The sequence below is a fragment of the Botryllus schlosseri genome, chromosome 4 (assembly GCF_051294905.1).
Source record: "Botryllus schlosseri isolate E-star chromosome 4, Bs_hap1, whole genome shotgun sequence".
Classification (NCBI taxonomy): domain Eukaryota; kingdom Metazoa; phylum Chordata; class Ascidiacea; order Stolidobranchia; family Styelidae; genus Botryllus; species Botryllus schlosseri.
Window position 1 is genome coordinate 5,761,871 of NC_137239.1, and position 72,089 is coordinate 5,833,959.

Genomic DNA, 72,089 nt, shown 5'->3' on the forward strand with positions numbered 1-72,089 from the left:
CCACCTAATGGCTGAAAGCTCTTTCTTGCACTAACACGCCGATCCAAGGGATCTCCATTCTTCTTTTATGCATTTTTTAAATCAAGATGCCGTTTCAACAGGCTGGTATTCATGGTCGCGTTAAATACGGTTTTCATAGAAACCACGAACACGTATTCCATTGCGATAAATCCATACTTCATGTAATCTGGATTATACTGTCGTTTCGACAGGGTTGAAATTTAGCGGCCTTGCTTTACTGATGCATTAGTATGCTATCCAGATAGCTGGAAAAATATATTCCTTGATACAATGATGCATTAGATTAGTATTTTAGCCCTAGTAGTATAGCTATCCGATATCACAGGATGCTCGGTTCTCTTAAATGTGAATCTGGTGTGGCTCCATGATATCGTCACGTAATTGCTTCACAACTGTAGTAAATGCGCATCGTGTGTATTTATAGTGGATTACTGCGAAGGACAGCAAATAGTAGACTGAATACAATTAAAAATCACATATCCGCTCGCGTACCACCTGAAAATATCTCACCTAGGCCTGCCACTTTAGTGGTACCCGGCACGCGTACGACGGTTTGAGAGCCAATGGACAAACAGAAATAGAAAACTATTACAATTCTGTAAACTGACGGCCGTACTGTTAAACGAATGTTAGTGTCATATAAAATATCATTCACTACCCTCATAGTAGACAGCCGTTTTTCTTGCTCTAGTAACTTTGATATTAGTTAACATATTAGTTATGTTTTTACTAGTTCTAGAAAATAAAGTATTTATTAACTAGTAATGAATTACCAACCTTTTTAGTGAATAACTAGTAACATTAGTACTGAATTCACAGCCTTGTCTGCTGTATATAAAAGCATTTCTTTAATTATATGCACCCTGACAATATGCACACCATGTAATTAATTGTATCAAATGTCGCAGCATCAAAACACTTTTTTATATGATTTGCTTCAGATAGTTACAGGACTAGATCAACAAGTTTCACGACTGCTGTATGAACAACAGTGTTTTGTAAGGAGCCGCGAGCTGTGATCTCTAAAATTTATGAAATATATCTTTTAAAATCTTCTAGCATACCAGTGACCAGGGCTTGTGATCAACAAGAGCGAATTGTGATCGCGCGGCAATATCAAACTTACACTTTGGTAAAACGACTAACGACCAGGGGATATATACGTCCTCCTTAAGGAAAATCTGTCCTGATTTTCGATGAAATCGGAAATGTCCTCCGAGGACGCCCATATGTACTGCTTTTTGACAATTCGTCCTCCTTTATCTGGATTTTGACGTCAGTGACGGCAAGGATGACTAACAAATAACCCTGGTGAGGGTCCGTCAATAGCATTTGCAGTCAAAATTTTCATCTAACTACTAATGAAACAATTTCTTTTACGGCTTCTTTTCTTGCAATTCTTCTGACAATTTCAACCCTTGAAGGGATGCAAATTATTCAAAAAAACTACTTTCTGCTTGGTAAAATTGAAAGTGTAAATTTTTCCCTCAAAATAGACGAGAATCAAACAACTTGAGTGTAGGACAAGTGAAGTAAAGTAAGGTTTACTATATTCTCAATCCATGCCTCACACAAAAATACATTTCTAATATTACTGCACTGCACCAGAGTTGGATCAATTGTAATTTGTAATTGGGCTGAATGTAAATAATTACATTTTTCAATGTAATTGTAATGTAATTGTAATTGAAGCATTTTCATTTTGTGTAATTGTAATTGTCATTTGACAAATATTTTGCTCAATTACAATTTCAATTACATTAAATTGCTATTGAGACCTGGCAAGCACAACATAAAATAATTGACTTATATTGCATTCTCTTTAAATGTCGACAAGGAATTTGGTGGATCCATTCGCGGAAGCCCTTGACTGCGCCCTTGCGGGCGAAGTTTTTTATTTTTACCTCGGCTGCCATTGTATACAATTATTAGATTACTAACCAACGGTTCCGCAGTAAAAGTATATTTCCAGGCAATGGTACCATCCCAAAATAGTCGTGAAAGTCTGGGAATCGGCATTGTTCTGAACAATCGCTGGGCGTAATTGCTCATCGTTGTGGTCATGCTGCTGCGGCGCTCTCACTTTTCAGAAGAGTCGGCCTTAAACGGCTATTTTGGAGCAGTTACATTGCCCTAACGAGATTTTAATTTGTATTTTCGGAATTAGTGCATCAATAGCTTACGATAAAGACCAGATGCATCAAATTTGGACGCTTGGATCGCCAGCTTTAGGACTACAAAGTTTGCTGCTTTTAACCGGCTCCGCAGTACGTTTGTCGGTGCATTCATCCGTGACTCACATCTCTGTTACTGCAAAATGATGAAAAAGTCCATAAAAGAGGACATTTAGGTGTCATCCAAGGACACTTTCACTTTGCCGAAAAAAAAGAGGAAAAATTCTCTTAAAAGTGGACGTATGGTAACCGTAGATCAGCTTCACTGTGTTTTGGCCCATTATTACAATACAGTACAACTGCCTGGACGCCAAATGCCCATTTTAAACTGTCCATGCAAATATTTTCGGGTGAACTCCAGACTAATTTATTCATTCATATCGGCTTACTAAACGCACCGAAATCGGAAGTGGTCATGCTATGAATAGTTCCTGGGATTAGTTATGGTCGCGCCAAATGATGATGCATCTTCGGTCGGTCAATTATTATTAGTCGAGTCATTAGTTGCATGCTGTTATTTCCTGACCTTCCAACAAGGCTATCGGTATTGCGAAAAGATATTACCAGGCCCGTAACTGCCGCACCCCAAACCCCCCAATTGGGGGGGGGGGACGAGCTCGAAGGGCAGCCAAAATTATTTCGTGAATTAGCATAAATTCTAGAGTATTTTTGAAAATTTATGCAACTTTTTCAAAACTTTCTCGCGTACCGCGCGATTTCAAGTTGCCAATTCTCTTGATTTTTGGGTACTCTTCACCCAAGAAAAAATACGCAAGACTTATAGAAAAGGGCATATCGGCGTTGGCCACTACCGCGCCACGACGCACCAAGACATATAAAGTAGGCCATGTAACATGCGACTCCAAGAAGTGTGCCAGAACGATCGGCAGCGATAAAACCTTGGCCGAAAAGGACTGCCCTAATGCCGACCGAAAACTACGTTATAAATACAAAATACTGTCTTGGCCACCTGAACCTCACGAGACAAATACCATCCCGCAGGGAAAAATTATATGTCAGTGAAGAAATACCATTTTGAAATGGTGTGTGTCTTTCAGTTTCCTAGCCGACGTTATGGCGATTCTATATTTTTATATAGCAGACAGGAGATCACGAAATAACGTCATGGTAAGGATTTATACCAACGGGCTTTACAGTTTCCAAGACACCTCACTCAGCTCTACCAGTGAATATGATTACCTGAGCAGAGAGGACAAAAAGTTGATAGCAATATATTTGCAATTCCCGATCTTATTCACCGATTTTATCGTGAATTTTCGAAAATTTTCGCGCTTGGCTTGGCGCTGGATCACTCGGCAGTACCACTCATTTCGTGGAAAAAGCGAACAAGGTGATGTTGAGTAGGTTTATCACCCTATGAGAGTCCAAGACCCAAGATTTTGTGCGGGGCTTGTCGAAGTACTGTTTCGTTCCTGCCAACGGGTTGACGCCCGGAGATGTTTAATTATAATATTGAGGAGTCCTACCTTTTCAAACACACCTCACTCAGCTCTACCTGTAAATCCGATTACGTGAGCAGAGAGAGGATAAAAATTGATAGCAACATACATGCAATTCCTGATTATATTGACCGATTGAATCATGAAGTATAAGAAAATTTTCGCGTTTCGCGCGTTTAGGCGACAAAAGCTGACCCATTAAACGGCCCTCAATGTAGATGATATGTAAGTAGCGGTAATTAGCAAGTGGCCTGAAAAGGGTCCGGGGGGCGAAGCCCCCCTGAAGTTAGGTTCATCAACATATGGGGCCCCAAGACCAACGTATTTATATTGGGGGGGGGGCTGGCAAAGTGCTGTTACGGCCCTGGATATTACAATCGCTACAACGTACCAGAGACAAGATTCGAGGGAGCACACGATTCCAAGTTAGTATTTCAATATGGAGAGCATCATTTTCCTATGTCAAAAGGCGCTACTGAAGTCGCGATGAAAATGTCAAGATTATTTAAATATCTCAATAACTCGGGAGTCAACTTCGTAAATTAAATCAGCGTGCCAACACATACTCATGATTTACATAACACATAATAATGGTTTACATGAACCATTTGTCCGATCGGAACCCTTTCAAAGAGATGTATATAGTTCGCAGCGCATCGGTACTGGATCAACGTTATGAGGTTTCCACATTTGAGGAGGTATAAAACAGCGCCGAATAAGTTGCAGGGCACAACGCATGAAGCAGTATAGGACATTCACATTATTAAATTAATGCCCAATAATTATATACGTGGTCCTGAGGAAGTTTGTCCATTTAACTTCAAGTACGAGTACAAAATACAGGTATGAAAGAATCTAGGTAAGTAGTATCAAAAGTTGATTCGATTGATGAGTCGAATACTATATTAGCAGTTACCTTCAAAATTGCAGATGTATATTTGCGACTGATGATAAATTACCAATGTCACTACGAAACACTTGCAACCTTGGAAATTATTCAGTTACGGTGGTTGCTATCTTGACCGTTTATTATGTCGATTTCAAACCACAAATGGCAGCTTATAATAAAACTACTTCCTTAATATTGATTACCGAAAGTGGAAAAAGTAAGTAGGAGAGATGTGGTACCGAAAATATTTGATAAATTCTCCACGATGATCCCACGATTTCACTCCGTGAGTTTTTTTACAATTGGAATCTGCTAAAATCGTTTCTCATATGCATATGAATTCGACCTATACGAGAGTTATGGGGTGTGCTACAGGTGTTTCCTGTTTTTGGGTGTATAAAATAAATCTCGCTCTACATATACATTTTTCTCTGTAACCTTCCACATGAACAAACCACCAATCATTTTAATATGAACTGTAAGGCTTGTATCAAGCTACATAACGGCACGTAGCTTTTTCATTAAATGTCATCATTGAGTTGACTTTCGACTTCAATTATAAACTTGATAGCGTGGGGGGTCGATGATAAATGGTCAAATCAAGCAAAATAGTCGGACTAACTAATCATTCAACAACATGAACGTGCCTACATACAAGGAGGCTGTATGTCGTAATTACCCGTGGTATTTTATCGCTGTAACGAGTTATTTAGAAGTCAAAATGTATATTTACGCGCAATATGTGTGTTCCCCGAAATGTGCAAATTTAAACACAAATCGGTTCGTCATTCTATGCCAACATTTGCGTTAATATTTATTCTATATTTCTAAGGTAGCGAACAAACCTTATTCTTTGGCTTCCTGTAACCATGCTGTATCTTATATTCTGGTACACAGCAGAGTTGGATCAATTACATTATTTCAGTTCAATTACAATTACAATTACTTTCATGAATGTTTCAATTACATTACAATTACAATTACTCCATGCTAAAAATATCAAATTACAATTACAATTACAATTACTCCTTGCATGCTTCAATTACATTACAATTACAATTACAATTGCTGCTGTTGAACATGTAATTTAATAATCATAAATTCAACCGTGCTCCTTGACAACCGTAGCGTCGTATTTAACAACAATTCAAGTCTAGTTCAGATTGTGTAGTAATAAATGCGTTTATGTGCGTACATAGTATGCTATGTGAGATGTCATTGTGGCGTAATATAAGCGTATTTTGAATGCTCGGTAATTATGGCTCACGTAATTGGAAATGTAAAATGTTATTTACCTAATTTCCTATGAGTTAGGATCAAGGATAGGGTGCAGTATGTCGTTGAAAAATTATTATAATATATGTACGTGTTGGATTTGCGTCTATAGTATATAATTAAAGAAGTCATATTATTTTTATCGAGGGACGTAGGAATTAGGATGAGGAGTGAAAACAAAACCGTGCTTTGTCAGATAAGACGTTATATAATATCCAGTGGTCTGGTTAGTTAGCCAGACGAAATAACGATGCAGCATCGTGATCTGAAATCGTATTGTAGATTGCCAACCTACGGATAGATGCGCAAGATGTGAGTCACGGATGAATGCACCGACAAACATACTGCAGAGCCGGCTAAGAGCAGCAAACTTTGTAGTCCTAGAGCTGGCGATCCATGCGTCCAAATTTGATGCATCTGGTCTTTATCGTAAGCTATTGATGTACTAATTCCGAAAATACAAAATAAAATCTCGTCAGGGCAATGTAACTGCCCCAAAATAGCCGTTTAAGGCCGACTGTTCTGAAAAGTAAGAGCGCTGCAGCAGCATGACCACAACAATTACCAATTACGCCCAGCGATTGTTCAGAACAATGCCGATTCCCAGACTTTCACGACTATTTTGGGATGGTACCATTCCCTGGAAATATACTTTTATTGCGGAATCAGTGCGACACTAGCTTTCGATTAGGACCATACATATCAAATTTCGACGCTTGGATCGCCAGCTATGGGAATATCAATTCTGCTGATTTTGGCCGGCTCAGCAGTTCGCTTCTCGGCGTATTCAATCGTGAGTCACGTGTTGCGAATCCATCCGTTGGTTAGTAATCTAAAAATTGTATACAATGGCAGCCGAGGCCAGCATAGCGGTAAAAATAAATAAAACTTCGCCCGCAAGGGCGCAGTCAAGGGGGTTCCGCGAATGGATCCACCAAATTCCTTGTCGACATTTAAAGAGAATGCATTATAAGTCAATTGTTTTATGTTGTGCTTGTCAGGTCTCAATAGCAATTTAATGTAATTGAAATTGTAATTGAGCAAAATTTTTGTCAAATTACAATTACAATTACACAAAATAAAAATGCTTCAATTACAATTACATTACAATTACATTGAAAAATGTAATTATTACATTCAATTACAATTACAAATTACAATTGATCCAACTCTGGTACACAGCAGGTAAAGTTGGAACATCTGAATTTTTGAGCGTATGTTCCAAATGTACCATGGTCACGTACCCTTGGACCCACCCGGCGGAGACCGATGATACGTTCGAGCAAGGAATTTAGAGCGTTCAAGAATATTTTGTTTAAAAGCCTGATATTCACGTATATAACCTAGGTAGGTAGAGCTTGTATCCGAGTATTGAGCCAGGATAAGATCTGCTGTTATCGACAGAACATTTGGGGGCTAGATATCATTTTGTAATTTTTGATCCATCGGTACCACATCCCCCATACTTTTAAAAAGCCAAAATCTGTGTAGCAGTCGTGAAAGTTCAACACATAATTGCATAATATGGTCCTATTGATATAAATCCGGATATTTTCGCCTGACACTCGACGCGGGTGTTTGTGTGCCTTGGGGTCGACTTTTATCAAAATACGAAAACCTAGTGTGCACCAACAGAAGCAGCGTGTGTACCATCTAAAATACACAATTGAATAGTATATTCATATTGAAATGAACCCAAATATTTTCGGCACACACTTGTCATTGGTAGTCGTCGGCAACTAGTAGAGCAGGGGTCACCAACTCAAAATTGGTCGCGGCCCCTTTCCCAATTTTGTAGATGCCGCGGGCCGCATGAGTTCAATATCGCGATAAAATAGGCCCCACAGTTTAACAATCACGTTTTAAAAACTTCACGTCAGTAGAACTATGAGCATGAGCTGCGCACCCGACATAACTTTTAAGCGACTAAAGAATCAATATCACTGTTCGCTATACATGGTATTTCCTGTAAAACTAATTTTATTTAGGGCTTGTTCTTTTGGGGAAACCTCAAGTGGTTTTCTAAGCACCTTGGCTTTGACAGTGTCTGGGCTATTGCACGTGAAGTAAATATGCTCATTCATATCAACAAATTCTTCCTCCATGAAATAATATTACCATCCCCGAAGCCGCAATAGCTAATGAGGAATATTGATATTGGGCACAGGAGAATAGCTTACTTTGAACAACAACAATATCTTCAAACTGAAATCAATTTCAACATTCCAAAATGTTTTACTATAAGCGTTCTTCCGAGATTTTAGGGTATATGTCGCGGGCCTCAAAATATGACCTCGTGTTGGTGACCCCTTCCGTAAAGCATTCTACAGCACGGATCACCAATTATTCTGGGGTGATTGTGTGGAGCCTTTAACACCAAAGCTGCTAAATAGGAAGATTTTATTTTACTTTCAAATGAAAATTTTGACATTTTCGATTTTAATTTCGACAAAATATTGCGCTCATGCATGTAACCTAGGTGTTTTAGCGCAGTGGTTCTCAAACTTTTTCACCTCGCGGACCAGCAAAATATCAAAAAATGTCTGGTGGCTCGGTAGAATTTCAAAAATTGAAATCAAGCCAAAATGTAAAGTATATGCAACCGTTTTTTGCAAGTATGTGGTGCTTGCGAGTGACATTTGAAGGGTTTTGTTTGTGAATAATGATGTTGTTGCATCCATGTGATTTTACGATAATGAGGCTGCTAAATCCCGGTAAAATTGCCTTGTGTAGATAAACGTGCTACTAAAGAGAGTCATTTACAGTCTTTCGCGCCGAAAACCGTGGGTTTAACCGACCACGCCATCTCGTATAACATTCTTATTGTTCACATTATCGAGAAAAGAAGCGTTTCGGAGTCGAACCAAGCACCTTGTCGTGCTACCTTGCTCATTGCCTACTACCACCGGACGTAGTCCACCCTGGCTGCTCGGAATACAATGCGCCGCACCAAAAACACCTGGCAACAGGTATACCGGCCGTGCACAAATTCCGTGGCGAAAAAACACTTCTTCAGCTCCCCAACCCCCAAAACAACTTTGGCGTCTTGGATCCCCACAGGGCAGTAGGCTAAACTTCGTGAATGGGAGTGGGCTTCGTCCCCCAAACCGCACAGTTAGGTGGATTTTTCATCAGTATTTGTGAGGACATTCATTCGACTCAGGCTATAGCCTAATCGAACCAATTGCGAAAATTTTCGATCATTCACGACTGAATGATAATATTGGTAATTACATATAAATTGCTATAATTTTTTTCATCCTCCGAGAATTGTCAGATTTTCAGGTAGAGCTGAGTGAGGTGTCGTTTTGGAAAATTTTCAGCAAGTCAAATTCATCATATTCGGGCGGGCATGTTGCAATAATTATTTCGTTGCATGTCATTATTTCGCTACCTACTGTTATATAGTGACGCGCTAATGGCTGAAGTCGAAATGCCTATTTCTCTAAATCATGTGTATTTCATGAAGAAGGAGCACCCGAAAAGCACGACATTGAGTAGGAATAATTCGCGCAAGGCGTGAAAATAAATGGGAAAATGTTGTAAAAAGAAGAAAGAAACAGTATGATTTATGACCGTTAGCGAAATAATTTTGAACCCCTTCAAGCTCGACCCCTCTCCAATTTGGGGTTTGGGGTGCCCCGGTTACGGTCCTGCACAAAATGAATTAATCGAAAACGAACAATCGCGCAAACTGTGTGTTTTAGCGAGTCGGCTCATATTTTTCGCGTGCAAGTCGTCAAATGACACGTCTTGAAGTTCAAGTCAAATCAAACATGTTTCCAGCCTAATGTTGCCTCACGAAGTTTTGAATCTGGAAAATTTGGTGTTCTATTTATTCTATCAATGGACAAGCCTTCAACATATTCCATCTAGAAATTATTGTATAAACTTGTAATATTCCTGGCGGACTGGCACCGATGGTTGAGAACCACTGTTTTAGCACATTATGTGACAATTGGACTTATACTTAGTATACTTATCTTCACTTCTGGTTTGAACTGTCTGTCCCTGCGAAGTAATTTGGCCGAGAAAAAAAACGTTTCGACTTTAAAACTGACAAATTTTTACACGTAACTGAAATCAATTTCAGCCTTTCAAAATGGTTTAGTACGCGTTCTTCCGATATCTCAAATAAGTTCGCGGGCCACAAATCACGTCTTCGCGGGGCTCGTGTTGATGAACCCTGAAGTCGAGAATCGTAAAGAACTTCGTATATCTACAATGACAACACAATATATGACGTTGCCGGCATGAGATGTCAACTATTCGCGGTGAAGAGCCAGCCCAAGCTTAATGGTGTCTCACAGTTTCATTGGTGTGCCTTGGAGTAATGCTTTTATCAAAATACACCAGCCAAGGCTGTGTCGACAAAATGAGTTCGTGTACCATCGGAAATAATACATCGAGCGGTGTCTTATTAGAAACTTCATGCTGGTGACGTCATATTTGGTGACACGACTATTTATATACAATGTTTTTTCGAATCCTCTAGAGCAGTGGTACCCAACGTTGGCGATTTGGCGGTCTAGGGGGGCGAAAATGGACAAAGGGGGCGAAAATAGCGAAGGGGCGATAGGGGGGCGATGGCGCGTTAAGACGGCTTAATTGGAGCCAATTCGGAGAAATGACCTTTTTTTTAGTCAATCCACGAAAATTTAGCTGCAAAAGTGTAAAAGTTCGACATATAGCCGAAAAGTTGACCTTTTTTTAACCATCTGGCCATTACAGTTTGTATGCTCGTTATCCGGTTCACAAAATTGGGGGGGGGGCGATGGCCGGTGTGGGGCTTGAAAAGGGGGCGATGAGACGAAAAAGGTTGGGAACCACTGCTCTAGAGTCTAGAATGGTTGCTGAAGATTACCCGTGACGAGTGTCAGCCGAAAACATTCGGGTTCAATTCAATAGGAATATACTATTCAATTGTACATCAACGTTCTGTACCTACATGAAGCTCTTGAGAAGTGGAAGTAGTTCTATAATAAAACACTTTAGTAATTGGAACAGGTATGGCAACTACCACTTGAATACTCCGGAAAATTAGATGTAGTCCATTTATTCCAAGTATACTAACCATCAATGTTGATATCTTCGATTCAAAATGTAACAAAATAATGCAACAAACTTATACAGGAAATCGCTATCGCAGAGTCTCGGCGCGGCGTTTGACATGTAATACTTTCCACTGACTCACAGGAACCGTCTCCGCAGAAAGGAACTGATGATAAATTTGCGATACGCGAAACCTGATGCAATTTTAAACTCGGCTATCGCGATGTCAGAGAAACGTGAGGCTCATCTGATCTGCTGTAAAATATATGACAAATCTGAAAATATGACCATAGAAGGCATATATCGTCTCAGTGGAACAAAAGCAGCGTATGTCCATTTTACACAGTTTGAGAAAACTAACTTCAACTAAAACTTTCATTTTCTTTCGGCCTGAACATGGCCATGCTTTCCTTCGAAACAATGTGACAACCATAAAGATGGCCATGACAGGGAGTTAAAATTATTAAAATTTTTACAAAACTAGATTTTCTATCAATTTCAAAAATGGATCTAAAAATTTAAAAAAAAATGGACATTAGGCATCTAATTTGACTAATTTACAGCGAAATGTCTGTAATTTAATTCCATTCTAATCTGTGAAATATGTCAATGCTCAAAATTTTAATTCCAATCTAATATATGGTTTTCCTGAAAATGCTACAAGAGAACCATATAGTGCAAAACAAGTAAACGTGCTGTTCAGACATTTTCCATTCTCATGCGTATGAGAAGAAGTGATGGTTTGATACGAACTTCATTCATAGTCCAAGATTTCGCGAATTCAGTAATTCTCAATCAAATTTATTCTAAAATAAACTGTGTAGCCATGACTCTAATTCTGATATGATTTGGAAAAGGTCCAAATTTTCCATGTACCACTGCAACCCGAACTAGAAATATCGATTTAAACTCGGTATACTCTGGATGCTGCTCTCGCTTATATCCCTGAAATATCAGCAGAATTCTAGATATGGTACCATAGGCCCAGTACCAAATAATGCTGTATGGTTTTCGGTAATCTCAGAGCAGCGAACCATAGTCCTGTCCATTGTGTAAAAACAATGTATTCATTTTGTATTGCGCCCTATTCCGGATCTCGGAGCATCCACCAATTCAAGTCATATGATGATATTGCGTTTCCGCTGCTTACCTTTTCACACTTGGTTGTGCGTCGAAATCTCTGTGGAATACTTCGCATGTGTATTTGTATGTATATAAGACCTGCTACATGCATGTATATTATAATTGAGGATTCTTACATTCGATTGTACCTTTGATAAGAAGTCTAAAACGATACAAGGTACAGCGGTATAGCCTGACACACGCGCGTCCTCGTCCTACTACCATAAGGTCGACACTAAAGATCATCGCTCTATCAAACATGACGAACCTGAATTGTGGAACAGTATCTCATCGGCTATCCGATAGTCGTAGAGAATTCCAGCGTCCACATTCCAGTTGAAATCCTAGAAATTTCTGCAGGGCATGGTATGGTATGGTATGATATGGAAGTATCGTATGGTATGGATCGATATTTTGGTATGGTATATGGAAGAATGCAAGTATGGTATCATGGAATGGAAGATTTTAATCTATGGTATGGAACGACATTTCCATACTTCTATACTTTGGTAATTTATACATTTTATCGTGATCGGTGCAAGCTTCATGAATCGTACGCTGATCGCTGCTCACTCAATACGATCGCTTTTGTTATGTGTGAACGTTAAGTATTGAACGATGTATAGGTACAAATACGCGCTTGTGCAACCATTTCTCGCCGATAATGATAATACAATGTGGATTTGAAAACAGCATTGTCATACAGGCGTAGCCATGTTTGCTTCTCTCTGATCAACTAACTCACGGCGCAATCCTTAATTAAGATTTCAAAGCGTTTCATAAGTCCTGTAGCCAAAATCCACCAATATATATCAATTCATTAGGGTTGAGTACATCATAAATGCCGATAATGCAAGTCTTCTCGCTTCGGCACCACACCACCGTGGACTAAACCTCACCAAAACAGACTCTGTAAAACTATTACCAGGAATTAGATTCGCATCATGGCTAGTTTAAGCAATATTGACATCCGAAATATCAATAATATTGGTGCTAGAAAAGGAAATATACTTACGATATTTTAGTATTCGAAAGTATGCAATATGTATCAAGTATGGTATGGAACAATGTTGGTATGGTATGGAAAATTGCAAGTATGGTATGGAACGAGTAAGGCAAGTAAGGAGTATGGAAAATTCTCGTTCCATACCATACCATACCATACCCTGCCTGCAGTCTATCGGACCACGACCTTAGACTACATATCAATCTCGCCTTCCATCACATGCCATCTTGTTTTGTCTTTTCATTCAGATTGCATGCCTCTTCTTTATATGACCTAGGCTCAGGCGAGTGTCTGATTTCAAAGACTACTTCAAGTCTTTTCGACACCTTCCTATGTTTTCACTGTATCGAAGTCTTGTGATGTTTGAAATAATGAAATTATTAATGAGACAGATAACGAACACGGCACCTCTAGCTGCGGCTGCTTTGTGACTGCTGGATTTGCGGTACAGTTGTTATCCGGAGCCCGGAGCTGTGCACTTCCGGCGGTGCTGGAGCTGGTGCCGGAGCCCTACACTAGTTCAAATAGATCCGGGTGAGAGCTGGAACTGTTGTTTGAAAGTAACCCCCACTCTGATGTACTTCTTAAGATGCTTTGCAAATACTGTTGGCTGAATTCACAAAATATTGCGGCAATCGTCCACAAGATTAGAAATTGTTGCCTCGTTGTGCCACCTTGTCTAACTAACCACGTTCATAGATAGGTGCAAGACATGGGTTTGCTTGCTGAAGTTTTGAATGCTGTAGGGATTGAGTTGACTAAATCAACCGGTTATGCTTGGCAGTTTTACTCAAAGCAAATTGAATTCACTTGAAGTCCTTAATGATGATGCAAAAAAGAGGTGTAAGGTAAGTACAGACTATGTTGGATGTGACATCCAAACTATGCTGGATACCATTTGGCATAGTCTGTGCTTCTCTTTACAACTCTTTTCTGCGGATCAATAAAGACTTTGACATATCATATATCCAGCATGACCAGTGCTTACATTTACACCTCTTTTTTGCTTTATCATTAAGGACTTGGACAACACTTGTAAGTGAATTCATTTTGCTGTAAGCATCTGATAAGTGCCAAGCATAACCGGCTGATTCCGTCGATCCCTAGAGCCCGACTCTTCAACCGGATGTATCGGATATCCTTTTAGTTTCGACTGGTTTGCAAGTGATACAATATATCTGGAGAAACGACAATCTTTACCGATTTACCGCGACCTTTGCAGAAACATCTAGTGCCAGACCAACCGTAATGTGACATCAAACCGACATGACTAATACAGGGGTGGGCGAATATTTCATCAACATCAGACCATATCATCATAACAACACTGATTGGCCTGTCGCTTATTGGATATGGTACCGAACTCGGTGGACTTGGTAACGACCAAATCCACCACTGAGATCGATCATTGCGCGACTGAAAGTAAATCGTGTAATCGTAAGCGATGGGTTGGGTGCGGTAGCGACTAGCGACTAACATTTGTACACTTCGCGACCCATAATTCAAGAATCAAAGGCGTGCGGATGCCGTTGACAGCTGCAGAAAAACGCTTGGTGGTATTCCTTGCATGAAATGTTATTATTAATTAATTGAATGTTTGGCACGCGCGATCGTGCGAATCGTGACAAACAAAAAAACTACGAAATAAAAAAAACTACAGATTAAGATTTTGATCCTTGGTATTACGGTGATGCTTCATTCTTCAGTGACAGCCTCTTTAGGCCTTGTGCATGAGGACATCGATAATTGTATAGTTCAGTGTCGTTGAATACGTATAGTTCAGTATCTTTGACGCTGTTCGTCTTCCTTCGGAGAGTTGATGCTCTGTGTTAAAAACGAATCTTCGAAACGTTCCAAATAAACAGACAAAAGCCCACTTTCATGAATACCAAAGAAACAATGCTGTACTGATTCAAACAGAACTGTACGTTCTGATCAGACTACCGATAAAGATAACAGATTTTTGCTTGATTCGAATGCAAAATCGTCCTCTTGTATAGACTTATATCACTTGCACGAAAAAGGCGCGCGTGTCATCCAATTTTGTTGCAGCCCCGAAGAGTCCTTCTGTAGCATACTACTGCCCCTCCAAAGCAAATGCACTGTACTTGTTCTCACTCTTAACACTCTACTTGCGAGCGAATGAATGAAATGAAAAATCTTTCATATTCTCTTTGTTGCCGAATAATGTGTATCCCATTTTTTCAATCACGTCAGCACATTCGTCCTGGATACGCTTGACGAGTTCGAAGGGCACGATGCTTCTCCATTCGTTGACGATTTTCAGTGGGTCACGAACTTTTCCGTAAGGCTGATCAATTTTTTTCAGTAGCTTCCTTGCCTAGGAAGAGAACAGAACTGGATATTTTCTGCGACATATGTATGTTGTTACGGAAACAGAACAAGTTCAGAAAATCATGGGTTATCAAATTTGTCGTCGTAGATGCAACATCGTAGTTTGTATTTTTTCACGAATATCCGCTCCTGTTCTTGGAGAATGCAACCTCATCAGATTGCTCATATAGCAATACAATGTATATAGCTGTCATAACAATGTATCGCGTCTAAGGAATTGGTTATAAGACTTGGCAATATGGAGTATGCATGACTAATTAGAATCTGAATCACGTATTAAGCTTCGAGTCGATTCGATTCTCATTCGTCTTGGCGTCGAAATATAATAAAAGTGGTGTTATGTCAAATATGTACCTTTCATGGGACTACAAGGAAGACAACTCCAGTTCTAGATCACAAAACTTTAAGATAAGTTGGTATGTTCCGACCAGGCCTATTTCTTGGCAATCGTGACAATTCTGCCGGTTGTTAAAGTCTAGCAATTACACGTACCATATGTTTCGTATGCTGCAAAACGATCGAACTAGGTTTCAAGTCCTCCAGGGTGGAAAATACCAACGAAGCTATAATTTCCGTTGATTCATTAACTCCAAGTGACGTCATAATTTCGAGTACTTGTATCATTTTGCCCAGCCTTAGTTAGTTGTACTTTTTATTGGGTAATATGGTCAGGTTATAGAAGATGCCACATTCGTTAGAAAAGTGGAGTTGGCTTAACTCTACTGTATTATTACAAAATCATTTACATTGAATTAAACCTGGCCCTTCGCGATATTTCTTCAGATCCTAAATCGAAAAGTACTGAATTGGATTTGGATTCCGGCTCAATATGAATTTCACCCTGTTGGTAGGCCGGGACCACCTCCTGTTTCTTATTCCGTGTCTAGCATATCATTAGTGTGAGACCAATTTTATCGGTAACGACAGTCAAGTCAAAGTACAGCATTAATTCCTATCGCGAGACATATATTACTGCAACATCAAACATTGTGGCGTGATTTGACGAGTGTACAAAAGCAATAAGCACATAATTTTATAATATTCAGAAACGTGCACAATTTTCAATCTATCATGGTGACGCATGTCAAAATATGCCTCGAAATGGTTCCACCAACAAATGCGATAAAGTATCAACTTTGACTGATATTAGATGAGAGACATGTAGGAATTCTTGATATCTATTACGTGACAGTAAACCCGTTTTTCGAGACGCTAACACTGCGGTTGCAGGCAGTGTTTCTCATTATTACCAACTACTTGGGTCGAAATGGATATATTTATATATATTTTGATTATTACCTCCTTACTTCCTTCTCTACCCTTTGCGACGATCTGTTTCAAATGCGTTATATTTGGATGAAGGCTGCTCCTCACGTACTCATCAACCTCTCGTGGAAAGGGGAGTTCCAAAAATCTGTAAATTCGTAGAGCGTTATTGGAATCAATACGGGTGCAATAATTTCACAGAATATAAGGAGCAGAGAATTCCGAACCTAATTTGTTGGGAAGGGTCGGTGGACCCTTTTTTTTCAACAGGACCAGGAAATCGATACAACGAAATCGTCATCCCTGGTATTTGTCCGTTCATCTAGGGAAGACTAACCAATAAATGCTGTGCTTTTGAGATCTATCACGCGCTCGGCAGCTCATCGATGTCTTGGAATTATCTGACGTCGAGCTAAAAACGTTAAGACTTTTATTTTTATTTGATGGACCTTTATACCTAGTCCGCAGACCCCCAATTAGCCCATAGCGTAATCGGAGAATGCCCGGACTCTTGCTCGGCAAGTCGTAGTTCCATCCCTGACCGTGTCGGACCACACCCCGGCTTAGCTATTAGGTGAAGCATTGTGACAGGGCTTTGATATTAGAAAATGGTTGGAAAAGGAAGGACCTCTAATATAGATAATCGGTATTCAACATATAGAAATTTTTATTCTGTAGGACAGATGTTTTGGGTCTAGGACCGCAGTTACTAAAAATGCAAATGATCCAGAAAAAAATAGATCTTTGTGATAAAACACTTTCAGGCAACTTATTTTTCAAACCGAACTCAGGAAATCACCCAAAATTATATCGATAGTCGACATAAACTCCCATTGATACCATAAGCTCCAGCTTGTTGTTCTGAGCTTATTTTGTACGGGACCACGAGTCAGGTAAAAATTTGGGAATTAACGTTCCGTGAATTTCGTTGAAAAGTTTGAAACACTGCTGTATCCGAATATCTTTGTTTTTTCCGTCATCATGGTACCTTACCGCCATAACACCACGGTGGAAATTGTGTTAGCTCTCTCAAATTGCATTAACCTTCTTCCCCAAGGATTCCTAATGAAATTATAATTTTTGTAGTATGGCTTGTTGTTTCTAGGGCTCCAGGAAAGGCCTAATTTGTAATTAAAATTGTGAAACGACATAGTCTTTATTGATAAGATGTGTCTTTATTTTATAATTATATCGTGATTTTTTTCCTATTTTTAGTAGCTCACCAATATGAAAACTTGTTTCACACTGATCATGGTTTTATTGGTTCTGGGTATATGATGACCTCTGTTAGTTCTCAGCTATGTGAATTTAGGTACTCCGCAAAATGACCCCCAAACAATTATAGTTTCGTGCTAAAAAAAGTCAAGAACACCTTCCCTATGGCATGCCTAGGGAAAATCTGAAGCCATCATATGAAACCCACTCAAAAACTTTCTTCGCTTCGTCGATGACATTCGTCGCCATATCCTCGTAACGTAATCTCAAATAGCGACCGTTCGCAATTATTGAAGACATTTTCGCCCCATCTGTTCAATAGAGAAATTTAAGAAATCCGCATTGTTGTATCGAGCCCTATAGTGATTTTGAGTCGACGAAATGGCCGAAACTATTTTCGAAACTATATTCTTCTTAGAAATAACACTATTCATCTTCCAAATAGAACTATGAAAGCTCTCATCAAGTTCCAAATGACTGCAATCACCGATTTAAGGTGGTGCATCCAGAATTATTCATATTGAATTATTACTGATTTATCTTTTTGTGCACATGCCGGTAAACTGGCATTAATTGACCAGAACAAACTCGCTCTTTCCATATCATCCACTCGAATACTACACTAACCCCCAGCGGGCTATGTTACCCACACCTAATGAAGTCAGCCCACAACATCCTTATAAGGTGGCTAGCAGGTATATGTACGTAGGTCCGACTATGAGTAGCATTGTTCGTTATGGCACAATTCCATGTTCACATTATCTTATTCTTCTGCACAGGCTTACTTGAAACAGGCGCTAATGGTTATCTCACATTTCTTTACTCAAAATTAGAATCTCTTGCCAGTCAAGTATTCATCATGTTAGCGTGGATTGTAGATAGGATTAAAATGCTTGAAGGCAAGAAATCATCAACTATAAACATGGGCAATGAATATATTGCAATTAACAGGTAAATGATGTCGCAGTTAAAAAGAAAATTATTCTCTCATGAGGCATTGGTAATAGATATATTGCCTTCGAATGTGTCCAAGGCTCAAGTTCAACAAGGCAGAATAAATGTAATCGTATGTAATCGTTTGTGTTATTTACTGTGGTTAATAGCAGCAGATTGTCATGACCATGCCGTTTATGTCGCTACACCCGCTAAATAGGGCATGTACTAATCTCGCAAAATAGTCATCATATAAGTATAGTATCCCGACCTGAAACGCTTTTTAAGTACTCAAGATTGCGCCGTTGACGACGGCAGTAACTGTAGGTGACGTAGCCACCGATTCCTTCCAGATTAAGATGATCATTGAGCTTTATGCGGGAAGATGCAATAGACCTGAAAAACGATCACTTAAATGGTACACGGACTCCTTATGTTGGCACAGACTTGGTTGGCGTATTTTGATAAAAGTCTACATTAAGGCACCCAAATGAAAGTGTTTACGGCCTCTCCCGACAGCACGAAATCTGGTGTCTTGATATTTTTTCGCTCAAACGGGATTTATACAACAAATGTTTGCCAATGAATAAATTTATGAACTTTACCTGTTCTGCATCAAGCATTGGGGGATGAGTCAAGGGTGCGAGCCTCGCAAAGCGTGATGCGCGTGTTCTGATAAATCTAGGGACATGTTGTTTTATGCGGTTCTGCAAACGTGGTTTCGGTTTTCCCACGAAGCCACAATCACAGTAGCACTTATATCAATAAACTACTTTACGTTGTTGGATTGTAGGAAGAACGTCTTTACGACTCGCATGGAGAAGTCGTAACACTTACTGACCGTAAAAATCAACAGTTTTTCGAAGTGTGTGGAAATAGGAACACTCCCACTTGGGTAGATGGATATGTACATCTCAGATCAGTGGTTCCCAAACGGTGGGGAATTCCCCACTGGTGGGGAATTGAAGGTTTTCTGGTGGGGAATAGACGCACTTGTTCAAAATTATGTACAGGGCAGTCAACATATTCGCGGAGACACACCATGACACAATTATCACAAGTGAATGGCTGGGTAAATTAGTTAATGTGGTAGTAACTATGACCGTAAAGAGTTGCTGACATTCCAATATCTTTTACGCTGTCATATATGGATTCACTTGTGATAATTTAATTCTCAGTCATTGTTCAGACATCCAAATCTCGTATACTCAAAATATAATATGTTTATGTCAAGTCGCATATGCACCGATTAGTAAATACTATGTCTTACAGAATAGTATAACGACCTTTACAGTTGGATAAAAATTATCGGTCATATGAATACAACCAGATGAATTAATTCAAGTTTGCTAGTTGTACTGATATAATCAAGTAAGTGAAAACTAGATTTTTAACACTGGTGTTTGTTGTGTATAATTCTTTTGAGTATGGTAAGATGTTAAAATGTCTCTTTGGCAAACGGAAAGCCTGATCGCGAATAGAGTTGTAATGTTTCATTACTTGTTTCAAATCAATGTGCGTATAATTTCGAAATGTGACTGGGTGAAAGTTGGTAGTTATGTTTGTCAATCTATTTCAATTCAGACTATGTCAATGTCGAAATATTTCATTTTGGATTATCTGAATTTACCTTGAGTACATCCCGCGAATGGATTCCGACACCGCACTATAACTAGATCGCTATGTCTGATGCATTATCCTGTCAGCGACGTAGGGTTTTACAATTATTTCACACCTTTTTGAATAAGCACCAACTTCGCAAAGGATTAGGGTTGGATCAGAAATAAGTGAGAATTTGTCGGTATTCGAATCACCGTCTGCGACGGTTCGGTTATTCGTTACTTATTAAATCTTACCGGTGAAATCCAGTTCTGTGACATACTGATTACCAAAATATCACATTGTGAACGATCGATATGTATGTAACAGAAAGTCACGAGTGATCGCTATGCCTGAGGTGTTATCTTGTCAGCGATCGCGGGATTTGCAACCTATTTCACACCTTTTTGAAGTGTTAGTTTGTGAACGCGGCTACTGTTGGTATTGGAATCGCCGTCTACGTCGGCTCTGTGACCGATTAATTACCAAAATATTACTTGTGCGTGATTCCTACCTCTGTAACACCGAACCACGAGAGATGGCTATGTCTGATGTGTTATCATGTGATCACTCGTAGGATTTTACAAATATTTCACACCTTTTTGAAGTGTTAGTATGTGAACGCGGATATTGTTGGTATTCGAATCACCGTCTACGCCGGCTCTGTGGCAAACTAAATACCAAAACATTACCATGCGACTGATTCCTAGATTTAGCAAACTATTTCACACCCTTTTTGCTGAAAGTACGACATGCCGCCCGCAGTCTATACCCGAAAGTACGAATCACCGCCGCAGCCATAAGAATAATGATATATTGAAGTCGCAATCACCGTAAACGTTAGGATTACCTGCAATCGGTCATATATAATAATTTGGGGTATACACAATAACTAAGGATCAATCACGTGATCAATATACTTCGTGATCAACATCACCTTATGACCGCAGCCCATACCAACAACATTAGTTCACTACGACACAAGAATCCGTGGGCACATCATCGCCACAGCATATATCTGAAAGGGTACCATCATCACCGCATAGGCACATCATCACCGCAGCCTATACCTGAAAGTACGACTCACCGCCACGAGTTTTCACGGCACATCATCGCCGCAGCCTATACCTGAAAGGGCACCATCATCACTGCACCCATAAGAACACATGGCACATCTCCACCACAAGGGGGATCTAAAAGGGTACCATCACCAGGGCCGTAACTGCCGCACCCCAAACCCCCCAATTAGGGGGGGGCGAGCTCGAAGGGGGCCCCAAAGTTTTTGGTGAATTAGCATAAATTATAGAGTATTTTTTGAAACTTTATGCAACATTTTCACAAATTTTTCGCGCTGCGCGCGATTTCAAGTTGCCAAATGTTATGATTATTGGGTATTCTTACCCCAGTGAAAAATACACAAGATTTATAGAAATGGGCATATCGGCGTTGGCCATTACCGCGCCGCGACGCACCAAGACATATACAGTTTTAGGCCATGTAACACGCGACTCCAAGAAGTGTGCCAGAACGATCGGCAGCGAGAAACCATGGCAGAAAAGGACTGCCCTTATGGTGACCGAAACCTTCGTTATATAGGGTATAGGCTACGAACTATACATATAGGTTTATTTGTCCATAGTCTCCTAAATGACTGGCGCCGAATGTTCCTGTCTTAGTAATCTGAACCTCATAGGACAGATACCATCCCGCAGCGAAAAATTAGATGCCAGTGAAGAAATACCAATTTGAAATCGTGTGATCTTTTAGTTTAGTAGGCTACGTTTGGGCGATTCTATATTTTTTGATATAGCAGACAGGAGGTCACGAAATAACATCATGTAACGAAGTTACACCAATGAGTCCGCCCGTCAGAAGATGTTTAATTATTATTTACGGGCTCTACAGTTTCAAAGACATCTCACTCAGCTCTACCTGTAAATCTGATTTCGTGAGTAGAGAGGACAAGAAATTTATAGCAATATATATGCAATTCCCGATCTTATTGACCGATTTTATCATCAATTATCAAAACTTTTCGCGCGTGGCGCTGGCTAACTGAACTGTACAACTGTAATTACGTGACAAACGCGAACAACGTGATTGGGGGGGGGGGTCGGTTTATCACCCTATGGGAGCCCAAGACTCAAGTTTTTAAGGGGCCTGACGAAGTGTTGTTTCATTCCTGCCAACGGGTATACACCCGGAGATGTTCAAGTATTATTGAGGGGTCCTACCATTTCAAGTACACTTTACTCAGCTCTACCGGTAAATCATATTACGGGAGCAGAGAGAGGATAAAAATTGATAGCAATATATAAGTAATACCTACCATATTGACAGATTCAGTCATGAATTATAGAAATTTCTCGCGATTAAGCAAGCAAAGCTGACTCACTAAACGGACACCCCATGTATAAACAGCGTCATATTGACGTATTCAGTCGTGAATTACAAAATTTTCTCGCGCTTCGCGCGATTAGGCAAGCAAAACAGACTCACTAAACGGACAACCACTGAAGAAACAGCGCACACCGTATGTAAAGAGCGTATAGTCGAAGGGGGGTCTGGGGGGCGAAGCCCCCCAGAAGTTAGGTTTACCACCCTATGGGGGGCCCGAGACCAACGTTTTGGGGGGGGCTGACGAAGTGCTGTTACGGCCCTGACCATCACCACCCCGGGCTTTCAGGCACATCACCACCCCGCCCGTAAGCCACAATGGGCATCACGACCGATCTATACTACTACTCACATGCGCAATTACCGTTACCAGTTAACTGCTCTGGAATGTATGTATCGACAATTATATTGCGTGTTGTTCCCAAAACCTGATTTTTAACTCTGGATGACCAATAATGGCGTCACAATCGCACCCAGATCGACTAGTTTGACGTGAAATATCGCTTTCGCGAAATTTTGAACGTTACTCTTACTAATAATGGTTTACAATACGTTTTATGTTGCAGTTATAGGCGATTGTCTTGCATACTGGTGTGGTTGTGTGTCTTGTGTATAGTCAAACCAGAAAATAGCTGCTCTGTGATGACAAGAGTGTTGGGTAGTGGGGAACAGGACCGTAACTGCCGCACCCAAACCCCCCAATTGGGGGGAGGGGAGGGGGCGAGCTCGAAGGGGACCAAAATTATTTCGTGAATTAACATAAATTATAGAGTATTTTTTGGAAATCTATGACACTTTTTCACATTTTTTCGCGCTGAGAGCGCGATTTAATATTGCCGAATATCTTTATTGGGTACCCTTCCCCTGCGAAAATACGTAGAATTTATAGAAATGGAGACTTCGACGTCGGCCATTACTGCGCCCCGACGCACCAATACATATGAAGTTATAGGCCATGTAACATGCAACTCCGAGAAGTGTGCCAGAACGATCAGCAGCGAGAAGACCTTGGCCGAAAAGTAATGCCCTTGTTGTGACCGAAAACTTCGATATATATACAATATACATATATGTTTAATTGTCCATAGGCGTCTAAATGGCTGGCGCCGAATATTCCTGTCCTGGCGATCTGAACCCCACAGGAAAATGCCATCCTGCTGGGAAAAATTATTTGCCGGCAAAGCAGTACCAATTTGAAATCGTATGTGCATTTTAGTTTTGGCAATTTTCATATCTTTTGACATAGCAGATACTGGAGGTCACGAAATAGCATAATGTAACAAAGTCAATATACCAACGGGTACACCCAAAGATGTTCAATTCTTATTTAGGGGCCCTACCTTATCCAACACACCTCACTCAGCTCTACCGGTAAATCTGATTACGTGAGCAGAGAGAGGGGTTAGAAAATTGATAGCAAAATATATGCAATTCCCGATCAGATTGACCGATTCAAACATGAATTATATAAATTTTTTGCGCTTCGCGCTTTTAGTCAAAATAAGGCGACGCACTAAACGGTAGACCCAATGTAAATGATAAGTAGCGGGGAAAAAGTATACAGGCTCGGGGGGCTGAGGGGGAAGCCTACCAGAAGTTGGGTTTATCACCCTGTAAGGGACCCAAGACCAACGTTTTGTTGGGGGGGGGGGCTGACGAAGTGCTGTTACGGTCCTGGTGGGGAATAAAGGCTAGGAATAAATCTGAAGTGGGGAATGAAGACAAAAAGGTTGGGAACCACTGTCTTAGATCGTTCGGTCCTGTTGTCTTTTATGCGTTATATCGCTTTTCCTCTTGATGCAGCGTTTAATGACGTGTTCTGAGTAACCGTTATCAAGGAATATTTTACGGATGTTGTCAAGCTCTAAACCAGTGGTTCCCAACCTTTATCGACTCATCGCCCCCTTTTCAAGCTCAACGCCGATCATCGCCCCCCAGATTTTGTAAACCGAAAAATCGGTATCCAATCTGTAATCATCGGCTAGTTGACTAAAAAAAAGGTCTTTTCGCCGACTTGACTCAAATATAGCCGTCGTTTTAAGGCGTCATCGCCCCCCCTATTGCTCCCTTCGTTAATTTCGCCCCCTATCGCCCACTTTGTCCATTTTGGCCCCTATCGCCCCTTCGTTATTTTCGCCCCCTAGGCCGCCAGATCGCCCCCTCGGAGGCGATATCGCCCACGTTAGGAACCACTGCTCTAAACTCAGCTGGTGACCCGTACGCGGATCCCCACAAGATTCGGTTCAAATTTATCTCAATTGTCTTGCCGCACCGCCTGTCTTGTGAAAATATCAACTGTATACTATTGATAAACAGTAACAAGATGAGCTATATTGTAAATCATATCATACTATATGACGAAAATTTACAATTTGTAATTTAAATTATTTCCAACGACTGGTCAATAATTTTCTGGCACTCACAATTTCGAAGTCAAAGTGCTTTGCAAACATTTCGAATTCACCCTGATTAAACCTACTACTCTAACTTTTTTCCACAAACCCGAACAATATACATCTACACAGAAAATGTTTATATCAGTAAGCTATTGGCAATTTGGCTACTACAATCAGTTCGCACAGTAGGATATTTAATCTCAGACGGCCATTGTGATGATGTGCCTCCTGAAGTTTTAAGCGAAACTGCCTAGTGATTTTCATAATTTCGATAACTAGAATATAGGTTATTAATCATTTAGAGGTTTTAAAGGTTTCGCGGATCCCTTCCTTAGCAATTGGAGTTTCCAATATTTACATATTAGTTGCATAACTTAGTCGTGATTACAATTTGTATTAATTTTGAATGTTGCCAGGTCATTAATATTAAGAACCACAGGTTTGGAGATATATTGAAATGAAGGTGTAAGTTGAAGAAGGTGCAACCAATAATACAATTTTTGCACGTTGCAATATCAAATCCAAATATGCTCATGGCATAATTCCTAAAACATTACTTACCGGTGCGAAGATGACGTTTCACATGATGTCAACATTTAAAAATAAAACATCCGTAGGATCTATATGACCATTCGCTGCGAGCAGGATTCGACACATTTCCAAAAGCGATTGGAACCACGACTAGGATTGACCCTCTTTCTACGTGTCTTACGAGGTAATTACATAATTTCTATTTCATTGCTGTCGTACCTATATTCATTTATGGGTGCTTGAGCGAATGCGCGTGAAGGATTATTGGTTGTCATCACCAATTGACGATCTTGTACGTCTAGTTTGAATATCACGTAAACAGGTGCGGTGAATCGGAAATAATGAGATAAGTGTGGTATTGTCGTTTATTTGAATATTGTTTGTCTTTGTACGTACAGGCTTCGTTCTGAATCTGACTTCACAATGGATGTTACATGTGATTAGCAATTGAAAATGGTCCGTCCATGACGCGTAACTAGGCCCGGGTAAAATGCGGTAGCTGTACTTATACTTTATGCTAGGGGTCGCCAACTCAAAATAGGTCGCGGGCCACTTTTCCAAATTCCTGGAGGCCGCGGGCCGCATGACATCAATATCGATATAAAAGTAGGCAACGCAGTTCAACAACCACGTCTGATAACTCTACGTTATTACAACGCTGTGCTTTCTAACATAGGCGACGGTTATAGTCACCACAAAAGAACTAATATTTTATTGAACAAACACAAATACAACAAAAAGTATCATGATCATCAATGTCATTATATTTTGGACTATGAGCTGTACACGATACCTGACAATGACAACACTCTTTAGCCGCTGAAACAGGGGTGGCCAACATTTTTGTAATTCACGGCCGCATTTCGCGTACTCATGTAGCCTGCGGCCGCATACCGGTGGTTAGTCGTAGGGATGGTGTGAACCTCTGAAAGGTTCGGGTTCGTGTGAACGCGAACCTTTTTGAAAGGTTCTGTGTGAACACGAACGTGAACCTCGTGACGTCATATTGCTAATTCCAACCCTATCTTTCAATGAAGTGATAGCCTATATTAATGTGCATGTGCACGATACCTAGCGAAAACTCGGGCCACATAATGTCGCATTGCATATAATATATATTGGCGTTTTAAACGTCGCTAAATGTATCAACCGCGGTTATCAAAGGATATAATAATCTCATAAAATCAATACATTCCGTCGCTTTGCCAACAATTTCGACGAGGACTTGCCAGGGAATATAAGCTTACGCCTTGACGGTCTTAGCCAGAACGGACAATGTGTTCGGAGTCTGAGTATTGCTACATTGATATTGAGCAGAGTGTAAAACGGGTTTCTATACTCGCTACCGATACCATAAACAACAAGTTAAATAGCAGTAACCAGCACCTTAATCGCACGGATTCGGTCTTAATGATACAGTAAAGATATGAAGTCGAGATTGACCCCGTACGCCCGCTCGATTTTTTTCATCACAAAACGATATCAATGTCATTGATTGGTTGAATAAGCATCATTCGCTGACTATTCACTGTAAAAATTATTGTTGTAAATTTACGACAAAAAGCCTGGTGACTTCCAATACAGGCTTACAACCATAAGCTTGCAAACTCATTACAAGCTAACAGCCATAAGCCTGTAAGCTCACTACAGCCATAAGCCTGTAAGCTCACTATACAGCCACAACCCTGTAAGCTCACTACAGCCACAACCCTGTAAGCTCACTACAGCCATAACCCTGTAAGCTCACTACAACCATAAGCTTGTAGCTCTCTCTCTTTTCTCATACCTATAATCTTGCACCTGATACTGGCAGTACTCGACAGTACAACTATCATGATGCACGGTGGTCATAATTGTTCACAAATCAATAGAAAGAACAGGCATTTTGTATACAGCAAATGAATATGAAGCAGAAGCAACACATGCAGCAGGAACAGTAGTAACACCAGCAGTCAGCACAGTATGGAACAATAACAAAAGTGTCACGACTTGGCCATCAGAGACCTATGTTAATAAGATTGAAGAGGTCAAAGTAAAGGCAAGATCACATTATTCAGCATGGGAGCTTGGGTAAAACCTAATGTCATAATTTATTGCTCAGGGGCAGCAATTGCCACATGCTGATACTTCTCGTAGTATAGTAAATGAATGGAAAGTACTCAAGTACTCTGAAACAGTTAATTTGGCCAGATACTAACTTATTCCACTTCTATTTGTACTTTACAGAAGTAGCAGAGTAAAAATTAAGTTCAGAGCAGTGTAAATGTGATTTAGCACTCCAAAAGAGCTAAATTTTCTTGATAACTGATCATTCTTTACATCAATGTCCATTAGTTGTAAAATCAGTCGAATCACTTTCTATATCACATTTTATCACAGATTGAAGTGACTGCAGATGGTACAAACAGTCCCTTGATTTTACCAATGCAGATGGATAAGAAATTCAATGTGTTATTCACACAGCGCTCGAATTGGATATTAAATACCCAATGCAGGGATAAAATGATAGCCAAAGCATATGCAAAATCTACAACGACATTAATCTTAATCCCATCAAAGTGTACCGTCCATATCTTTTTCCCAGTGTCCAAATGTATGATTGGGTTTGGTGATTCCGAATCATCCTGAAAAGAAAGGTACATCTGTATATTGAAAGGCAATGAGAGTAGTACGACTACGAGAGTAATTTTTTATCAAACAGGTGTAATTGGTCCAACAATGACAAGTACAGCACTTACTAACACACTGGTTCCCAACCGTTATGCCGCGACACACTAGTGTGCAATTTATGTCTCGCAAGGGTGCTTCAAGAGATTTCTTCTACATTAGGAAATTATGCGCGAAATACTTCCAGTCTTTATACAGCAAATGATCATTAATCTAAATCGGCTCTATCTGACAAATCAAAATTGCTGTCATGCCCAATGTTCCCTCGAAGCTGCGCACAAAAAATTCGAAGTGATAACCTTTTTTTTCGTGGTTACGTACTGTTGTCCAAGTAACCGCGCAGTGAGTGTGTGCTGACTTGTAAAAATTAGAAGGAACATTGGTCCCGCCCGCAATCAATACCCCGCTTGAATTCGCTTTACTTGGCATATCCTCATCGTCTTCCTAATTACCAGCGAGAAATGAACCCACTTGGAAGTGACGGTCCCGTTCAAAAATTTGACGAACATAGCCATCCACATTGCGATTGTTAGGTAGCGTATCAGTACTGCCGTTAAAATGTAGGCGCAAAGTGCAACGTAACGTTATGTTACAGGTGCCGAATATGAGAATTGAAAAGTATAGTTGATCAAATTATATCAGCTAACAAATTTCCCCGTCCCAGTTTGTTGGAACTATAATTGAGCTGCAGGTGGCTGCCAATAGAACTACAGCAGTGGCTCTCAACCGGTGTGCCGTGAGAGATTTCTTCTAAATTTTGAAATTATGTGCAAAATAATTCTAGGATGTAGGAAATGATCAGTACTACATAAGACTCGATTTGAAGTTTGTACATATGACAAAACGAAATTGCTGTCATGCCATCGTGAACTACAATATTGAGGTATTGCTATCCTCACACGTATTACACGATCTGCGAGGAAATGCGTTAGGCATCCATGTATACGCCTCTGTATTTAGTAGCGATCGTGTTTGGCCTCTTCAAAGCAATGGTTAATTACATTGCCAATGCGGAAGTGGGCTGAGCTTATTGTCTAATATATCGAACTCTTGGCTTATAATGATCGCAAATGATATTTTTCTTACCCAATATGATTCTCTCAGAAGCGGATATTCCATAAGAATTTCAGCAGTTGGCATGCAGGCTTCTATGTCAGACCGGCGACTTTTGAAGGTGGCTTTCATGGATTTCAATAGCTCTCCCTTCGCTGGGTTTGACGAACTCGATTCCGACAATATGAATGCCTTGTGTTCAGCTGAACTTTTATCATTGGTCAAAGATTCTATTTCCTGAAATTTTTAATTGATATGAATCAGTGGTTCTCAACCTTGAGGTTCCCTTGAAATAGCAGTTTCATACTTCGCCCGCAACATCAGAACTTCTGGGTTTCTTGCATCGTGGGCTTGCCGTAGGCGATTCTTCAGCAGGAAGCCGTCTCCGCGGGCCAGTCCGTACAAACTTTTTTTCTGTTTGCTAGGAGAACCGGGTCGTCTGTGTCTTTGATTTTCCGATGCTCGTTATATATTTTGTCGTTGAGCCTCGTTATCCATGAGTGCTAAAATGTATCGAATTTGACAGAGTGTGATATTTCCACACTGCAAGCCTCAAAACTTACATATGGCGGAAGAAAATTATCTTCATCAGCCGTAACTAATTTCAGAATTGGATACTTCCGAATTAGAGCTGAACATGCCTCTTTTCTCGCATGCGTTGGCGGAGAAAGTCTGAACAAAAAGTTCACGTATATAATCAACCTGATTGCACTAAAATTGGTACACAGTGACTTGGGCTGTGGAAGTAACAGAGCTGAACTGGAGTAAAACATGGCCATAGCATCTGAAGGGAGCACAAAGCCACAATCGACGGGAATTATTTTGCGCCCCGTGCGATTTGCCCCACAACTCATAATTAATTATTGCCGCATATAATTCTAATTCAACATTTGAAAATTTTCTCAGCAATAGCCATAACCTTCCTTACCATCAGACTATCCGTGTCCATGTCTGATAACCACTGCACTAGTATATAGATCACTAGAACAGCCATTTTCTGCACCCGAGCTGAACTTGCCTGTGTTCTTGATACGAGGGCGGATAATGTCTGAATGGAAGTTTAAATGTTTTATGTTATTAAAATCAACGTAAATGCGCCAAATATCAGTTCGGCACTCAGCGCTCAGCCCGGTGTGAGCATGTAGGTTATAGTTGTCACAAGTCACAATGTGCTTCGGGAAATAGTACCTAATAACACTGATGGGTAGTGAGTAATGAAATACTTATAATTTTTCAAATAAGTTGAGGTAGCGTTGGTACAACTTTGTGTCACTTTCTGAGTGAAACAGCATGAAATAACCATCACAGTCACAGTCATTTTCCATTAGTCGTGAATAGGCATCTTGCAATTTCGAAAGCAGTCAGTACCGATTGACAGCTAAAATCTTGTTAAACGTTCACCAAACATATATCTTACAAAATACTTACTCGACTACATCTGTTTATTTTCTTCCGCAGTATAGAGGCTACGAGATCAGTCATGATTGATGGAACATTGTTGCGTTGTTCTGACTTTTGCAGACCACAGGGTAGGCCTACATCTCCAGCACTTTGACATATCACCTGCAAGATAAAATTGTGCTGAATTCTACACCACCAAGTATATCCGATGGCAGAGTATCTTACCAATCTTGTGTCACTAATAGATTCACAATGCTGACACATCAATTGGAATTACACAGACCATATACAAGGCAAATCTGTCACTTTTGAAGCATCTGTAACACAAATATGCCAAGTAATTAATCAACTAGACCTGTGAGGCCGAAATTTACCTGAATTTCTCTTTGAATTCAATTTTAACTGGCCGTCGTTGGAATCAGCCATCCCAGACAACATCTTAGTAACAGTAACCAATGCTGACATCGTCTACTTCATGGAATACGTCCGCTATAGCAAACAGGACTAATTCTATATTCTGCAAAGTCACCAAATCACATATAATTTTTCTACGTACCAATCTCTTGGCTGCAGTTATCAATTGAGCACGACTGCACAAGAATATATAGGCTATATAATATAGCCATCGCAACGGTGGAATCCCTTTCAATAAGATAATACTGACTGAAAAACTTGCCAACTTTCCGGGCTCTGCTCTACTCTCACTACATATTCGCGCCATCTACTACACAAAACGAATTAAGCCGGATATGACGTCAAAGGGTACTAACTAAAGGTGAATGATGCACAACCTCATAATCTGCACATCGATACTACATCTCTAACACTTCCTATCTACAAATGACGCGACACATAGCAGCCCTCAATAAGATTCGGCCTGACTATGATCTCGACTCAAGCTGCAACAAACGCTACAGCTGACGGCAAAGCTTCTGCTGTCCAGTGAAGCCGAAACGAAAGGAATCGGCAGGCAACATTTTGGCGGACTTTTACCGAACTGTTCAAGGTTCAACCGCGGCCGTTTCTTTATTTTGTACAATATGCATTAACGATCTGTGATTAAAGTAATAATGATGAAAAATAATGACCATAATACTTCTGTTGTCTTCAGTATGCCTGCGGTATGTATGGAGTATTATGGACTACGTTTCCAGTGGGACATCAAATCTGGGGCGTATCTAGGGTGTGTTCGGATTATGTTGTCAATCGGAAACCATGTCTGCGGTATATCTGGGGTGCGTTTGGGCTGTGTTATTTCCACTCGAACATCAAGACTAGAGTGTGGCCTACGTGTCCACTTAATCATCTTCATGTCTGCGGTATGGCTGATGTATGTTGGGGCTGTGTTGGCCCCCGTGGATCAGATCTGGGTCATGTCTGGGGTGTGTTTGGACTGCTTAGACACTCCGACAGCATGTCTGCAGCATATCTGGAGTATAGGCTCGGACTTCGTAGTCAATCGGACATCATGTCAGGGGTGTTCACGGATTGCCTCGACACTCAGACATCATGTATGGGGCATGTCTGGGGTGAGTTTGCAATGCGCTGACACTATGACATCGTGTTTGGGGCATGTCTGTGGTGTGCTATAACTGTGTTGTCACTCGGAAATAATGTCTGAGGCATGTCTGGGACGTGTTCGTTATTCTCTGTCGACATTCAAAGATCATGTCTGGGTCGTGTCGGGGGTGCGTTCGGACTGCGTTGACGCTCTGACATCATGTCTGAGGCATGTCTGGAGTTGGTTCCGACTTCGTTGCCAACCGAACATAATATCAGGGGTGTTTTAGGACTGCTTTGACACTCAGAAATCATGTCTGGGGAATGTCTGGGGCATGTCTGGGGTCAGTTTGAACTGCGTTGACACTCTGATATCATGTCTGAGGCATGTCTGGAGTAGCTTCCGACTTCGTTGCCAATCGAACATAATATCTGGGGTGTTTTAGGACTGCTTTGACACTCAAACATCATGTCTGGGACATGTCTGGGCATGTCTGGGGTGAGTTTGAACTGCGTTGACACTCGGACATCATGTCAGAGGCATATCTGGAGTAATTTCGAACTGCGTATTCTATCGGACATCATGTCTGGGATATGTCGGGGGCATGTTGGGGGTGTGTTCGGACTGCGTTGATAGTCGGACATCATGTCTGGGCATGCCTGGGTGTTTTATCGTGTCACTCGGAAATCATATCTGGGTTATGTGTGGGGTGAATTCAGTCTGCGTTATCGCACGAATACTATGTGTATGGGACATGTCTGGGGTGTGTTCGAACTGCGTTGACACTCGGACATAATGTCAGAGGCATGTATGAAGTAGGTTCAGACTGCATTTCAACTCCGACTTCGTGTCTGGGCATATCGAATGTGTGTTCGAACTGCGTTGTCACCGGAAAATCATGTCTGGGATATGTGTGGCGTGAGTGCTGCGGTCTTCGTTTGAGACACGAACATCATGTATGGCAAAAGTCTGGGGTGTGTTCGGACTGTGTTGACACAGGACATCATGTTTAATAAATGTTTGGAGTATGCTCGGACAGGGTTGCAGATCGAACATCATGCCGGGTGAGTTTGGACTTCGTTTCAACTCAAACGCCATGTCTGGGTCATGTCTTGGTCATATCCGGGGGTGTTCGACCTGCGTTGCCAGTCTGACATCATGTGAGGTATGTCTGATGGAGTATACGTTCAAACTTCGTTGTACATTATTGGACATCATTTCTGAAGCATGTCAATTTACAAGCACGACAGCTTGTTATGTGCCTGCATTTGGCGTTTACAACCTCCACAAGCTTGCAGTCCGCCATTACAAGCTGATTACAGGGTACTTTACAACAATAATTTTTACAGTGTACGTACATCGCTCGTGATGTTGTGTGATTGTGGGTCAAGCTCACAGCAGAGAGTCACCAAATATTCACAAGCGGAAAGCTGAATATTTGGAGAAATTTTTGGTAACAAAAAAGCAAGTAAAACTTTTAAGGTTGTCAGGGTGCATGCTCGTTTAGTGTTGATTTTTTATGCTGCCAGCGCCATGCATAGAGTGACCCGCAGTTGAAATGCAATAAATTTGAACCAAAGATCTTATAATGAAGTGCAAATTACAATTTACCAAAAAGGTTCACAGTGCAGAACCTACCAAGGTTCTGTTGTGAACGCGAACCTCAAAATTTCCGAGGTTCACACACAGAACGCGAACGTGAACCTCACGTTCACACCATCCCTAGTTAGTCGTGATAAACTAGCTGGGGCCAAATACCCACGTTATCATGTCCATGTCCATTGCCGGTACACTCCGAACTAATCTATATGCACATATCGGCTTACTATGCGCACCCAATCGTTTGTAGTTATGTTGTAAAGAGCCACAGAGATCCAATCTGTAGTCGCGCGAAGCGCGAAAAATTTTTCATGTTCATGAGTGAATTTCGTCAATAAATATTAGTATAGTTTCACATATTACTATAAAATATTTATCCTTTCTCGGCCAATGTGATCAGATTCCCAGATACAGCTGATGCAGGGGGTATCTGTGAAAACTTAGGGTTGTTATTACAAGTGTCGACAGCCGCATAATTTTCCTTCTACTGCTGCAGATTGGCCACCCATGGATTGAAGAATCAATATTGGGGTTAGCTATACACGGTAGGCCTACTTGCTAGACAACTATCTCCTCGTAAAGCATGGTCTTTTGGAGCGCCCGAAGTCGTTTTGCAGGCGTCTCGGTCTTGGCAGTGGTGGGCCATTGCACGTCAAGGCAATATGCCCATTCGTACCAGCAAATTCTTCATCCATGGAATGATATTACCATGCCGAAGCCGTATCAACTAGTGAGTAATAGTGATAGTGGGCACATAGAATGGCTCACTTTGAAAAACAACAACATTATGTTTCAACTGAAATCAATTTTAGCGTTTCAACATGATTTACTAAGCGTTTTTCTGAATTTTTTTCAAATCAGGTCGCGGGCCGCAAAATAGGACCTCGCGGGCCGCGTGTTGGAGACCCCTGCTTTATGCGTACACATCTAAAATGATACAGTGAGTCGAGAATTCGGGTTTTACTTCTTATGACTTCATGTGAGTTTATATGATATAGAAGCTTAAAATATGTAGATTTTAGCAGCCACACAGAAATTATCTCACCTATGCACCACCTTAACATGACTTGATATTAGTGATATAGGCTACCGTATATTGGAGTGGGCAAACCGCGGCTCGCAACCCGCATGCGGTTCTTTTAGCCTCTGATTGCGGCTCTTTAATAATTTCACATACAATTCGTTTTTTTGCTAGAGAGGTTTAAGATGGTCAAAATTGATGCATTCATAGCAGTGGTTCCCAAACGGTGGAGAATTTCCCACTGGTGGGGAATTCAATTGTTTCTGGTGGGGAATAAACGCGTTTGCTCAAAATTATCTACTGGAAAGTCTTTATATTCACGGAGACACATGCGCAATTACCGCTGCCAGTTAACTGCTCTGGAATGTGTGTATCGAAATAGTATTGCACGGTGTTCACAAAACCTCATTTTAACTTTGGATGGTCAATCATGGCGTCACAAACGCATCCAGCACGGCTAGTTTGACGTGAAATGATGCTTTCGCAAAATTTTGAGCGTTACTGGTATCGGTTCGCAATACATTTTACGTTGCAGTATATGCGATTGTCTTGCGTACTGGCGAGTTTGTGTGTCTTGTGTAGTCACACCAGCAAATAGCTGCTCTGTGATGACAAAAGTGGTGGGTAGTGGGGAACAGGACCGTAACCAGGGCTTTGGAGCCGGAGCCCCGTAGCCGCGCATTTTTACCGGAGCCGGAGCTCTACATAAAATTCAGCCGAAGCCGGAGCCGGAGCTGGAGCCAGTTATTTGAGCGGTAGCTCCGGCTCCGACGTATATTTCATAAGATGCTATTATATATGCAATAACCATATCTGCTGAGTTCACATAATTCAACAGCAGGCCTTCGCGAAATTAAGAATCGTTTACTCATTGGGATTTCACAGCAGAGCAGTCGCATGCTCAATGTTCAATTTTCATACATGAGTGCCGAACCTCGGTATGTGAAATATGCCTGTGAATATTGTGGGTATTCGGCATACCCGCAATTTCATCATCAGCACAACCTTGTTGGCTAATTGTATACGGTTCGAAAATAATGATCACTATTACGCGAAATGGGAGAGAAGATAAAAACTTGATTTCGTTGCACATGTCGATATGACGAGCACGAGCCGAGAAATTCTATATCATCGTTGCTATGAATTGGATGAACAAATACTCGTTCTATCGTGATCGGGCTGCGAAATTGGACAATTATGCATGCTATTTGGAATTCATTACTGCGCATCACCGTCATTCACTCCAGTAAGGATTTTCGAGCGTAAATAGAGGACGGCAGAAGAGTAGCCCAAAACCCCATGACATTTTATGTTGGAGACAAATTACTGATTTGATACGCGATTTCCAATTTGTAATCATCTGTTTCGTAAACTTGTAATTGTGCAATGTGCATACTGCATAGTTTAATTCGTTATGGGCATGTCGCAATGTGCATGGTACAGTGTTTAATTCGATTATTCGATTCGTTTCAACGGGAAAATATTATACTCCGATAAACTTGATCGACACGGGATGGACGAGTGCACCAATATCGAACGTCAAACCATTGTCCATTTGGTACAAAACGAATTTCTATTGATCACGTCGTTATATCCGCCCATATTGCTCTTACTCCAGTTACAATTAAATAATAATCGCACATTTAAAGATTGAATTGAGCTGTATGGATTAATGTTAACAAGTACAGTGCTAGTGTTAAAACGCCGCATTAGAATTTTAATGCTGTAGGCCTACACAGCAATGGCACGGAGTAAAGTGCGTCCTAGTGCAACTATCACTGTTGCCCTACCTCGCCCAGACATTGCTTCATTGATCATTTGCTACCATTATTAATTTTTTTTTCTATTTTCCTTTCTTAACTAAACATTTTTTACAGCCAGACTGTTCAGAGTCAAGTGTACATGTTAGATGCTGGTGTGATCAGACTAGATGACCTTCACGGTCTTATCGATCATTCCTATCTAATACCGAATACTGTGCACGCATATTTTCTGTACCACCATCACTGCCGTTTGTTATGTATTTTAGTTCGATGAAAATAAACTCTCTCTCTGTCTCTCTCTCTCACTCTCTCTCTCTATCATGTTATCGACAATTGACAAGTATTCATTATGTCGTAACAAGCCGGCACGGCGGCACCGATGTCTTAGTTTCTACATTCGATGTTACTGACGGCTGACAGACTCTAGATCAGAGGTCTCAAACTCAAATGTGCTCGCGGGTCAGTCTTCCCGTTTGACGACGCCGCGGGCCGCAGCATTTATAGGGGTCTTTCCAAGTAGGCCTTATTCGGCGGGAGGGAACTGTCCCATTGAAAGTGAGCCGATCGAGCAGACTATCAGTAAACACACGTCGTCAAAATGTGATTTACCCTTGTATAAATTTAGGCCTGACAAGAAAAGATTCATAACATTTATAACTATTTGAATAGAATTTTTGTTAAACTTGATATATAATAATTATAACATATAGACACCATATGGGCGGACAAATGTATGATGCCATCATAAAAGCTATCGGGTTATAATTTTGCAGCTACTATATATCAATATTTTGAATTTAACAGATTGATAATGGCGACTGATCTGATATCAAAACATTTTTAGGTTGAGCATTGTAAATCCTATCCAGGATTCGGGTATACTTCTGATAATAATCTCATGGCCAAATATCTTCAAATATAGGAGCAGAAACAAATATAAATATAATATTGATATATTAATGAATGTGTCCTAGTGATTGAAATGTCGGAACGTCGAACGGCCCATTGTTGTCACATCGCTGGAGCGTACCACTACGGTACTCGGGAGTCGGTACTAGGGCTGGGCAAAATCGAGAACCCAAGTGATTCGATTCTGAATCACGTATAACGATTCGAGTCGAGTAATCGAATATCGCTCGTTATGTCGTCACAGCAGAATGTACTCTGTCAAAGTTCAAATATGTACCTTTTATACTACCACAAGGACCATATTGCCTGTTATCCGTCACAGTAAAGATACTTGTGTATTTTTTTGACCATGCCGATTTGATTGCACTTCTAGAAAATGTTGTGAGGTGATCATGATTTCGGAAAAGTGTTATTTCCTATAACGTTCGTTGCTTTGTACTATGTCTGGTATGCTGCGACACGGGCGAGATAGTGTAATGGTTATGCGTCCGGCTTCTCGGGCGGTAGGTCGTGGGTTCGATCTCCGGCCGGGTCATACCAAAGACTCGAAAATTGGTATCCGCACCTATCCTGCTAGGCGCTCAGCAATCACGGATAGCATGGAGGAGAAAAAAAACGGGGGCGCAGACTAGATGACCTCATGGGTTATCGCAACTCCGTCGTCAAAGCATCTCGATGGTGCAGGCGAAAAAGAATATCATATCTCTCTCTCTCTCACGGCCAATCAAGGCTTCAAGGCTTCCACAGTAGAAAACAGAATCAAAACTATAATTCTCGTTTGTAAATTAACTTACAGTTGCGAGGAGCGTATGATTTCAGTACTCGAAAAAATCGTCTTTTACTACTCGACTCGAATCATTAAAATTAATACTCGATTCAGATTCGAGTACTCGAATCATTGTGCCCAGCCCTTGTCGGTACCTGTAAGTGGCCTCAATAACATGGTTTAGCGACCAAAGATGTAACTGACAGATTGCCAATGGTTGCCATAACTACTTGCTTAGTTAGCGAAATACCAAGCTGCGACCTTCTGATCTATTACTATTCCCCTGATACGCGATTAGTTTGTTGCTCCCATGGTTATAACAAATTCCAGGCATTCCGAGTCCACTCGAGTCCTCTTCATTTTGCCATCGAGTTAGCCCGAGTCTGAGTAATTCTAAGAAAGGTCGCGTCAAGTCCAACTCAGAAATTTCAGTCACGAATCGTGTAAGGGTCAGGTTTTGTCATCATGAATTGGAAATCTGGCGAAATAGTGAATCTCCCACTGCATGGTAGCGTTTGCAATTGATGTGATAGTGAAGTATGATGAATTGTTTCAGGCTTTCGGGGCAAAGTAAGAGGGGATTTTGACTTTATAACATGAAAAGATATATGTGACACTAAAATATTTTCAAATTATTGAAAATCTAAAATGTCGTCGCGGGCCGCACAAAATGCTCTGGCGGGCCGCGTGTTTGAGACCTCTGCTCTAGATCAGTGGTTCCCAATCTTTTGTCTTCATTCCCCACTTCAGATTTATTCCGAGCCTTCATTCCCCACCAGGACCGTGACAGCACTTTGTAAGCCCCGCCAAAAATGTTGGTCTTGCGCCCCCAGAACTCCCTCAGCGCCGCTGAGCTTGTACAATTTTTCCCTGCAACTTATCAGCTAAATTGGGTCTAGTGTTTAGTGCGTCGCCTTATTTCGAATAAACGCGCGAAGCGCGAAAATTTTATATAATTCATGTTTGAATTGGCCAATATGATCGGGAATTGCATATATTTTGCTATCAATTTTTATCTCCTCTCTGCTTACGTAAGCAGATTTACCGGTAGAGCCTAGTGAGAGGTGTTGGAAAAGGTAGGACCCCTAAATAAGAATTGAACATCTTCGGGTTGGCCCGTTGGTATATTGACTTCGTTAGATTATGGTATTTCGTGACCTCCTATATATTAGGGTTACCATATTTTTGTAAAGCAAATTCCGGACACTCTTTAGCGCCCACTAGCGGATTTCCAAATGAGGTATAACACATTGTTTGCCAATATGACGCCACACTAGCACAGCATTGCCCATCGACTGTATACAGGAATGGATTGGAAGATAGGTCATTAATTGGGCCATCCGTAACGTGAGCTCTGGTGATTGCTACTTGCTAGGTTAGCAATCTTAGATTTCTTCACGGGTCGGATGAAGTCGTCAGGCGGGCCGTGTCTGGCCTGTCAGGATTGTGTTTGACAGGCCTGCTATAATGTTAGGTCGGTTCGGCTATCTGGTTCTGTGTTTTATTCAGGTCCAAAACAACATTTTTTCAGCCCCCTTCCGCCAAAAAATGCACTGATCTTGGCCACACCATAGGGTAATCGATGTAACTTTTTGGGCACTTACTATATGCATCTGGTTGTTAAATTTTATGAATGAATCTTGTCAACAATATTGATTCTTCCATATATTAGGCTACTATAAAATGCACCAGCAGGTTGCGCATCCGGTGATTTCCAACCTTTTATGGTAGCGACCTCATTTTCAACTTGAAAATCTTCCTTGGCCCAGCTCAAAACTTGATTTAGCTGATTACTAAAAAAATTCAGCATGCCCAAACTTACTCACGGCCTAGGAAGCTGATCGCGATCCCCAGATAAAGGCAAACGACCACAAGATTTGGAACCACTGTCTGAAGCATCCAATCGGTCTTAACCAACTCTAGGAATATACCGTTAACTAATAATTGCGATTACAATTAGACTTATTCCAGTAAATGATGGTTATTTGTATATATTTTTGATTGCATTTTTTGCGAGGGCGGTGCCGGGTGCATATACTAATATCCATATACGTTGCATTAACTCGCGCGCAGCTCAAAGAAAAATTTCAATTAGCATAAAGCCGCTTGAAAATAATACTGTTTATGTTGATTTCCGAAAAACCTTTGAGCCTACTTCAAGCTATCAAAATTCCGGACATTTAGGCATATTTTTGAAATTCCTCCCGGACGCATTTTTTTCAGTGAAATTCCGGACATGTCCGGGAAATTCCGGACGTATGGCAACCCTACTATATATCTGCTAAAATCTGTCAAAAGATATGGAAATCGCCACAACTAAAGAGCACACACGATTTCAAATTGGTATTGCTTTACTGGCGTATAATTTCCCCCTGCGGTATGGCATTTGTCCCGTGGGGTACAGATCGCCAGGACAGGAACATTCGGCGCCAGCCATTTCGCCAATTAAAAATATATGTATATTGTATATATCGAAGTTTTGGGTCTCCACAAGGGCATTCCTTCTCGGCCAAGGCCTGCACGCTGCTGATCGTTCTGGCACACTTCTCGGAGTTGCATGCTACATGGCCTATAGCTTCATATGCCTTGGTGCGTCGTGGCGCAGTAATGGCCGACGCCGAAGTCTCAATTTCTATAAATACTACGTATTTTCGTGGGGGAAGGGTACTCAACAACTAGAAATTCCGCAATATTACATCGCGCACCCAGCGCGAAATTTTTTTGAAAAAGTGGCAAAGATTAAAATAAAATACTTTAAATTATGTTAATTCACGAAATAATTTTGGGCCCCTTCGAGCTCGCCTCCCCCAAATTGAGGGGTTTGAGGTTCGGCATTTACGGTCCTGTTCCCCTCTACCCAGTACTTTTGTTATCATAGAGCAGCTATTTGCTGGTTTGACTACACAATACACACAACCACACCAATACGCAAGACAATCGCCTATAGCTGCAACATAAAACGCATTGTGAACCGATACCAGCAACGCTCAAAATTTCGCGAAAGCGTTATTTCACGTCAAACTAGTCGTGCTGAATGCGTTTTTGACGTCATCATTTGCCATCCAGAGTTAAAAATGAGGTTTTGTGAACAACACGCAATATAATTTTCGATACATTCCAGAGCAGTTAACTGGTAACAGTGATTGCGCTTGTGCCTTCGTGAATATGTAGACTGTTCTTATATAATTTTGAACAAATGCGTCTATTCCCCACAAGAAACCATTGAATTCTCCACCGTTTGGGAACCACTGCTCTAGATTACTATAGATACCTAACCTACGGGTAAATTAGTAATCTATATAGACCAGAGTTGGCCAACCTTTTCGGCCAAAGGACCACATGAAATTGACGAACGAGTGCGTTGCCCACTAAACTAAACGCGCCAGGCGTGTAAAATTTTCAAAGGTAATATTATTATTATTTGGGTATATTGCGGGTCGACTGTATACCGCCCGCTGGGCTCAGTTCGCAAGGACAGGTCTATTCGGCATCTGGACATATCGATATCGAAGATTTCCGATAATATACGGCAATCATTTTGTGCCTACATTTCATCGTCGATGATCTTTCTGCGACCGCAAACGCGAAAATACTTTCTCTCGTAGACTCAATCGGCTAAATCATTTTCAGGTGGGGGTTTCGATTTCCATATCTTTTCACAGATTTTAGAAGATATATAGGAGGTCACGAAATAGCATAATGTAACGAAGTCAATATACCAACGGGCCCACGCGAAGATGTTCAATTCTTATTTAGGAGTCCGACCTTTTCCAACACCTCTCACTCGGCTCTACCGGTAAATCTGCTTACGTAAGCAGAGAGGGGATAAAAATTGATAGCAAAATATATGCAATTCCCGATCATATTGGCCAATTCAAACATGAATTATATAAATTTTTTCGCGCTTTGCGCGTTTACGGTCCTGGTGGGTAATGACGGCTCGGAATAAATCTGAAGTGGGGAATGAAGAAAAAAAGGTTGGGAACCACTGATTTATAGCGTATTGACAATATGTTTATTGTCTTCGTACTGCTTCTTTCCCTATGGTTTACGCAAGACTCGCAAAGTTTTGGGGGAGGTGTCCCTACACCAGGGGTGGTCAAACTACGGCCCGCGGGCCGCATGCAGCCCTCCACACCGTTCTGTGCGGCCAGCGAGAGTCTAAAGAAGTTATTAAAATATTGATGAAATGCGTACTAAAAATCGAATTAATGCAGGGACTTGATTAAACCTTTTCTTAGTATGTTTTACTATGATAATTCTAAGGCAGTGGTTCCCAAACTGGGAGGGGCACCCCTCTTGAAGGGCGTGAAAGCATCTGAAGGGGCGCGATGATTTTTTCTCTGTATTCATTTGGATTTCATAGGTAAAAATCTCTGCCCTTAAATTTTCCGTTGGGTTTGTTAGCATCCGTGTTGCGTTTTGTGATATGACGATAAGGGGCGCGCGAAATCTTTTACCGTCATAAGGGGGAGGCTTGTCTTAAAAAGATCGAGAACCACTGTTCTAAGGTAAATACTTCCTATATTATTCTTTATGTTTAATTCCTGGCGCAACAGCCTGATCTCAAGGCCCACGCAGTTTGAACGATTTCAACTGCTAAACATCACAGAAATCCTGAACGAGATTGACATAATTCAGTGATTTGCTTATAAAAAACGATAAGCGCGTGTCTTACGTAGATTCGTTGTCTGTATGCATAGAATTAGGGTGTTTGTATGTTATCTAAACGTAGTAGAAGCGTGTATGAAGCTAACATGGTTATGCTGCTGTCAGCATTGTGTGTCCCCTGGAACTGAACCAAAAGTGGAATTAGTAAATCTATGAACAGATCGCTGCTCCCAGATTTAAATTTCAATCCTGTTCTAGGAATCGGGACGACCGACTTTTATCTCTATAGTTTTGACAAATTGGTTATTGAGGTCGACCAGCCTATGAAATATCGCAACTGCTTCTGCCGCGTGTACGATATCATCAAAGCAATGTTTGGATTGCTTCACATTGTACATTTATATTATCTCCATGTCCTCACTATACAATCAGATACCAATATTTCGTTTGGGGTTATAATCCCAATTTTATACAGTTCGGCCCGCGAATGGTTTCAGATGTTGAATGCGGCCCGTGAGTTCGAAGGTTTGCCTACCCCTGCCCTACACGGTTCAAAATTGGCAATTAAACTCTTGAATCAAGCCTGGTCAGCAATCAATGACAAATCATTGTGTTCAATGATGAACTTGATAATTAATTATTTAAGCCAGCGCAGGTCACTATCACTTCCGGGCTAGCAATGGTGAATATGATTCTTCCAATTGTGTTGTAAAGGCTAGCAATAACTCCAGAGTTTGGCCCAGAAAATATCATCGAGATTGACGAGCAGAAATCTTCCTTAAATTCTCTTAGACGTCATACCAGACTCATTCCAAACACTTTGCAGCCCACCTGGAGACGCATCGTATTACTACATAATAATAAACTTCATTCGATTGCCTACATTTCATCGTGACGTAAAAAATTTGTATTTTTGAATTATTGCGTTGAGGCTCTTTTAAGCTAAGACTTTAGATATGCGGCGGCGCATTAAGCAGGACTGCCCACCCCCGCCGCATATCATCACCTTCATAATAATTCCAGAGAATACTTTTTGTGATTTATATATAATTTAATTCATAATCCATTCGATTTCAGATCTTGTATCAGTTAGATACAATGCACGATTTATTTTATGATATCTCCTCTGTGCACTGAGAATCGATATATAAATCCCTCGTGTCACAATTACCTGAGATCTCTAACTAGATGAATAATGTAGGGATCCTTTTTCGCAGCTGTCAAATGCCGATAAATATCTTCTACATCCTCCAAAGAACATATCCTAGTGACTTTCGCCACGATCAGGTGGGAATTATCGCAAACTTTGTTGAGTATTCGGTGCTGCATTGGATATCTGCAACCGTTATGTTCTGGCGCCAAACGGCTGCATACCTTGCGGTAACTGTTAGCGAGTCCAATGCTCTGTCGTGTAAAGCAAAAGCCTTCTTTTCTACAGGAGGCGTAATCTTTTTGGTCGGATTTGTTGAATCCATATTCGTACGTTGTTTGCAGCTTCGTAAAATCACAGTTGAGAATTTGCTTCAGCAGTCTTTGTTTTTGCTCTACAAATGATGCACAATTTTGACCGAATGGGTATAAAGGTTCGTACAAGTACATGCTATTGTTGACAGACGCAAAAACCTCTCCGGTGAAGCTGCTACCACTCCGAGTTTGAGTAAATATGATTAATACTTTTTGTCGCTCTTCTGTATCCGAGGAAACATGCAATGACTCTCGCGTATCTTGCATGGAAGTCAAAATATAAACACTTCCAAATAATAGAAGTGTTGCAAGTGGTACCTTTATCCAACTCCTTCTCATTGTGTATCCAGTTCTTATCATTGCTATAGCTACTGTTAACTCTAGGTGCAAGCACGAGCGATTTCAGAAAGACGAATTAGTCTATAATTGCAGTGTTATTGATCATTCGGCTTATAATCCCTGGCAAGATGCAAACTGAAGTAATAGCAAAAAATAATGCGGGGTAGCAAACTTTAGTCCACACAGGAATATTTGGACAGAATTTCCCGATTCATGATTGACATGTATCGACTGTCGACTAATACTGATTTCATATGTATCATCGCTCGTTAACAATTCATAATGTGATAGCGGGGCATGTATCTACCAGAAATCCTATTGATATAGTCATAAATTTGCACAAATTCACATGCCCAGGGTGCTATTCTGTCCTGCGGCGGCAGATTAAATAAACCATTTTAATCGTACCACAATATGTACAATATTTATAACCAATTACCAATGTGTCAATTAATGGCATGTATTATTCCACGATAGACTCTGCTAATGAGTGGTGCAGTAGGTTAATCACCAGCGTCAGGACACCGATGGCAGTGGTTCGAATCCCGGTCCGGACCAACTACACTGTAAAAAATATTCATGGGTGTACCCATAGTCTAGACCTGGTCCCACCTGACTCATGTTGACATGGAAAAGGCCCATGATAACTTGTCGACATCCATGTAGACCTGTTGACATCCATGTTCCTACCCATGTCCTAATAATGCTTAAAATTGACCTTTCACCTCTACTAATGTACACATACCCTGTAGTTAGATGTATTTAGCTGTATTTGACATCTGGAATGTTTGCAAGAAAATCTGCGAAAAGTTCAATGAACTCGCTGACGCTGGCGCAAACTTCATGATGAAAACGCAATATGTCGCCACTGTATGATGGAAACTCATTAGTCCATCGACAGATTCCCCAACGAAATGGATTGTCCAATTTTTCTGAAGAGTATCGCACTTCATCGTCGGGTAGACATTCTTCGGATCCTATAATGAATATAAATGTCATTACCATCCATGCACTATTCAAGGCACACGGGTTGATAGAATACATAGGAATAGTTTCCAAGGTGGTTTAAAGTTGTATCAATCACAGCCAGTTAAGATGACAAAAATCTATTAGCACCTCATTACAATGACCTTGTCTATGAATTGTCTCGGTATGTACAAAATCTACTTTTCACTTGCAATATCAAGTATGCACACATGCACATTGCACAGTCTTCCATTCCTTTACCTCTGCACCACTATACTATTTGATGCTACGACCTACGACTATCCAATTATTAATAAATGGATGGATTAATGCACGGATGGGCGGTAAATCCAGGATTTGAAAACTTGTATTTTGGTGACGGAGTTCAACTTTGGTGATTGCGACCCGGCCAAAGGTTGTTTGTATCTTTTCTGGGAATTCCGAAAACAGAACTACTCGCTTTTTCAAATCCGCAAGTAAAACTAAAACTAGGACTAATCAATCACCTTCTAAAATTCAAAACTAGAATTGTAACTAAAATTACTCAATTTTCAAAATCCTCAAATATAACTATAACTTACAACTATACCTAAAACTTTTTAAAATTTGATACTAGAACTAGTACTAGCAACCTTTTAAAATCAGGAGCTTACGAACTAAATCACAACTAACAATATCAGTGGTTTTTGACTGGTTTTCCCACGAGGCAATGGCGCACACTAAACTCACATTGTTTGTAGGGCTGGGCATAATGATTCGAGCACTTGAATCTGAATTAAGTATTATTATTATTATTGTAGTATTGTCTTGTAGTATTATTGAGCAAACCAGTTTTGGCCATTATCAACAACTCACCTTATCCACAATCAGGAAGCTGTCGAAGCGTTCATTGAAAATGGGGGGGATGCCGACCACCCAGTCCAATTTCTGATTACCTGAATGAGAAGTGAGAGATCAGCTCAAGTGAAACACTCGAGAAAAAAAAACGGTTTAAAAATTAAATAAATGCAGTTACAAAAATTAAATGAATGCAGTTACTGATTGTGTAGTGAGAACTGCAAATATGGGCGTGGCAAAAAATATGCAAATTTTAACATTGCCTTAGGAACCAGACAGTTTTTAAAATCGGCAACTTGAAATACCCTATTTCTATAATATCCTACCAAGTAATGACCTTTATAAATCCGCAACTAACGAACTATAATACATCGAACTCAGCCGTGGGCAAAGTGAGCCCCGCTATTTTGAGAAGCACGTGTGGCCATTTTTTGGAATTAAAAACATAAAACCTACTTTTGAATATTGCTGAATAAAACCATAAGCTGGATAAACTGAGCTGGAACGGAAATTGATTTACTTTGAAACCTGCTCAATAATATATCGCAATTACATAGCGTACGTCCCTCCCAAGCTTGTATGCGTAATCCAGATTTGAAATCAAGTCAATGTAGCAAAGTCGCAACAATAAGTCACAATAAGTTACTCCTTCCGTATAGTTTGGTTCAAACCTTCTTTGTTGCCATTGTCAGTGCGCGTTTTGACTGAGACCTCATCATACATAAAGGGTGAATGGACATATCATAAAAAGAATGTCGAAAGCTGAAATGCAAAGAAGGTATGGAGCACTAAACACAGGGCCGCAACTGCCGCATCCCAGACCCATCAAATGGAGAGGGCCCGAGCTCAAAGCACCAAAAATTACTTCGTAAATAGACATAAATCCTATAATTTATGAAACTTAATTCTAATTTTCTTCGCGCGATATATAGTGACTAGATGTTTTGATAATAATATGGGTACCACTCTACCCGCAAGAACAGCTAATTTATAGAGATCAGCATTTCGGCGTCGGCCATTAGCGCGTCAGGACACACCAAGACGTTGACAATGACGTTTCGGCTAACATGTGACTCTGCAAAGTGTGCTGCAAAAAAGCTCAACGGCGAGGAAATCTTGACCAAAAGTACCGCCACATGTCGGCCGAAACCGATATATATATGTCAATTTCATCAAGTTGCACTGTTAAGATATAGCCTACCTTTTAATGTATTGATACAAAAACCCGAATTACAGAGAATTCAAAATGTATCATGTTTAACATTATCTTGAATTATGAGGGAAAATAAATATAAATTTTTATTTCGTTAATTAACCGTACTTTCCTCATTGGGCTATCTAATATCAACACATCCACGGAGACGTATTTATTAAAAATGTAATTCACTGCTTTCCATTTATAAATAAAATCAATACACTGGAGAATATAGCTGAACATGTTGGCTCGGCTCGGCACGGCACGCCAACTTACTTTCTATTAATGAAGTGGCCTGCAGAGAAAAATAATTGCCCATCCCTGAACTAACTAGATTTGTGGAATCACTCAGGTAGGCTATTCGATTTCAGCCCACCCTCGCGATGACATGTGTTTTTCAGTTATTGAGCACCTACACAACTGCGAAGCTGGAACAAGAATTACTCACTTCCCGAAACCCGCAACTAAAATTTGAACTAATCATTTTTCACAATCCGCGACTAGAACTACTCGACAGATATTGACCGCCAACTAATTAAATTTGCGAAAGTCTCTTACTTACCCATAACTTTTTGAATTTCTATCGGAATTTCTTGCGGTTGCAGGAGACTGAGTGCAGAGCTCCAAGTCTTTCCCAAAATCTTTGAGGTCAAGTCAACATCCAAACAGGCTTGATTCAGGCAACATATTTTAACTTCTTCCAAAATCTGAACATTGTGACAGATTTACATCACAGCTAATTAATTAAGATGTCTGCAGGAGCCTTTAGTACTATCAGTAGTCTCAATTTAAGCACAGGTCGGGCTTGTGGTCGAGGATATGTCACAACTATCGTAAATTATTTCAGGAATATATATATGTAGTTCGTTTTGTACTATCATAGCATTCTGTAAAACGAACTCTTTGTGAGTTTGTTACAAAGTCGCAGGTTGCCTCGATCAGGGCAATGTTGTGTTTGAAACCACTGCGTTAGATTGTACCTACCAAGGGAGCATGGGTCAAAACTGATCTTCATTCTCCATCAGTATTCTTGCTGATGTTCCATTTACGACACTGTCGCGGCCTGATTTAAAAGTTCTTCTCATTCTATCTCTTCATCTGACACCCTCTATTTCCACTCTGAATTATTTCCTTTTGATGCTCGTCGACGCTAAGTTCGTCTTCGGAAGGGTAGATGTGTTGACTTTGCAAACAGCTTTCTCTGCACAAGTATAGAAGAGTCACGATAATACTTGGCTTAGCCATGGAAATATCTCTTCAGCGCAAAAATAGCAACGTGCTTGTAAGAAATCGATTGCAAGGTTGAAATTAAAGGGGCACCACTCTAAATATGATGTGGTCTCTCAAGAAATAATCTATAAAAAACTCCAATTATGATACCGTAATTTTCCAAGTATAGTACGCCCCCATGTATAATACGCACCCCTAAAATAACATGTAAATTCTGGGGAAAAGCCTGTATCCATGTATAGTACGCACCCTGCATTTCAGTACATGAATAGTTCCGATTTCGTATACGATGTCATTCTGTTTTGCGATGTCACTCTTGAACAATCATTACCCAGCGATCGCTAACCATTATACAATTAGCGGGATTGTCTTCAAACGATAGTAGGTAGCAGCCAAAGCCTGCGAGGCGGGCGGCGCGATAGTTCAGGCTAGCGACACGGCATCTTGAGCACGACAAGACCTTTTACAGATGCGATTGCTAATCATTATACAATTAACGGTATTGTCTCTAAACGATAGTAGATAGCAGCCAAAGCCTGCGACGCCGGCGGCGAGTTAGTTCAGGCCAACGAACCGACATCTTGCGCCCGATGCCTATTATAGATGCGATTGCGCCTAGGCTAACGGTTATGTCATGCGCAACAGGTCTGTTGGAGATGCGACTGATTACACAAGCGATTATATCTTGCGCACATGGCCTCTTGTGTATGTATAAATTGCGTATGCGATTGTTCGGGCCGGTCATTGACGCGATGAATTGGCGAGAATTGCCACGCACGGTGTCTATTAGTGACCTAATTTTGCTCGCGTACAAACGGCAAACCAACTCAGCAGGAGATCGCGTGCTTTTGCACACGACTATCGTTAATTGGATGCACGCTTCTTACTAATTACTACGCGCAATGGCTTAAAGTGATGCGCGATCGGAAACAAACATGAAGAATTTTGCGCATTATACATGGAAAATTACGGTAAATCCAAATACCCTAAACATAATTATTTTACTGCATTTTGATTTAATACAGTGTTCAATATAACAAGTAGATTTAATTTCTTAGCCGTTTTATTTTTATCTGGACCATACAGTGAAAATGTGACGTTCGTCAAAATAACCCCATGGGATATCACCAAAACCAGAGACAATTTGAAAACACCAAGGTCATATTTGGAATCAGTGTCGTTCGGAACCCCGAATCAAAACTCTTCGAATATGCGTTAAGAGTGTAATCCTATAGTATAGTAGCCTACCAATTTATTTGTGGTAATAATTACTTAATTTCATCGTCTGTCAAGATTAGTCCTATTACTCCTTTATCTTGAATTGTCGAGAGATCATACGAGGCAAATGCCTCGTCGTAATATAGAAGTTGAATATACTGTCCCCGATATTACTCCGAAATACAGTTCTCACAGTTTCAGCTATCTCAGATCTGTGATCCACTGTAATCACTCGTTCATGATCTCCAGCAGCCTCATTTTCAATGTCACAAATATCACAGTCGAGTAACATTACAAACAACTGCAGTATGTATATCTGTAAAATACAAATTTACATCAGTTCCTTATGTTTCTAGGGTTTTCAAATCTTGAATCAAAGGCTCGAGTATAGCATGATATCCCATATTTTTTAAAGCTGAAGTTTTTTCAATCACCTCAGGATGAATATTCCTCCAGTTGGATAAATACTTCACTTTAACATTGCCCAGTACGGTACAAAATAAAAGCAAGGAAGCTTGTGAAACGTCTAGGCTACTAACGCATTACCAACTACCACATGATCTACAACTACATACAAATGGATACGCAGTAAACTTTGATCACTATTAGCAGCCGTTTGGCAGTTCTCGCTATATGCCGGTATCTGACTGAATACGACTAAGTTGCTTCAGGTTGGACTATACCCAGTGACGCATTGCAGATTCGGCGGATATATTACAACGAAGACAGGAACAATAAATACATCAATACTTACCATCCAATCCACGGCTTAATACAGCAACAAGCCACAAACTTTGCAACTTTGACAAAGACAACCTATGAAATGACCAACTCCATCAAACTTCCTCTTTTTTGCAATCCTTTTGAATTGAACGCTGCGGCTATACTGTACGCATGACTGGTTTTGTAACCAGATAACCCGGAGTCATTATGGCTCCGTAACCGAACGGCTATGTTTGCGTGCGATGATGCAGATGTGTACAAATCACGATGTTTGTGTATTGCAATATATCCTGTGAGGATGTAACGATGTTTACTTGTCACTCAGCTGAAATAGCGATATAGTGAAATGGTAAAGCGTCCTGCTTCTTGATCGGTAGGTCATATGATCAATTCCCGGCCATGTCAGACCAAAGACTACAAAACTAGTATCCTTGGCTATCCGGCTCAACGTTCAGCATTCAGGGATAGCATGGTTATCGCATCTCAATCGTCAAAGCATCGCAATGGTGAAAACGAGAATAAGTCTGATATCTCTCTCCCCCTCTCTATCCCTTATCTCTCTCCTCCCCTCTCTCTCCCTCCCTCCCCCCTCTCTCTCTCCCTCTATCTCTCTAGCTCTCCTTTCTCTATGCTCCCTTTCCCTTCTTTCTCCCCCTCTCTTCTTTCTGCTCTATTCTCTATCTCTCCCCCACTCTCTCTCCTCCCTACCCCGCCCCTCTCTCTTTCTCTCTCTCCTTTCTATATGCTCTCATTCCCTTCTTTCTCTCCCCCATTATTCTTTCTGTTCTATTCTCTATCTCTATCTCCTTCTCTCCCTCCTCTCTTTCTCTCTCCCTCTCTCGCTCCTCTCTCTCTCTCTCTCTCTCTCTCTCTTCCTCTCTCTCAGTGACGATGATGATGATAATTATGATGATATCACTAAAGCTCAACGTGATACTCTTACTTGATAACCATAGACATGGCTCCCATCATGTCCCATCATGGAAGTTTTTGTCATGTCAACATGAGATTTTAAAACCATGTCGGTGTTTTCATGGAATTAACATGAGAAAGAGGAAGTCATGTCGTTTCCATGATAAAATCCATGTTTATTTTTTACAGTGTACTACTTTGACGGATGTAATATGGCCTCCTCATCGAGCGAGAGCAAAAAAGCTCAGCTATAATGCGGCAGCAATGGAACCGATGGACTGATGAAGCTTGCCTGACAGAGACTGAGAGAGTGCAAGAAAACGAAAAGGAACAGAAGAAATGGATTTACCCGTTGAATTATCATGTCGTGGAGCACAAAGCCTTCAACAGGCTAAAAGCACCGCTGTTGTTGAAAAAATATTATAAATGAGGATAAAATCGAAGTTGTGTTTTCCTACTACAAATGAAATCGCCATGTGCGAAATTGGCTCAAACTGCACATGGCGACTCTTGATGTTGTCTAATTTACACTTTAGGCAACAGATTCGTGGTGTAGCGAGGCATCCGCGTATTAATATACCAGAACGGTAAACCCAGTGATACGATGAATTCCTGCGCCCCTTATATTCATGTGTGATAGTTACGATTAAAACAATTGTATTTAGACTGGATTAGATTAGATTCGAATCGACTCGACTCATCAATCGAAAAGCCACATGGTCTCAACACTACTAGGGTTACCATATTTTGGAAATCCGAAAAGAAGACACTTTTTGAAAATTTGCAGACTTACAATACTGGAGTAAAAACTTCAAAAAAGGTTAATTTTTCCCGACTCTGTGCTCGGTTGATTAAAAAATAAATAAAAAGGTCATCATTCAGACTGAAATCCCGAATTACCGTCTTTATATGAGACTTTGCGTTGGTTGACTAAACGAAAGTAAAGGTAATTTTTTTGGATCAAATTCCGAAAAAAGTTACTTGGTCGCTGATTTCCTATATCTCAGTCCAATTTACACGTCCATTTTATCAAAATTCTCAGAGAAGGGGTGAATCTCTCAAAAAGAGGAAATATAGGCGTCGTCCGAGGACACTTTCAAAAAGTCAAAAAAGAGGACGGATTCTCTTGAAAGATGACGCATGGTATGACCCTAAACCAGGGGTGGGCAATTATTTTTCTTCCCGGGCCAAATGAGAAGTAGAAAATATGTTGGCGGCCGAATCAGAAAGTTTAGCTGTATTCTCCAGCGTATTGATTTTAATTCTAAATTGAAAGCAGTGAATTACACTAAATGGAATTCAGTGGATGTGTTGATATTGGGGAATTGGAAAGTGACGGTTAATTACAAAAAATATTTATTTGCCGTCACATTTGAAACAATGATAAACATGATACATTTGGAACTCTCTTCAGTTTTTCTATCAATACGTTAAAATGTATTTGGGATGGTCGGAACAGCCCGTCGTCAACCCCCACAAACGTTGGTGTTGGGCCCCCATAGAGTTATAAATTAAACTCCTGGGGGCCTCGCCCCAGACCAGACCCCATCGGGGTCCACGTTTGTACACTACTTCTGAGCGAGATTTCTTGTATACCTTAATTGGCAACGTGTTATGCCCTAATCGTGCGAAGCGCGGAATTTTTCCATGATTCATGATTCAATCGGTAAATAATATTGGTCATTCTATACATATTGCTACATTTGTTAACCTCCCTCCGCCCACGTACTCAGTTTTACCACTAGAGCTGAGTGAGGTGCTGTCTTGGAAATATTCGGGAGGACCCGTTGGTATAATTACTTCGGTACATGTTGTTATTTCGTGACCTTCTGAAAGCTATGTGAAAAGATATTGCAATCGCCAAAGCGTACTAAATTGAAAGATGCGCACGATTTCCAATTTCTATTTCTTCACTAGCAAATATTGTCTATGGACAATTGGACAATGTGGTTTGCGGTAAACATATAGGGGCAGTCCTTTTCGGCCAAGGTTTTCTCGCTGTCGAGCTTTTTTCCCTTTACTTAGTTAATTTGATCAGCAGTTGCAATTGCAGCGCCTTCTCGGAATCCCGTGTTGGCCTGAACTTCATATATCTTGGTGAGTCGTGTGGTTGACGCCGAAATGCCGAATTCTATAAACCACCGTTATCTAAATCACGCATGGCGCGAGCAAAAATTGAAAGAAGCTGCATACGTTTTCACAGAACTACTCTAAAATTTATGTGCATTCACCAAATAATTTTGGGCGCCCTTCGAGCTCGCCCCGAATTGGGGGGTTTGGGTTGCGGCAGTTGTACGGTATTTATGTAATGTGACAATGGCCACAAAGAAGGTTTGGTGACTTCTTGTGACTTTAATTGTAACGGCTTAATTTGCTACATTGACTTTACTTAGGATCTGGATCTGGATTAGGCGCGTGCGGTACGTATAGGCTGTGTAATCGCGTCATGTCAATTAACATGCTTGATAGTAAAGGATTTTCCGGTTCAGTGTATAATCCTATGGTGTTAGTCCACGCAGCAACATTCAAAGTAGGTTTTATATTTTCAATTTCAAGCAACCTTTCGCGGGCCGCACAGAATAGCTACGCGGGCCGCACTTTGCCAAGGCCTGCCCTAAACACTACGCATCTCTCCGGTTGTCGAGTTTTATCGTGCAAATGAAAACGCATTCAAGGGCGATTGACGTGTCTCTTCTGTGCCAAGACCACTTTTGAGCAACGCAAGTAGGCTATGTCGTACCACGTCGGGCGATTGTCACGATCGTAGCGACGGACAACGCCATTAGTTTCACAAAAAGTGATTAATTACTGAACGAGGTAATCACACTACCTCTCAAGTCGCCCCCTTTTAAAGGATAAACTAGTTTTGTGGTTTCTTGATGATGTATTTCAACATTGCCCTTACACAGACCTCTAAAAATATTACGAGAACCCCTAACGAGTACGTGGACGATCCCAGTTTAATAAGCCCCATGATATAGACCAAGGTTCACCAACCTTGTTGCAACCAAGAGCTACTTTTTGGTGCTGATTGAAGTGAGGGGCCACCATTTTCTCCCGTCGTTTACCCGTACGAGACTGAGTTTCCGCTTTGATATCCATAGTACTGAACAGGAATCATATTGCGGTAAGACTTCTACGCGAGTCTTTTAAATGAAAATATTGCATTTCAACTAGCTAGCCACTAAGATCTTTTGAGAAATCATGCAGTACTACGCGCCGTGTTTGTATTTATTATACAACAACATTCAACTGACATTTTAGACTGCATATCATGTTATCTGTTTTTATATCAGTTAGTGGGAAGCCTGGCATTGCATGTTATCAACTAGTGCGCTGTACTCTGGTGTGTAACGTGACACTCCAACGCTGAGTAAGTGTTCCAGATGTGCATTAGTGAGGCGTGTTCAGTGTTTGTTTTTGATGAATTTCACGTCCGAAAATGCTGATTCACAACTATAAGTTGAACCAAACACGCTTGCAACATTTATGGCTGCTGCGCAGTGCGCATACAGCGCTGTACTTTTCTTTGTCAACAAGGTACGAAAAGTTTGCTGCAGTCTGGTGGGCTTTGAGGAAGAAGTCATTTTGCAATGTTACAATTTCAATCTCCAATAAATTTAAATGCTCACTGGTAATAATCTGACGAATATTGGTGAATGTTGCCATTCAACCTATTTTTAGAAAAGGCGCGCGGGCTACTTATCTCGTCCTCGCGGGCTACCTAGGGCCATCGGGCACCGCGTTGGTGACCCCTGAACTAGGCTAAAAAGGATTATAGTTCTCTACAATTTAACCTTTGAATATTATATTCATATTGAAGTGAACACGAATATTTTCGGTTGACACTCGTCTGGGGTAATCATCAGCAACTAATTGAGAATTGGAATAAACATTGCATATCAACAATTGTTGTTAAAGTTCTTCACCTCCAAGAAGCTCTTCAAACATATCATTTGGCACTGACAAAAGCACTGACGACCCCCTGTTCATACCATTGCTTGCACTGTATGGGAATAAGCGGACTAAGTTTGCGGCGAGAGATGTGGATGATTGAAACATAAACCAATGATGACTATGGTCGTATTCTTACTAAACGATTAAACTGCCGCAATACATGTTCAGTCATGTGTACGTTGCTTACATACGTCGTGCGTGTAATCCTAATTCAAACCGAATCAACACAGCAAAGTCAGTGGTAACAATTAAAGTAAGTTACCGTGTATAGTGATGGAGCTATGGCAACAAATAATAGGGATGGTGTAAACCTGAGGCTCACGTTCGCGTTACGTGTGTGAGCCTCGGGAATTTGGCAGTTCGTGCTGGGTAAATCGCGAGTCCAGCCATGGCAACCCTATATTACGCACTCTTGTCTAATGGACCGCGCAGTGAGTTGGTGAGTTTCATGAAAAATTAGAGGGAACATTGCTTGCAAGTCCTCGTCGATGTTGTCGGCAAAGCGAGTGAAGATATTGATTTTATGGAATTATTAAATCACTTGATTATTCAAGTCGATAGATTTGGTTATGTTTAAAAAGTCATCATGTACTACAGCATTGCGGCATAATGTGACCCGAGTCGTCGCTAGGTATACTGTACATTAATATATTACTTTACGGAATGTAGGCTTGGAATTAGCAATATGAAGTCATGGGACGTTATAGGTTCGTGCTCAAGCTCGCGTTCACATAGAACCTTTCGAAAAGGTTAGCGTTCACAGGAACTATATAGTAGCTTTCAGGGGTTCGGTCCATACCTAACTAATAAGGTCTGGAGTTTCAATACTATACGAAAACAGTAACACTGCATTTGGTAATCTGGAAGATTAAGCTCGTCACAAAAATCGTTGTTACATAAAATTCCCGAAATGTCTGAGAAAATGACGTTGCCATCGTACCTCGAAAATCCTCTCTCATACCCCTGGGCAGGGGTGGGCAAACTTTTCAGCTCGCGGGCTGCATTCAACATCTGAATCCATTCGCGGGCCGCACTATATAAAATTGGGATTATAAACCAAAACGCAATATTGTTATTTGATTATATAGCGAGGACATGGAGATAATATTTACATACTTATTTAAAACAAACCAAACGTTGCTTTGATGATATCGTACACGCGTCAGAAACAGTGGCGGGATTTCATAGGCTGGTCGACCTCAATAACCAATTTTTCGAAACTATATAGAGATGAAAGTCTGTTTTCCCGATTCTTAGAACAGAATTGAAATTTAAATCTGTGAGCAGCGATCTGTTCATATCTTTACTAATTCCACTATTGGTTCAGTTTCAGGACACACAATGCTGACAGCATCATATCCTTGTTAACTTCAAACACGCTTCTACTGTGTGTAGATAAAATATAAATACCCCAATTCTACTCATAAAGAGAATGAATTTACCAAGGATACGCGCGAACCGATGTTTTTCAATCACATCACTGAAATAATTAAAACGGGAGTGACCAATCTGAAATCGCAGTCGTTATCTGAATTATTTCAATATCGTTTAGGATTTCTGTGATGTTTAGCAGTTAAAACCTTTCAAACTGCGTGGGCCCTGAGATCGGGCTGTCACGGCAGAAATAAAAAAATAGAATGGTTTTCAAACTTTTTGAGACAGGTCCCCTTATGATGGTGAAAGATTTCGCGCCCCCCTCTTATCGTCATATTACAATACGTAATCAGGATGCTAGCACACCTAACGGACAGTGGCGGCTCGTGACGATATCGGGTGGTGGGGAAAGGGCTGCAAGCGACTTTTTATCAAGATGACGTCACAATGACGTTTTCCAACGTATCAAGTAACTTAATGATGTTACGGTAACATGAATTTCCCGACAACAGTGATTTTAACGTATGTGCCACGAGAGGTCTGCCGGTGAGCTGTGACTTGAAGTGTGGTAACTGCGTAAACGGCGTACGGAACAAAGATTCAACGCGGTTCATGTTCGCACTAGACCTGACTAATTATCTGCAGAAATGGAAATGACTACAACTCGAGAGATTGCGTAAGCCTAATTGGAAAGGTCAACGAGTTCGGACACATACCCAATTGTTATCTCATACATTGGGCCTGTCATATTGAATCCAAAACATCATTCTGAAGAACCAAGAATAGCAGTCTCGGAAACTCGGTCTCGGTACAGCATAGGAGATTTTGGCCTTGAAACTGGAGACTGTAACACGACACATATGGTTTTATTACTGTCTATAGGTCTGCTGCGAAATCGCCTTTGGAAAATATATTACCGAATATATACGTGGATGAAAGCCGTACACTGTTACATGACATCATCGAGAAGTAGCCTCATGGCCCTTTTCGGTATGGTACACTGTCAAAATAATGCAAACAGACCGAATTTTGCGTAAAATTTACTGAGGAATAGGCTGATCAAGTGATCAGCTGTTAGCCGACATCGAAAACGAAATAGCTATCGCGCTTGACAGGGGGTTGTAAGCAAATGGCTTGAAGGCCACAATTTCACGGTGAAATTGACATTGGAGAATATAATATCAAAGTAAATATTTGAATGCAAATGAGAATGATATCATCATCTCGTCACCTATCTCAGTATGGAACACAGTTAACGTTACCACAGATACACCGGCTTTTGCGTGAAATCCGCAATGCGTTGTAGGCTAAAGTGTCAGATCTGAGCACATCTCTACCATATTCGACCTTGATAACGAAATTACTGCCCTAATCATTGAGTGTCAACCTTGAGACTTGGCATAGCGTTCGATACTAAAATCAAAACACACCGTGCAAAATCTCATGACAGATCTAGGTAAGGAGCATCGTTAAAATCAATAGAGACCAATACCGGCTTTGCGTAAAATCTGTTAGCGATAAATGACGAGTCAGCTCTCACTCGACTTAGGAAACGAAATTACCACTAACATAGTTCAGTGACAAACTTAAAACTTGGTACAGCGTTCGATACTAACATTAAGACTTACCGTGCCAAATGTCATAACCGATCTCAGTATTGAACATCGTCAAAATCAATGGATACCAATACCATCTTTCGAGTAAAATCTGTTTGCGATACATGACGGATCAGCACACACTCAACTTCGGAAACGGATTTACTACCCTAAACTTTAAGTAGAAACCCTGAAACTTGGGGCAATGTTAAATACCACCATCACGACATGACATACCAAGTTTCAAGAGTTCTCATGATGTGAAACACCATCAAAATCGACCTATACCAGCAAAGGTCGACTAAACGCATATGACGGTAACCGAGTTCAGATATAGATACGATTGTTACATCACACCTTAGGGGCACAGACCTATTGAGCCCCGGTTGCTCGGTAATTTTATGAATAGGAGAGAGTAAATCACCGTTTCTTTATTGTGCGCGGCTTTGAGAGAATAGACAGTCAAAGCTTGTTATGAGCGCAACCGGGGCAAGCCCCGGCTAGGCATTCGCAAAGCGAAAACACAGAAGAGGATTCGATTTTCGCAGAGACTTCGCTATATATGGGCATATACAAGCGAAAGGACAAGAAGAATACGATTTTCGCTGTGATTTCGGTATATATAGATTGTTGTGCGTCTATAAATGGTAAAGAATTGTTATTGAACAGAATTTTAGGTGGGGCAGTGCCCCAGTTGCCCTATAGGACGAGCCGCCACTGCTAACGGATAGTTTAATGGCATCGAAGGTTTCGACTGTGGATGAAAGATTTTGAAACATGAAATTCAGACAAAATACAGAGCAAAATGAAGAATTCGCGGAAAATCGCGCGAGGCGCGAAAAATGTTTCAGTTGAGTTCAGCTTCGCGCCGTCTTCAGATGCTTTCACGCCCCCAAGGGGGGCTGGCTCCCAGTTTGAGAACCACTGCCTTGGAATTATCATCGTGAAATATACTAAGAAAAAGTTTAATCAAGTCGCTGCATTAATTCGATTTTTAGTACACATTTTATCAATATTTTTATTAAGTTTCTTTAGACTCTCGCGGGCCGCACAGATCGGTGTTGCGGGCCGTAGTTTGCCCACCCCTGCCCCCGGGTGTATACGCGTGAACCGGTGTAAGAAAACTCGTCACATACCACGCGCCATCTCTATCATTGACATCCTGGACAATTTACTCCGAGTGTCACGGTCCTTGACATTTATGGGCTAGTAGCGAAAAGCGTCAACAATTCGTTTTTTTTTTAATATAGTTATTTATATTCGCCTAAATCGGTGTTTCTTAACCTTGTCTTCAGCGCCCACCAAGGGGCGTTCTGGATTTTGAAGGGGGTGGAAACGCTCAAGAGGTGGAATGGGGGCGCTGAAAAAAATGGCATCGCAGCATAGGGTGCAGTAGGAACATCCCTGAGTTCTCATTAAAAATTACCATTCGACAAAATCTGTCAAATCTCTTAATTTTTCGTCGCTTTCCACGAGAAATGTATCTAACTAGGCGTTTCTTCCGCAGCAAACAGCGTGTCGAAGTCGAATAAAGATGCACTGTATCACTTTAATGAGCGAGGGTGAGAGCCCTTTCTACATTACAAATGCTTTGAAGCTTTTTGGTCAGAATGAACAACTAAATATATTTGTATTTTCGAGCTAGAAAACTAAATCTTCAGAATATTTCTTCATCGTATCATTAATCATGATACTGTTTTGTGTTGTGGCCTACAACTGTTATATAATATGGATTGATTTGTTTGAAATACATGAATTTTTAGGTTAATTGACTATACGGTATGAACCCTTACCTGATGGTTGTTATGACAACCTAGATTGAATATAGCACATCATAGCAGTAATTAGTCGATTTGTCCTTGGCAGCGATTCAAGCTATTTCTAATAGTGAAGAAACAACCCGAAAAGACCGACCGCATTTCGAACTATTACCCCTTGTTTTTACTACCGCTCTTAAAATGTGGAAGGGGCGCGAGACTCTGGTAATTTCCGAAAGAGGGTGCCGCAGGAAGAAAGATAAACCACTTCATCATTTAAATTTAGCATCACAAGACTGCGATACAATGAATGATAGGATGGTGTCAAAACGACTTGGCGTAGTCTTTGAAATCAGATACCCATGGAGTATAATACTCTAATCACAACCATCGCATGTCTCCAAATGTGTCAACATTATCCTGTTTAGATGGATATACTTGATGAACGGAATAAACTAAATAAACGGATGGATGAACGGATGGACGAACTTGATGAACGGAATAAACGGATGGATGACAGTCAATTATATACGTCTTGATATGGCGGTACGGCGTTGCTCATGTGTAACTTGAATGAACTCTACCCGACATTACATCCAAGCAACCGTATTTACTCAATGTTAATGGGCGGGGGGATATATTTTGATCCGCGTATATTATGGTAATACAGCATATTCCGTCCACGAGGAGACACCGAGTGAATATTTTGTTAATCCGAGTTAAATTATCCGGATTAACGTATGCTTCCAAGCCGAATTGGACTATTTACAACACAGCCCACTTCGTTTTTAAATGCACAACATCGATATTCTTATGTTCGCATGTTTCCTCTTTCATAAGCAACATTGTCGCCATGGTGCTTGGTCATTTACGACAGTGATAAACAAGGGGCATGCAGTATTGTACATTTTGAACCAAATAGAAATTTGTAATTTTAAATTTACTCCAAGCCTATTGTATCCTACAACTTGCAAAACCGTATTGTTGCATATGAACTAAGGATGGTGTGAACGAGAGGTTCTGGTTCGCGTTCTGTGCATGAACTTCAGAAATTTATAGGTTCACGTTTACAAACGAACCTTGGTTGGCTCTGCACGGTAAACCCTTTTCATATATTACAATGTTCACTTCATTATAACATATGTGGTTGAAATTTATTGCATTTAAACTTCGGACCATCATTTGCATGGCGCTGGCAGCATATAAAATCAGCACTAAACGAGCATGCAATCTTGACAATCTCAAAAACTTTACTTGCTTTGTTACAAAAGTTTGCTCGAAATATCCAGCTTTCCGTTCGTGAATATTTAGTGACTCTCTGCTGCGATCTTGACACCCAATCATACGACATCAAGAGCGAGATCCGCTACCTGTAGGTCAGACCTGGGCAAAGTGCGGCCCGCGAAGCCATTCTGTGCGGCCCGCGAAAGGTTGCTTGGAATTCAAGACTTAAAATATGCTTTTTGAATGACTAACACCGTAGGCTGTATCAACTTAACGGGAAATTCGTTTACTTTGAAGCCTGTCCATTAATATGCCACGATTACGCTGCCTACGTACCTCGCATATGCGTAATCCAAATTCCAAATAAAGGCAATATGGCAAAATACGAGTAGCAATTGGAGTTACAAGAAATCACTCTTTCCCTGTAGTTTGATCCAAATCTTCTTTGTTGCCATTGTCAGATTACGCATTATACGGCATGTGTTTCAACTTGTTGCGTGATACGTTTCCAAATCCCTAATTCGTAAAACAAGTCAATCAGTGCTCGCGATTACTATATGACTCATTACATCTATCGTACATAATGGATTAACGAGCATGCCTAAAAAGAAACCCGCAAACTGAAATTCAAAGAAGGTTTAGACTTCAAAGCACTAAATATTTGTTTGCTGGAGTCAGAGGTAAGGCCTTCCTTCTAGTGCAGAGGTCTCAAATTCAAATATGCTCGCGGGCCAGTTTTCCAGTTTTGACGACGCCGCGGGCCGCACCATTTTTAGGGGTATTCTTTGTCTTTCAAAGTAGGCCTTATTTGGCGGGAATGAATTGTCCTATTGAAAGTGAGCCCATCCAGCATAATGTCAGTAAACACACATAGTCAAAATCTGATTCACTCTTGTATGTGTTTAGGTCTGGGACGAAAAGAATCATGACATCTATCAATATTGGAATTGAATAGTTGTTCAAATATAAGATATAGACAACATATGAGCAGACTAATGTATGGTGCCATCATAAAAGCTATCGGGTTATAATTTTGCAGCAACTATGAATATTTTGAATTTAACAAATTGATAATAAAGACTGATCTGATATAAAAACATTTCAGGTTGAGCATTGTAATTCCAATCCAGGATTTGGGTATACTTCTGATAGGCTATTAATCTCATGGTCAAATATCTTCAAATATGGGAGCAGAAAAAAATATAAATATAATATAGATATATTATTGAATGTGTCATAGTGATTGAAATGTCGAAATGCCGAACGGGCCATTGTTGTAACATCATTGTAGCGTACCACTACGCTACTCGGTAGCTTTAAGTGGCCTTAATTAAATGGTTTAGCGACCACATAAGTAACTAACAGATTGCCAATGGTTGCCTTGCCATAACTACTTGCTTAGTTAGCGAAATACCAAGCTGCAACCTTTTGATCTATTACTACTCCCCTGATACGCGATTAGTTTGTTGCGTCCAAGGTTCTAACAAATTCACGGCATTCCGAGTCCACTCGAGTCATTTTCATTTTGCCATCGAGTTAGCCCGAATCTGAGTGATTCTAAGAAAGGCCGCCGCGTCCAAGTCCAACTCACAAATTTCAGTCGCGAATCGTCCAAGGGTCATGTTTTGTCATCATGAATTGGAAATGTGGCGAAACAGTGACTTATCCACTGCGTAACGTTTGCGATTGATGTGATAGCGAAGTTTGATGAATAGTTTCAGGCTTACGGAGCAATTTAAGAGGGAATTTAAAGTTTATAACCTGAAAAGATATATGTGACACTTATATATTGTCAAATTAATAAAACTCTAAAATGTCGTCGCAGGCCGCACAAAATGTTCTGGCGGGCCGCGTGTTTGAGACCTCTGTTCTAGTGTTTGCAGAGCATGTCGCCGAGATTAAGAATTTTAATTAATGTCGGTCTTATGACAAAAAACACAAAACACTCGGTCAATGGAGGGCGAAGCTCAGAAAAACTGCAAGCTTCGCTCAACATCAAGGCTACTAAAGCTGCACAGTGCACACTGCTAGGAAGGCAGCGACCAAGAAAATAAGCTTCGTACTCTATTGCATATACAATTAAGTGCAGGGGTTCTCGAACTGGGGGGCATGAAAGCATCAGTAGTGGGCGCGAAGCCGAAGTTTAATGATTTTTTTTCCATGTCATCAAACTATCCGTTGGGATTGCTAGCATTCTGATTGCACTTTTTAAACTTTTGTGATATCATGATAAGGGGCACGAAATTTTCACTATCATAAAGGGAGGCGTGCCTAAAAAAGTTTGAGAACCTCTGTTTTAGAATCTTAATAGAAGAACGGGGACAGGGGTTTAATGAGAGTTAAAGTGTATCATGTTTAACATTATTTCGAATCATGACGGCAAATATATATTTTTTCAATTAACCGTCCCCTTCTCGTTACCTGACCTGAACACATTCACTGAGCAGCATATATTAACATTGTAATTTAGAAATGAAATTAAAATACCCTGGATGATATAGCTAAAAATTTTTACTCGGCCCGCCAACGTATTTTCTACTTCTCATTTGGCCCGCGGAGTAAAATAACTGCCCACCCCTGTTGTAGGTAGTCAGCGAATGGTAGTTATTCAACCATTCAATGAACAGAGGTGGTCAGTAACTAAGTACTTCTACTTTTTCGAAGTACTCAAGTAGTTTTCCTATACTTCTGGTACTTACTCAAGTAGATCTTAATTTTGCTACTTCTACTTCTACTTCATAATATTTTCTGATCTACTTACTTGCTTTTCGCTACTTTGAGTTTTTCAAGTAGAAGTAGTTCAATCTTCCAATCAGGAAGATAGCCAGAGGAATTTTGGGGCTGTTTTCACGGAGTACCAACATTTAATTTCCATAAAAGTTTAATAAAGCCCAGAATTTTCGTCGCGCTTCGCGCGCAGTGGTATGGGCGTTAACATTGTGAATTAACGAAAGTATCGATAAATATAAGTTAGGTAGCGGGATGGCGTGATTCCGTTCACATAGGGACATCTAGAACTAGATATCCCTAAGTTCACACCACATTGTCGCCCTTCGCCTATATGAAATGATTCATCGCAGTATATGTGGCTCATCATATCGTTCGAAACTAATGTTTTGCAATCTAGCATTTACTTGTCATATCGTAATCTAGCATGTCCATGGCGCTTCCTAACCTGGAAAAGTGGACTCTGACATTTTTTTGTTAGTTTTTGAGCTGTTTCAGCATACCACCTTTGAAACTGTCTGGACTAAAGGCATGAAAAACGTGTTCCACTTTTAGAACTAGTATTTATGTTTCATTTTCAATTTCCAGTATCATATACTTTGCAGTGTTGGGATCAAGTCACTACCTTCGAGTCACGAGTCATTTCGAGTCATTGCACATTTTGACTCGAGTCAAGTCAAGTCAATCGATTTTCAAAGGTGACTCGAGTCAAGTCAAGTCCCTTGATTTTGTGAGGTGACTCGAGTCAAGTCGAGTCAAGTCAAGTCAAGTCACGAGTCAAGTCAGAATTCAAGTCAAGTTGCCATTTCGAGGCATGAGGCATGATTACGTCATTGCATTCTGCTAGCTGTCTGAAATACAGATTGAGTGGTCATTGATTTTGAAGCAATGAACGAATATAGAGTTAAATATACATGTAAGGAGGCGCTGTTTCGCTCACCTATACGTAGAACTGCTAAACTACGCAAGTAATTGCATAGCCGAAGTATGTATAGTTACCAGAGAATAGTGAAACGAATTGATAAGAGGCAATACATCAACCATTTATAAATTGATATGATACGATTTGAGCCTGCGCCAATGATTGAGGACTATAAACTATCTTCGAATTCAATTGCAATAAAACAAAGAGGTTTGGTTAAGGTAAGAATAGAGATATACATTTTGCTATTAAATTACTATACTATACTAGTTTACGACAACGTAAGCTTCAATCACTTCGTTTGAGCTCAATTTATTTGTGAAAGAACAATGGAGGCTCAGTAAAACGCACGATCATTGAATGATTGGTAGCTCTCACGGGTTACACCCGCGTTTCGCGAACAATCCGACCATGTGCAAGATACAGCGTTTTTTAATGACACCGATTACTTTATGACTCGAAATTGACTCGTGAATTTTGCTCCGAGTCACGAGTCAATCCACATTTCTGATACGCCGAGTCAAGTCAAGTCAAGTCATTTTAGCAAAGTGACTCGAGTCAAGTCAAGTCATACGAAAAAGGTGACTCGAGTCATCCCAACACTGATACTTTGAGTTCTAATTAATATCAGTTCTTTTGTCTGGATAACATACATGTTGAAGTATAAAAGCTACTGTAGTAATGCCTTCAATTTCAGGAAATAAAGCTACACAATATGGCATTTTTACGGTCCACAATATTTTTTATTAACGTTTACTAATCGCGCAAAGTGTTTACACCGTATTCTATACAACTTCTCCGTATTGCTCTTCGACTAAACTACGGACATTATAATATGGGGTATGGCGCCATACCATGCTATTTTCTAAAACGTGCTGTTCGAGAAAACAGGATAAGTATCGCATTTCTATATAAATCCTATCATTTTTATCCCATGATGTGGACGAATGCTTATGCTATCGAAAATTAGATATCTGCTGGTATGCATCAATGTGAATCAAGCTCGACACCTTTCGCATAGCTCAATTTGCACCTTTATACAAACCAAGTGAACAAATTAGGATCGTTTTCACCACTACTGACTTACTTGAGTACTTTTAAAGTCAGTCAATTCTACTTCTACTTCAAGTAGTTTTAGGCTGCTTATGGTAGAAGTACTTCTACTCGTACTTGAGTAGATTTTTTCGTCGCTACTTCTACTTCTACTAGTAGCTTTCTTGACTACTTTGACCACCTCTGGACGTAACTGTTATATAGTTCAGTGCCGTTCAGTTTTTGCGCTCGTTGCCTGCTTTGTGTCGGTGCTGGCTAATATTTGGACTATCAATCTTATTCAATCGTATTTTCATCGCAATTCTTATCGATCCTAAAATATTAATTATGAATATTCTGATTTCAAACTTCTAACTGTCCTCAAGAAAACACCGTCAAGTAAGTATATTTTGATTTGTCAGTTACTAAACAATTTGTGTTATTCGCTGTGTGTATTAATGCTTTCAGAAAACCGTTTTTCGTCTGTATAGAATAAAAACCAACGAAGCAGGCCGAGACGCGTAATCTTGGGGTGTTGGATAGGACAGGTATATCTCTATCAGCGTTGGGATGACTCGAGTGATGACTTGACTCGAGTCAGACTCGAGTCACCTTTTTCGAATGACTTGACTTGACTCGAGTCACTTTGCCTAAATGACTTGACTTGACTTGACTCGGCGTATCAGAAATATGGATTGACTCGTGACTCGGAGCAAAATTCACGAGTCAATTTCAAGTCATCAAGTAATCGGTGTCGACAAAAATCACTGAATCTTGCATATGTCCGGATTGTTGGCGAAATGCTTGTGTAACCGTGAGAGCGACCAATCATTTAATGATCGTGCGTTTTACGGATCCTCCATTGTTCCCTCACAAATAAATTGACCGTGAACGAAGTTATCGAAGCTTACAGCTTACGTTGTCGTAAACTAGTATAGTAAAGTAATTAATCTCTGTTTTTACCTTAACCGAACCTCTTGTCTTATTGAAATTGAATTTTCATATAGTTTATATAGTCCTCAACCATTGGCGCAGGGTCAAATTGTATCATATGGATTTGTAAATGGGTCATGTATTGCATACTATCAATTCGTATCTATTCTCTATTTTGCCTTGTAACTATAAACTATGGTTTAGCAGTTCTACATATATGCGAGCGATACAGCGCCTTCTTGCCTGTATATTTAACTCTATATTCATTCATCGGTTCAAAATTAATGACCACAGAATCTGTATTTCAGACAGCTAGCAAAATGCAATGACGTTATAATGCCCCATACTTCGAAAAGGCAACTTGACTTGAATTGTGACTTGACTCGTGACTTGACTTGACTCGACTTGACTCGACTTGACTCGACTTGACTCGACTTGACTCGACTTGACTCGACTTGACTCGACTTGACTCGACTTGACTCGACTTGACTCGACTTGACTCGACTTGACTCGACTTGACTCGACTTGACTCGACTTGACTCGACTTGACTCGACTTGACTCGACTTGACTCGAGTCACCTCCAAAAATCGAGTGACTTGACTTGACTCGAGTCACCTTTGAAAATGAATTGACTTGACTTGACTCGAGTCAAAATGGGCAATGACTCGAAATGACTCGTGACTCGAAGGCATTGACTTGATCCCAACACTGATCTCTATTGTGTATACGTGGAAGATTCCCCCCACCCGCGGTTACATAAAGGTTTTTGACGAATCCATTCAACAACTGCACCAATCAACAAAGAAAACTCAACTGTCATTGTCATGGATTTCAACAACCAAACCAAAGATCCTGATCTGGATGTTACACAGAGATGCGAAAAAGACAACAAAGTCACCAAAACAAAAGACAAACCAAAGTTTTCAAGGTCTCATGTAGCCAGATCAAAATCATCAGTTCAAACCAGAGTTGGATCAATTACATTATTTCAGTTCAATTACAATTACAATTACAATTACTTTCATGAATGTTTCAATTACATTACAATTACAATTACTTCATGCTAAAAATATCAAATTACAATTACAATTACAATTACTCCCTGCATGCTTCAATTACATTACAATTACAATTACAATTGCTGCTGTTGAACATGTAATTGAATAATCATAAATTCAACCGTGCTCCTTGACAACCGTAGCGTCGTATTTAACAACAATTCAAGTCTAGTTCAGATTGTGTGGTAATAAATGCGTTTATGTGCGTACATAGTATGCTATGTGAGATGTCATTGTGACGTAATATAAGCGTGTTTTGTATGCTTGGTAATTATGGCTCACGTAATTGGAAATGCAAAATGTTATTTACCTAATTTCCTATGGGTTACAGGGGCGGGCAACTTCTCAAGTCGGCGGGCCGGATATAGGAAAATTAAATACTTGGCGGGCCGGATTGCTGAATCGATACATTATTCGCTTATTTATCCACATATACAAGGAATATATCGTATTTAATGAATGTATTTTAACGATAGCAATGTCACTTCAAATCCATTTCTCGCCTATAGTGACGAAGACAATAATGTGCATTTGAGAATAGCATTGACATACAGACGCCGCCATGTCTACTTCTATCTCAGTGGTTCTCAACCGGGGGGCACCCCCCCTGGGGGTGAAAGCATCCGAAGGGGGAGGGGCGAAGAAGCAGTCAAATGATTTTTTTCTCGCGCTACGCCCAATCTACCTCCAGTTCCCGCGTGTTTCTCTCAATATAAACTGAATTTCATATTTTTTAATTCTATCATAAACAGTCATAACCTTCCATACCATCAAACAATTTGTTGGGGTTGCTAGCATCCCGGTTGGATTTTGTGATATGACGATAAGGGGGGCGCAAAATGTTTCACTATCATAAAGGGACGCGTGTCTAAAAAAAGGTTGGGAACCACTATCTGATCAATCAACAGACGGTGCGATCCTCAATTAAGATTTCGAGGCGTTCGATAAGCCCGGCCCCCAAGATATCAATTCATTAGGGTTGAGTAGGTGACGAGATAGCGTCGTTGTTCAACTGTGTGGCCTAGTTAATCTCGCTATTGGATTCATGTGGACCGCGTCCTCTACGAATTTTGAAAAGTCGCCCGCGACCCGGTTTGAGTTGGCGACCCTTTGCATAAGCGGTGTCTTACAAAAGCCTAAAAATGAGCCGCGCTACAAGTCGGCGGTTACGGAATCAAAAATAAGAAATACCAGCCTGGTGTAAATGACCTTTGTAGTCGACAAACACCATGATTGCCACAAACGACATTAGGGTTGAGTACATCGTAAATGCCGATAATGCAAGTCTTCTCGCTTCGACGAACTTACGCGTAAGCTCCACTGTCGCACTTATATAATAACATACAGTCACTAGAATTTGACGTAGTAAGCAAGTAGTGGGGAATCTCGGCAGACCGGGGCCGCGGGCCCCATTATCATGTAAGACGGAAAACTGTCGGCGGGCCGGTCAAAATCCCTTCGCGGGCCGGATCCGGCCCACGGGCCGTATGTTGCCCACCCCTGGGTTAGGATTAAGGATAGGGTGCAGTATGTCGTTGAAAAAGTATTATAACATATGCACGTGTTGGATTTGCGTATATAGTATATAATTAAAGAAATAATATTATTTTTATCGAGGGACGTAGGAATTAGGATGAGGAGTGAAAACAAAACCGTGCTTTGTCAGATAAGACGTTATATAATATCCAGTGGTCTGGTTAGTTAGCCAGACGAAATAACGATGCAGCATCGTGATCTGAAATCGTATTGTAGATTGCCAACCCACGGATAGATGCCCAAGATGTGAGTCACGGATGAATGCACCGACAAACGTACTGCAGAGCCGGCTAAAAGCAGCAAACTTTGTGGTCCTAGAGCTGGCGATCCATGCGTCCAAATTTGATGCATCTGTTCTTTATCGTAAGCTATTGATGTACTAATTCCGAAAATACAAAATAAAATCTCGTCAGGGCAATGTAACTGCTCCAAAATAGCCGTTTAAGGCCGACTGTTCTGAAAAGTGAGAGCGCTGCAGCAGCATGACCACAACAGTTACCAATTACGCCTAGCGATTGTTCAGAACAATGCCGATTCCCAGACTTTCACGACTATTTTGGGATGGTACCATTGCCTGGAAATATACTTTTATTGCGGAATCAGTGCGACACTAGCTTTCGATTAGGACCATACATATCAAATTTCGACGCTTGGATCGCCAGCTATGGGAATATCAATTCTGCTGCTTTTAGCCGGCTCAGCAGTTCGCTTCTCGGCGTATTCAATCGTGAGTCACGTGTTGCGAATCCATCCGTTGGTTAGTAATCTAAAAATTGTATACAATGGCAGCCTAGGCCAGGATAGCGGTAAAAATAGAAAAAAACTTCGCCCGCAAGGGCGCAGTCAAGGGCTTCCGCGAATGGATCCACCAAATTCCTTGTCAACATTTAAAGAGAATGCATTATAAGTCAATTATTTTATATGTGCTTGTCAGCTCTCAATAGCAATTTAATGTAATTGAAATTGTAATTGAGCAAAATTTTTGTCAAATTACAATTACAATTACAATTACACAAAATAAAAATGCTTCAATTACAATTACATTACAATTACATTGAAAAATGTAATTATTACATTCAATTACAATTACAAATTACAATTGATCCAACTCTGGTTCAAACGAGATCTATGTCAAAGGCCTTAAAGCACAAATACTTGAAACCGAAAAGTTCAAGCAAATTAAGTTCAAGCAAATCAAGTTTAAGTCATCGGTCATCTACAGGTACCGGTACTTCTACATCAACTCATTCAACTAAATCTCGCTATAGTGGAATGAATGTTGAAAATGTCGTAAATTATCACCGGAAACTGCAAGAAATAAGCTCAACTGACAGCGACAGAACTGCAGCCATCTGAGAACAGGAGCCTGACTCCTCAAATAAGCATTGTTCCAGAACAACTACAGCAAGCAAGTGCAACTATTCAACCTACGAACATTGTAATAACTTCAATTGCTGAAGCGTCTACAAGTGTTGCTCCAAACGTAACTCCAACGATATCTTCAAATACTTCATACGCAGGTTTGGCTATTCCTTTTAATAGCGTGTCTCACAGTCCTCGCCAAATGTCTAATTTTGTAGGCCTAAGTGAGAATGTATGTGTGCGTGAAAGATCTAACTGTAATTGTGTGACTGCTCGTTTAGTTTAGACGCATGCATAGCACCCAAAAATCAATCGTTTGTAATTGATGCCGAAAATAGTCGCCTTGTTGTAGCACCGCCCATGATTGATACACAAATAACTCCTAATTTGCCTAGTTCCTTCGCATCTGGTAGCGTATATACAACCCTTTGTGCCAGCTTATTCACACCAGGCCGCTACAGCATGCTGCACAGTTCAAACAACTGCAAACTCTGATCTCAATTTAAAGCCTAACCAACCGACTAACTTGATTCAATGTGAGAATCCGTATGTCATTCACCAGGTTAAACCCAGTGATCAAATTGTTCCATTAAAGTTGGAACCAAAATATTTCAGTAGCGACCCAATTGAATTTGATACATTCAAGGAAATGGTTGTTGATGTTGTTTTTTTTATTAACGCATATAATTGGCGCTTGCAACTCGTGGTTATTTGCGCCCACACAGTAAATTTCATAAACGCATAA

The 72,089-nt window shown here is 40.6% G+C and overlaps 3 protein-coding genes across 5 annotated transcripts; all 3 read right to left on the reverse strand.

Annotated features, from left to right (window-relative positions):
• Positions 1–14,904: 14,904 nt before the first annotated feature.
• On the reverse strand, positions 14,905–45,006 carry LOC145436919 (carbohydrate sulfotransferase 1-like). Its single transcript, XM_080314111.1, has 5 exons — positions 44,154–45,006; positions 19,040–19,164; positions 18,044–18,146; positions 16,654–16,768; positions 14,905–15,340 (listed from the first exon to the last, which is right to left on the reverse strand). The coding sequence occupies exons 1-5, from the start codon at positions 44,804–44,806 to the stop codon at positions 15,128–15,130; spliced, it is 1,209 nt and encodes a 402-aa protein (XP_080170237.1). The 5' UTR covers positions 44,807–45,006; the 3' UTR covers positions 14,905–15,127.
• Positions 27,526–33,668, reverse strand: LOC145436924 (uncharacterized). 3 transcript variants are annotated; one of them, XM_080314121.1, is made up of 8 exons: positions 31,187–33,668; positions 31,038–31,129; positions 30,840–30,974; positions 30,340–30,459; positions 29,975–30,083; positions 29,719–29,914; positions 29,445–29,648; positions 27,526–28,315 (listed from the first exon to the last, which is right to left on the reverse strand). In XM_080314121.1, the coding sequence occupies exons 2-5, from the start codon at positions 31,074–31,076 to the stop codon at positions 30,000–30,002; spliced, it is 378 nt and encodes a 125-aa protein (XP_080170247.1). In that variant the 5' UTR covers positions 31,077–31,129; positions 31,187–33,668; the 3' UTR covers positions 27,526–28,315; positions 29,445–29,648; positions 29,719–29,914; positions 29,975–29,999. The 3 variants fall into 3 exon arrangements, with proteins under 3 accessions (XP_080170247.1, XP_080170246.1, XP_080170248.1); XM_080314120.1 differs by having other exon boundaries at positions 31,038–33,668; XM_080314122.1 differs by lacking the exon at positions 29,445–29,648 and having other exon boundaries at positions 29,687–29,914; positions 31,038–33,668.
• Positions 45,007–45,376: 370 nt separating the features above from the next.
• On the reverse strand, positions 45,377–49,338 carry LOC145436894 (uncharacterized). Its single transcript, XM_080314085.1, has 4 exons — positions 48,768–49,338; positions 48,346–48,490; positions 46,607–46,686; positions 45,377–45,762 (listed from the first exon to the last, which is right to left on the reverse strand). The coding sequence occupies exons 2-4, from the start codon at positions 48,347–48,349 to the stop codon at positions 45,538–45,540; spliced, it is 309 nt and encodes a 102-aa protein (XP_080170211.1). The 5' UTR covers positions 48,350–48,490; positions 48,768–49,338; the 3' UTR covers positions 45,377–45,537.
• Between the last annotated feature and the right edge of the window lie 22,751 nt (positions 49,339–72,089).

What these genes read in the sequence shown, in the direction of transcription:
- LOC145436924 (XM_080314121.1), bottom strand. Translation starts at nt 31,076, where the DNA reads ATGTGTCAGCATTGTGAATCTATTAGTGACACAAGATTG. An exon ending in AAATAAACAGATGTAGTCGA is followed by an intron (nt 30,460 to 30,839) that starts GTAAGTATTTTG and finishes ACTTCCATTCAG; the next exon opens with ACATTATCCGCCCTCGTATC. An exon ending in TGGACACGGATAGTCTGATG is followed by an intron (nt 30,084 to 30,339) that starts GTAAGGAAGGTT and finishes CTTTTTGTTCAG; the next exon opens with ACTTTCTCCGCCAACGCATG.
- LOC145436919 (XM_080314111.1), bottom strand. Translation starts at nt 44,806, where the DNA reads ATGATAAGAACTGGATACACAATGAGAAGGAGTTGGATAAAGGTACCA. An exon ending in GAAGCGAAGAAAGTTTTTGA is followed by an intron (nt 16,769 to 18,043) that starts GTGGGTTTCATA and finishes ACGAATTTACAG; the next exon opens with ATTTTTGGAACTCCCCTTTC. An exon ending in GTAGAGAAGGAAGTAAGGAG is followed by an intron (nt 15,341 to 16,653) that starts GTAATAATCAAA and finishes TTCTCTTCCTAG; the next exon opens with GCAAGGAAGCTACTGAAAAA.
- LOC145436894 (XM_080314085.1), bottom strand. An exon ending in GCTTCCTGATTGTGGATAAG is followed by an intron (nt 45,763 to 46,606) that starts GTGAGTTGTTGA and finishes TATTCATTATAG; the next exon opens with GATCCGAAGAATGTCTACCC.